Below are 70,942 nucleotides of genomic sequence, written 5' to 3'. Positions count from 1 at the left end.
GAAGTAAAGAATGCAAACAGAGTCATTAGCAGGAAGCTATGGCAGGAGAGCAAGTGAGGGGATGGATGGATCTGGACCGGGTGGTGACTCTAGAGACGAAGAAGAGAGGATGGATTCACAAGTATTTTGTGAAGAGCGTCTGTGAAGGTGCAGCCATTGACTGAATGAGAAAGGATCAGTGTGTTTTGAGGGTGGGAGGTTCAAGAGGTGGGACTGGACATGTTGAGTGTGAGGTACTGCTAGCGATGGAATGAAACACCAACACTGCAGAGTGGTTTGAATCTTTTTACTTTAACTCCTTGCTTGTTACAGCTGCTTTATTTTATATCTTTTGCACAACAATCTACAGGGCAAGTTGCCAAACACCATAATTCAGCGACTATACAGTGCGCAGGCGCAGGGCGAGATAACCTTTACCTTAACTTATTTACTGCAGCTAAGACTTTGTGTTGGGGGACTTCCTTATCAACTTAGAATCCGTTTTGTCCCTGGGTCTGTTCCTTTTGAGGAATCAGAGAAACATCCTTGTGTGCAAGAGATGTTCTTTTCCCACAGGAACAAACAGAGGATTCTTAGCTGAACATCTCCTTTGCAAGAATGTCCAGCCCTGGTTGAGAGTCTCGTTTGCAAGCACTTCTCAACCTTCCTTATACCTTGTTCCCTACAAGGTACCGTACATGATTCAGAGAGAGCACTCAGGAGGTAGCTGGATAAGACTCTAGCACTCAGCAGAGATCAGCTCTGGTGGCAGGAATTAGGGAGTTGTCATCATTCAGCCTATTTACTTCATTCAGCATCTGCTTAAATGTCACATCCATGGAGCAGTCTTATCTACTCCCCACATTCCAATAACTGCCTCTTCACCTGTTTTCCCCTTGTCATTATATTTATTACCAGATAACATGCTATTATGTATTGGTTTGCATATTATCCATCTAGATAAGTAGGATTCATGAGGGAAGAATCTATTGATTCCGTTCTCTGCTCTCTGTCCAGTGCCTAGAACACTTAAAGCCATCTGACTGGATAAGGACTAGAAAGTGCACGGAAAATAGGTGATCGAGGCTGGAGTCCTGAGGACCTGAGCCCCTCAGACAATGGGAGAGGAGGAGGAGGAGGGAGAAAAGGAGGGATGGGAGGCTGAGGAGCAGGGGGACCATCACTCCAGAGAATGGTTCCTGGTGAATTGCGGGCAGAGATCCATTTCTTAATACACTTCCTCCCTCTAGAAGCACACGAGCCGGGCCTCAGGTGCAAGTGGAGGAATAGCACGTGTACCTGGAGGGGCTTCATGAAAACATGGAGGCAGGAGCCCAGGCCTCCTCCTGAGCTCCGGCTGGCTCCCCCTTTCTTAGCCTCCCTTCCCAGAGCACTCGGTGGGTGGTGCCCAGAGGGAGGGGCAGGGTGCTGGGAGCACCTGGGACAGAGCCTGAGATGTCAAGGGAGCAGAAGGGAGAGGTGAGGTTACAGCTGCCCCCGGGGCATCGAGTGTCAGTCGTCGTGGGCCCTCCCCTCATCAAGACCAGCTGAATGTTTGCTCTCAAATATTTCATAAATCTGCCCCTCCCCTCCACCCCTGAAGGGTCTTTGCTCAAGGCCCATCATCACATACCTGGACTGTGGAATCAACCTCCAAACTGGCCACCCAGCTTCTTAGCCAGCCTCCATTCCATTTTCCTCCTACAGCCAACGTGTCAGTTCCAGAGTAGGTCTCTGATGGATCAGCCCCTCCTTAGAGAATGTCAGTGAGGCCTCCTCACTTGCAGCTAAGGTCCTACTTGTGTCTCTGGCATCCAGGTCCATCTACACGGAGCCCTGTCTGCTGCTCTTGCAACACCTCCCTTCCTCCCCACCTTACCTGTTGTGCTCACGTGAGACCCAGGAGCTGCCCACTTCAGATTACTTCACAGAAGTGTCACTCTGGAATCAATCGGAGATGGAGTTGATGGAATCAAGGAAGACCTCCTGGAGAAGGTGATTAAAAGTCAAGTCTTAAAGGACATAAAAAAAGGTTAACAAAGCAAAGAAGTGAGGAACAGTTTTGGGTTATATGATCTGCTCGAGGATCTCATGAAGTTTCAATAGCAGAGTGGATGTGACTGCTGCTTGTGTGTGGGAGGAGGGAGAAGAGAGAACTGAGCCTGGCCAACTGGAGGCTGGTCTATATGCCCACTTGGGTCAGGAATGAGATTTGGGGTGGCAGAAAGTAAGGAATTGGAACTGAGACACTTCCCTAAAGCCAGGACCACATTGTTCACAACCTCAGAGCTAGAGCAGACAAGGAAAACCACGCCATTCAGCAAGAGGAAAGGTCAAGGCTAATACCCACCTTGACAGGAGTTTTGGATTTTTTTTTAAGTCTCCACAAAGGAAGCAAAATCTAAGTCTTCATTTCCGGTGAAATGGGCCCAAATATACATGACCTCTGAGGTCAAACAATGCCAACCTGGAAATTAACACAATTAGCACCCAACAGGGGTTTGGCCTGGAGGGTCCTGAGTGGAAGCAAATGCAGTTATTCTGGGTGAAGCTTCCAACTAAGGTGTCAGGACCCTCCCAGAAAAGCGAGGCCTGTAAAAGGCAGGGGAGGGGGTGTGGGGGTGAGGGTGGGGGTAGGGGGGGGTCACAGTTTAGTGACAAAGTACATGAAGGATCAACCTGCTGTGAGTCCCAGGAACTCCAGTGAATACACACCAATATGAAATACTCAGCAAACCAATACACTTTGATAAACAAATACACTAATGATAAACACATTAGAAAAAGACATCATGAAAAAAAAGACAGGGAGATAGGAAAGAGAACTGTAATGGGTTGAAGAGGGTCCTCCTGAAACTCATGTCTACTCAGAACCTCAGAACGTGGCCTTATATAGAAGCACGGTGATGCAAACCTACTTAATTAGAGATTTGGGGAAGGAAATCATCCTGGATGGAGGGTGGGACCAGAGTCCAGTGACTGGTGTCTTTACAAGAGAAAGGACGCAGAGATTTACACACACAGAGTTGAGAGAAGATGAGCACATGAAGACAGAGATGGAGTTAAGCGGGGGCTACAAGACAAGGGGCCTCCAGAAGCTAAAGGAGGCAAGGATGGACTCTCTTGGAGCATCACAGGCACCACAGCCCTGCTGGCACCTTGATTTCAGACTTCTGACCTCCAGAACTGTGAGAGAATAAATCTCTCTTGTATTAAACCACCAAGCTCATGGTAATCTTATGCAGCAGCCCTAGGAAATAAAAATAAATAAAAAATTGGAAAATATAGTCTCTCATATTTTTATAAATTACCAGAAAAGCTAGCTGACCTCTAGAGCATGCTGGTCACATGGATCCCAGGTCCCCTTGTTATTTCCTGTGTCCCCCAGTGTCTGAGACTCACAGAGGAGGGTCCACTGATCTAGAGAAGGGGAGTCAGTCCAAATGCCCACAGGAGCCGGGAGGGAAGGAAATAAGTAAAGGGGATGGAGAGGACCAGGGCCCCTGGAGAGGGCCAGCTGCACCTGTCGGGGGTGGTGGAAAAGGAGGCCCTGTGCATGACACACTCTCATGTGTATAAAACGGAAAAATAATACAGATATGCCCTACAAACATGTGCCTTTATGCACACACATGTCTACATATTTCAGAACATGTGAAATGTGTTGAGGACTGTACATGAGGTTGAGGACACAGAAGCTCCCTGGATGGAGGGGAGGACGTTCCTGTGAGCAGGCAGGAAGCCTGGTCATGCCCAAGAGAAGAAATCAGGACATGTGGGGTGATCATAGACTTGCTTTATGTCAATCATACAGGAGAATAAGGGAAATATAGAAAACTACATGAAGATATGAATGGAAAACAATATAGAGGGCATAGCCACATCAGCCCCAGCCACCCCCAACCCCTCAAGGACACACAGCCCAGAGACACCAGACCTCCTGAGGCTTCCAAAGGAGCTGGGAGTCTGAATTTTCATGCGAAATTAAAACACTGCCACTTCCAAGCCCTTAGGGAAAGAAACAGTACTGCTAGTGATTCTACATCATTTTTTCATGAAAACACTGTGATGGAAAACTGAGCACATCAAGAGTCCACCTGCAGTGCAAACTGGCTTGCAGCCCCTGATCTGCAGCAAATCCAGCTGCATGTGCTGATGTCCAGGTGGGGCAGGGCCTTCGGGATCCTCTGTGAGGGAGAGGGGGAGGGAACAGGTAGGGGGCATGGATTGAGAGTGTCCTGTCAGAGACCCTCTGAGGAGCCCTTCACGTGCTTTTATTCATTTAATCGACACATAGTAGGTTATAAGCCCATTGCACAGATGGGGAACCTGAGGCTCTGATGATTAAACGGACAGGATCATCCAGTTATGAAATGTCTTGTCCTTGTCACTCTGGTGTCCATCTTCCCTCCTCCTTCTCTGTCCTTCTGGCACATCCTCCTTCCTTCCTCTGTCCCAGCCATGACCTTCCCGGCTCCCTGTCTTCCAGTCCACACTCCTGCCTGCTGGGCAGGCAGGGCTCAGCCACATCCAGGCTGTGATCTCTCTGGGCACCATGTCCAGGCTCACAGATGAGAGTGGAGGAGGGGCTGCTGGGAGACTCAGGTAAAGCTGCTGCTTTCCAGGTGGGGGAACAGAGGCCCAGAGAGGGCACAGGCCTTACCCAGGGTCACACAGCAGGAACCTCATCCTCTCCTTCCTCAAGTCCTCCTTCTGTGCTATTAAATGGATCTAAAGAGATGGGAATACCAGGCCACCTGCCCTGCCTCTTGAGAAACCTATATGCAGGTCAGGAAGCAACACTTAGAACTGAACATGGAACAACAGACTGGTTCCAAATAGGAAAAGGAGTACATCAAGGCTGTATATTGTCACCCTGCTTATTAAACTTATATGCAGAGTACATCATGAGAAATGCTGGGCTGGAGGAAGCACAAACTGGAATTAAGATTGCTGGGAGAGATGTCAATAACCTCAGATATGCAGATGACACCACCTTTATGGCAGAAAGTGAAGAGGAACTAAAAAGCCTCTTGAGGAAAGTGGAAGAGGAAAGTGAAAAAGTCGGCTTGAAGATCAACATTTAGAAAACAAATATCATGGCATCTGGTCCCATTACTTCACGGGGAATAGATGGGGAAACAGTGAAAACAGTGTCAGACTTTATTTTTGGGGGCTCCAAAATTACTGCAGATGGTGACTGCAGTCTTGAAATTAAAAGACGCTTACTCCTTGGAAGGAAAGTTATGACCAACCTAGATAGCGTATTCAAAAGCAGAGACATTACTTTGCAGACTAAGGTCCGTCTAGTCAAGGCTATGGTTTTTCCAGTAGTCACGTATGGATATGAGAGTTGGACTGTGAAGAAGGCAGAGCGCCGAAGAATTGATGCTTTTGAACTGTGATGTTGGAGAAGACTCTTGAGAGTCCCTTGGACTGCAAGGAGATCCAACCAGTCCATTCTGAAGGAGATCAGCCCTGGAATTTCTTTGGAAGGACTGATGCTAAAGCTGAAACTTCAATACTTTGGCCACCTGATGCGAAGAGTTGACTCATTGGTAAAGACTCTGATCCTGGGAAGGATTGGGGACAGGAGGAGAAGGGGACGGCCGAGGATGAGATGGCTGGATGGCATCACTGACTCGATGGACATGAGTTTGAGTGAACTCCGGGAGTTGGTGATAGACAGGGAGGCCTGGCGTGCTGCGATTAATGGGGTCGCAAAGAGTCAGACACGACTGAGCGACTGAACTTAACTTTAAGTTGTTTTTAGCCTTAGATGTAAATTGCAGGGTCATTTTGTTGAGGTAAGTTGGGAAAAGCTTTGAGGACAGATACCCTCATCAGCCCTCACGCCAGTGCCCCTCCCCACCCTGGCAGTGCCCACTGGGAGGCCTGCAGGCTCCAGGGCTCCACTGGCAATTGGGGCTCAAGGAGCTTTGTGAGTCCAGGGAGGTTCTCAGGTTTGCTCTGTGTTTCTCTTTCCAGGCTCGGCTTGTCCCAGGGTTTATTATCAGCAAAGGTGATATAATAATCCCCTGATGGCAGGAAGCTGGCTGGGGCTCAGGGCGTTGGCCCTTCCGCCCTGGGGGCCTCTCAGCAAATAGTCCCTTGGAAGCAGGGCAGCTGTCCCTGAGGAGGGGGTGCGCTGGGAGGGGCCTCACTCCCCCCACACTGGACCCTGGAGGAGCCCCTGTGTGAGCAGGACTGCAGCCCTGGCTGGCAGGACTGTCTTGGGCAGGTGACCTGGGCAATTCCATGGTCTCCAGGGTCCCTGCCACTCTGGCCACGTGTCCCTGTCACAGCCCTGAAGCCCCTTCAGGCCTCTGTTCTCCTGTCTCAGTTCCAGTCCAGGCCCCTCCTCCATGGGAAGGTTGGCTCCATGCCTGTATCCCTTCTGGGTCAGAAGACACTTACTGGGCTGCCTCAGGGCCCCAGGGACCCTGGATTCCGCACCCCACCCCCCACCTGTCATCTGCAGTCCGTCACCCCAGCCCCCACTCCAGTCCTGGTTGCCTTCTCAGGGCTGTCTCCTCCTAGGGGCCCAGCAGGTGCCTCCTCTTTCAGCTCCTGCCCTTAAAAGGTGGCCAGTCATCCGTCCATCCCCATCCCCTCCCGGGATGCCCTGAAGGACTTCCCATGAGAATCAGATATAGCATCCTTGTTCATTTCCAATCCCTTCTTCCCAGCTTGGAAGCTGCTAACCAGTCTCCCAGGCCAGGAGAATCCTCACTCAGGTAGGACTACTTCTAGATATTTCCAGACTCGCCTCTGGATGACAGTTTTGGAGCTTAAAAGCTAAACATTGTGTTAGTTTATTCTGTGCTTCCTCCAGGACGCTCCACCTTGGAGTCATGCTTGGTTGGAGTTTCCCTGCCTCAGTGAGGAAGAGTCACATGGGAAGGCAACATGCGGGGGAGGGGATTCAGAGCGGTTCCTATTTTCCTTGTCATCTTGTCCCCACATCCCCAGGGCCTTGCTCTCATCCCATGGCTCCTCCCTGTTAAGCTCTGAAGCTGCCCTCATCCGGGTGGAGCTGTGTCCCCTCAGATGGCAGCTCCTTCTAGTGATGGCTCCTGGGAGGACAGGCCAGGACACGTGTGTCTCCAGGTTGCTGTGGAAGGAGGCCATGGCCCTGAAGGTGTGTCCTGGGTCTCAGAGCCACGAGCTTTGGTTTTGGACTCCCACGCACGGCCTGGCTGAGCTACTGAACTGTAGAGCAAGGTGCTCAAACCTACAGCTTTGGCATTTTCATCTGGATTTCCCACTCCTATCTATGGGGCAACCTCAGGGAAATACTTAACCACACAGCTTCAGTTTTCACATCTGTAAAATGTGGTTAGCAGTGCCATCCAATATCCCATTTCTGAAACCTTTGGGTCTGCTCCAGAATTCAGAATCTTTCAGCTCCTGATAGGTGGCATGGTGCATCTACTCTGTATGATGTCACACCCACTGGGGTCTGAAAGCACCTTGTAATCAGATACATTAGTGTTTCTGCAACTGAACTTTTGAACGTAAATTGTCTCATGTTTGTTCAGGTCAAAATTTGTTACCAAACGAATTTTTTCAAACTTCTTTTTTCAATTTTCATAGCCTTGGAGGGATGGGATTGCGGGTAAGGACCAGCCTAACTTCTGTCTCCGTAGATAAAGGTACACAGCTCAGAGAGATAAAATATTCATGGTTTGAGGCCAGACCAGACACGGCTATAAGGTTTGGGATAGGACAAGTCTCCTGACAAGGCCAAGGCTGCCGGGGAGAGTAACGGTAGAGCAGCTGTGCTGTTACCAGGTGTCTGAGTCATTGGTTCACACTCCATGGATCCTGAGCCTCAGTCCTCACAGGGCCCTGAGCCTCTTCTCGGCATCTAACTCAATCCACCTCTGCAGCTGGATCATTCTCTGGGTGGTCCCCAGTGAAGATCACTACCTTACCAGTGTCTGTGAGCTGCCTGACCATCATAACACCATTCCACCAGGCTGACATCCCCAGACCTTGGACACCATGTGCCACTTCCTCCACCTGCTGTACCTGTTCTCCACCAGTGTGGCCTTCTCTCTGGGGACCAGCATGGGCACTGGGAAGCGGGGGCCATAGGTAACTGGCCCGTGGTCACCTGGTGCTTTTGTTTGGCCCTGCCTCTCATCATCTCCATGGTTGAGTTACATAAGCTCCGGTCCGGGCTTGCTGTCTCTGGTACCACCTCCTCGACACCCACACCTACTACGCCGCCCTCCTCTGCCTCTCAGCCTGCATCGTCTACTCCATCACCTGCGCCCAATTCCTGCCTTGTGTCCCTTATCAGGACCAGGCTGTCGCTGCTGCTGCTTTTCCTGTCTCGCATCTCTGCTGTATATCACAGATGTGGCCTGGACGTGGGTCCGCTATGTGTCCACGGAGATTTGCAGCTACGTTCACACTGTCCCAGGCCTGCGCAAGGTGCTGGAGACCTTCGTGGGATCTTCGCCTTCCTCAGCAACACCTCCCTGTCCCTGCACCAGCCAGCCCTGGAGTGGCCGTTACTCCATCTGCTTCATCCCAGCAGCCGTGGCCACGCTGCAGAAGCTGGATGACCAGGAGGACATCTACTCACCCCTCCCCACCTTCCAGGCTGTGGTGACCCTGCTCTGTCCTTTCCCACATTAGCGCTCTTGTCCTCTGGCTGCTCTGTCAGTTCAGTGAGGAGTCTGATGGGTGTGCTCATTGGTCCAGTGACGAGGACTGCACTGATGACCTCCCCTACAGTCTGCATGCAGTCCTGAGAGCAGCGACGGGCTGTGGCCATCCTGACAGCCGTCAGCCTGCTGGGTTACATGGCTGAGCTGCTGTACTGGGCCCGCCAGCTTTCTGTAGGGACTGAGGATATCTCCAGGGCTCCAGACTCTGTTTGGTCCCATTCCGTATCTTTACAGAGTTTGGATTCCTCTGGTGCCCTCTTCCTCGCTCCCTCTCTCCCTCCTTACATCCTCCCCCTTTCATCTCACTCTCCTTTCTGTTTCCTTCCCTCCTTCTGCTCTGTCTCCTTCCTGGTTTCTTTGGGTGCCCATATATGTTTTGTCTCTCTCTCATCATTTCTACATTTTCTGCTTTTTGCCCCTTTTCTGGTCATCCTTGGTTTCTCGTCTCCTGTGTCCTGACCACCTCTCCCCATTTTCCTTCTTCTGATCCATCAGAAGACTGGGACTCCTTCCTCCTCTGCCCACTGCCCCCTCCCACCTCCTGAGGTGCTGACTCCACAGCACACAGCCCTCTATGCAGCTGTTCACACCCTGGGCCTCTGGAGGGGCCTCATTGCCAAAGTGTGTCTGTCTCCTGGTGGTGCCATAGTTGTATATGCATTTGCGGGTGGGGGTGGGTAGCTAGTCATTGGGCCTGGTTTCTCCAGTGGAGGGGAAATATAGGCTACATCCCCATTACGTTGAAAAAATTCTCTTGAGGTCAATAATTTCCAGTGGGCAAGAGTCTTGAAGCAGAGACCCTGGATCCCTGGGCCCACCTGGTGCTACGCCCCACCTGAGATTGGCTCCAGGATTTTGCAGGCTCACTGAACACCCACTGCCTAGAGGGCATCTTAGAGGAAGTCAGGGGTGAATGCCTTCAATACCAGCTACTGTCTGGGGAATTAAAAAACAGGAGCTGAGAGAACTGTATGGTCGTGAAGACATCTGTCTGCAGTGCTTGTGAGGGGCAGCGATGTGGCCTGTTTGCCTCAGTGATAAAACAGCATTTGATCACTGCAGGGACAAGGGCATGGCCACTACCAGCCTCACAGTGAAGTTAGCCTCAGTGTTTTTTTTATTTATTTATTTTTACTGTCTTCTGTTCAGGAGAGCGAAAATTACTGAGTGACCCTGTTTTGGGGTCTCTTTGATTAAAGACATTTTTTACTTTGGTTTCTTTTTGTAAGGTGTTTTTTCTATTGTGGTAAAAGTCACGTAGCATAAAATGCGTGACTTTAACCATGTTTAACTGTACAGTCCAGTGGCACCAAGTACACTCACTGTGCCACCCTCAAGATCATCTCTCTCCCAAATTTTTCACCTTCTTAACCTGAAAGCACTTAAGCACTAACTCCCATCCGCCTCCTGCTCCTGCCATCTACCAGCACACTTTCTGACTCTAGGAATTTGACTCTTCTAGGTACCACGTATGAGTGGAATAAAATAGTATTCGTCCGCCCCTTTGTATATTTGAAGGCATTTTTAAAGTTAATACATGTGAGTGACTTTGTTCTTAAAGAGGAAGTTACTTTTCAAATTTTCTTGGGCAGGTGTTCGGGGATGGGATAGGGGTTGCTGGTCTCACTGTCCGAGGAAGTGCATTGCTTGAGTGTGAGAGGACACACTCATATATGTGTGTTTCTGTGTGCCAGTTGCTTTCTGTTGCTGCTTCTTGATTCTCTGGGACTCAGACACAATGTAATCTAATCAATGTACATAATTTAAGAAAAATTTCTGTGGCTTCTGGTTCCTATTAGTCCTGGCTGTCAATCATAGAGAAGACAGTTCAACATTCTCCACATTGATAATGTCCTTTTCAATCTCAATTCAATGATGAAAGAAAAGAAACAAACAAACAAAAACCCAAATCAAAGTCCACATATTCTAATTGTCCCAGTTTGCCTAGCCCTCAGGAGCTGCTGCTGCTAAGTCACTTCAGTCGTTTCTGACTCTGTGTGACCCCATAGATGGCAGCCCACCTGGCTCCCCCGTCCCTGGGATTCTCCAGGCAAAAACACTGGAGTGGGTTGCCATTTCCTTCTCCAATGCATGCAAGTGAAAAGTGAAAGGGAAGTCACTCAGTCGTATCTGACTCTTAGTGACCCCATGGACTGCAGCCCACCAGTCTCCTGTGTCCATTGTATTTGCCAGGCAAGAGTAATGGGGTGGGGTGCCATTGCCTTCTCCAAGCACTCAGGAGAGTCCTAGTTAATTTCCACCCTCACTCAAACCTAGGTTTCTAGGAGCTCCTTCCACTGACCCCAATCACACCTGAACCAGAGCCTGGGGGTGCGGCCCAGCCTATGATGCAAGATGTTGGGCCCGCCCCAATGCCAGCATCACAGGATGTTGCAGCCTGCTGCAGAGAATGCGCAGGCCAGGACAGCACTTGGATGCCTCTCTAGAAAGGTGTGTACTTGTCTGCAAGCTCAGTGCACATGTGTGTGTCCATGTGTACATGCCCACTGCTCCCCTGCATTGAGACCAGCAGCTCTTTACAGGAACTGGTGCCTGTGAAGGCCCCACAAGTCTCCCGCTCTCAACCACAAAGCTACAGAGTCCAGCATCCTGGTGTCACCAGGGCCAGAGGAGCCGGAGGAGCAGAGCTGTGGGGGAGGGGAGGGAAGGCCCCCCTCGGCTGCCCCCTCACTCCTGTACTGGCATGAAGCCTGTGATCTTCACCCAGGGGCGGGTTGGATGGAGGGGAAGGGCTCCCAAGAGGTGGTCCTCCTGGAAGGAAGATCTTAAGAAACAACGAAATAAAATTCCTATTTTAAGAGAAGACAAGAAAAATTTAAATATACCATTGTTTTTCTGTCTGTTTCAGCCTCTTCCCTCTCCTCTAGTGTGCATATTTCATCTGCATTTTAACTTAACCAGACCTCTTCAAGGGAAGAAAGACCCATTTCACCACAAGGGCGACACTTTCTAGAGGAAGCCTTGTGACGCCTCAGAAGACAGCACTGCTGCCTCACTTAGGACCTGATTCGTGTCTCCAGCTGCATTACTTGTGTTCTGCCTATTTTAAAGGTTCCTGCCTGGTTTCTTGTAGTAACAGATCTGTGATTAAGCCTGTGATGAAAAATACTGGTGACTAGGCCTCTTGAAATGACTCCTATAATATACAGTTTATAAGATCCAGGATTGTAATACAGTGACTGTTCCCACATGGCTCAGTGGTAGAGAACCTGCCTGCCAATGCAGGAGACTCAGGTTTGATCCCTGGGTCTAGAAGATGCCCTGGGGAAGGAAAAGTCAACCCACTCCAGTATGCTTGCCTGGGAAACCCCATGGACAGAGGAGGCTGGCGGGCCACAATCCACTGGGTTGCAGAGTCCAGACGACTTATCGACTAAACAGCAACAACTATAGATGTGGGAAGAAGCAACAGGAGGGAACCGTTTCCTCAGGGCCCGGGCCCAGACCACCTATTCCGCCTCATCAAGTCCAATGACTCTAAGATTCCACTCATCAGTAAACATTCTTGTTCACCAAGTGTGTGTGCGCCAGGTGCCATTCTAGACACTGGACAGAGAGCAGAGAACAGAACCAAGAGTTCTGCCCTCAGGGAGCTTGCTTCTAGTACAGGAGACGTGCACATCAATATACACCATCAAGTCAGTGGGTGATTAATGCCACGATACAGGGAACACAGGTGAGAAGAGTTACTGCAGTGTCTAGGGTGGGGGAGGGGCAAGGCTGCTATTTCAGGTGGGTGGAGGTCAGACTGCTCCATGGACACGACATTTAAGAAGATACTCAAGGGAGCGAATAGGCTGTGTGATGACAGCTCCCCAATTCCTGTCTCTGGAGTTGATCTCTATTGGGACCCAGCGTCACACCTTACTGCCTCCTGATCTCTCCCTCTGGATGTCTCAGGACAAGTCACACTCAACATGTCCAGTCCTCCCTCTCAAACCCCTCAGCCCCCAACACACACTGATCCTTCCTCATCTTTCCCATCTTAGTCAGTGGCACCACCTTCCCAGGTGCTCTTCACAAGCTGCTTGTGAATCCATCTACCCTTCTTCATCTCTAGACTATGTGGTCCAGATCCATCTACCGCCTCACCTGCTCTCCTGCCATAAGCTTCTAGATGCTTTCTGTAATTCCATCAGTTCAGTTCAGTTGCTCAGTCGTGTCTGACTCTTTGTGACCCCATGGACTGCAGCATGCCAGGCTTCCTTGTCCATCACCAACTCCCGGAGCTTGCTCAAACTCATGTCTATCATGTTGGTGATGCCATCCAACCCCCTTATCCTCTGTCGTCCCCTTCTCCTCCTGCCTTCAATCTTTCCCAGCATCAGGGTCTTTTCCAATGAGTCAGTTCTTTGCATCAGGTGGCCAAAGTATTAGAGCTTCAACTTGAGCATCAGTCTTTCCAATGAATACTCAGGACGGATTTCGTTTAGAATTGACTGGTTTGATCTTGCAGCCAAGGGACTTTCAAGATTCTTCTCCAACACCACAATTCAAAAGCATCAATTATTCCATGCCCAGCTTTCTTTATAGTCCAACTCTCATATCCATACACGACTCCTGGAAAAACCATAGCTTTGACTAGACTGACATTTGTCAGCAAAGTAATGTCTCTTCTTTTTAATATGCTGTCTCGCTTGGTCATTTCCATCTTTTTCCTCAAAGACTGGCTTAGAGTAAAGTCAAAGTCAAACACTTTGAAGGTTTCTGTTTGCTCCGTTAGAATGGAACACAGATTCCAAAACTCACCTCCAAAGGCCTGCAAGTTCAGACCCCTTTCTACCTCTCCAGCCTCCTCACTTCCCTCCCTCCAGCCAGTGACAACTGCTTCCAATTCCTCTTGGTGATCCCAGAGCCTTTCACCTTACCTGTCTACACACCACCCCCAACCCTGAACATGGTAGTCCTGTGTCAGTCAATGCCACTCTAAGCCTCAGTTTGCTCATCCAGAAAATGGAGATATAAACTCCTGCTTTTAGTCATCAAGGCTGTTAACTGCACCCTGAAGGGAACAGCTCAGCCACTTAAGCAGGGAACAACTGTACTAGAAGGATGCTGAGTAGCTTGGAGAACCATTAGGGAGGGACCAGCCTGACTACAGGCTGAGAGCAGGAGCAGGGGTGCTGGGCAGCCAGGTCACAGCCAAGGGCAGCTGGTCTAGGCACCGTGGCCATTGGAGGCACACACTGGATGCTGCTGCAGGCCCCGCAGAAGGAATGCTGATCTGTCTTTGTGTCTGTGTATCACCTGTTCTTGGGTGTCCAGGCCCGGCTTATGGGGCAGGTCCAATATTTATCTGGCCTTCCCTTTCTTAGTGAGGGTCAGGCCCAATCTCTCCCCAGGTCACACACATGATGGGACTGTCCTCAAACATGGCGATGAGTTCACGGCCTCAGTGGTTTCCCTCCATGGAGATGTCCCTCACACAAGATCAAGGATTGGTAGGATTAAATGGGACAAAACATGACTCAGTGATTGTCAAAAATTCACCCCAAAGGCTAAAGGGATGGAATGCATCCTAGCTGGTAGGTCCAGGCTACAGTCTGAGCCGTAAGCACTTGTTATATTCATATAGGAAACACTTGCCATGGGCCAACAGGGTAGTTATGGACATAAAAGTTTTAAGAGGTGTCACACACAGCGCTCACTACAGGTCAAGCCCTGCTCCGGATTCATTTGTTCCTCCCAGAATCCCATGAACTATGCACAAAGTGTCCCCGTTTTTACAAGCACACAGAGGGTAACGAGCCCAAGATCACACAGTAGGAACTGGCAGAGCTGGGATTTGAACGCAGTCACGTGGGTGCAGGACCTTAAACTCTGATTGGCATTGATTTGTACCTTATATTCCAGAAAGATAAAGCAGCCCATATATTTTGAACAGAACAGTCTGACAAGGTGTCTTCTTACTTCTGTTTCATTTCATCTTCAGAGATACTATTACTGTCATCCCCATTTAACAGATGATGAAACTGAAGCACAGAGAATACGTTATGTTTTCAGCTCAGAGCCACACGGTTACTCCCTGACAGAGTCTGGATTTGAACACAGATCTGTCTCCCCCAAAGCTCAGCAGGTAAAAGAACCTTAGGAAATGCTGAGCCCCTTCCCTCTTCTCTCAGATCCAGGAACCAACCGCACACACAAGGGTGACATGGGTCAGCCATCTGCACTGGCACCCAAGGGAGATAACCAGGTGCCTGAGATCGCAGGAGGGGATGGCCCCAACTCTCCCCACTCAGAGGAGGACTGAGGAAAGGCAATCCCTGATTTTTCCAAGAAGCTGGTCTAGGAATGCAGAATGGAAACATCTGTGTCCCAGGCTCTGTTCTGGATGTGGCCTAGGCCACAGTCTGGAGGGCATCAGCTGGAGTCATCATGTGCAGAGGAGCCTCTGGCCACTGCCCCAGGAGACAGGGAGCCCAGGCCAGGCAGGGAGCAAGGGAAGGGCTTGAGGCTTTGGCACCACAGGGGGCGGCTTCTCCATCAACTGTGTGTGCTAAAGGGCTGAGGGAGGCCCTGGACACTAGGTAGGTTGGTTTGGGAGACACAGCTCCCCCTTCCCATCCAAGTTGATTGGATAGCATCACCGACACAATGGACATGAACTTGAGCAAGCTCCGGGAGTTGGTGATGGACAGGAAAACCTGGCGTGCTGCAGCCCATGAGGTCTGAAAGAGTCAGACCTCTGAACCCAAGGCGCCTCCCTTCTCTCTGCCTTTGGAGACAGGCCTGTGTGGGTGCCGGGGTCCAGCCCCAGTGGATCCAGGGAATTCGAAGTTGGGGATGGCGTCAGCGTCCTTGGAAAAATACATATTTAATTACAGATATATAGAGAGATTAGAAACGGATAGTGTAGTAGCAAGATTAGTGGAGAAAAAGAGGCTGAATAACTTGGATTACGTGGAATAGCATCCATGCTCCAGATGGGAATTCAGCCAGAAAGACAGGTAGCAAGAAAGAAACGACATAGAAAAATCAGTCTTTCCAGAAACTGATCCGATTTCTTTATTTTTGGGTTTGCTTATATACATTTTGTTACATATAGGGATGAATACAGAGTCATGCTGGGGTCAGCAGTCCTGACCTTTATCAAAATCAGGTGCTTCACATAAAAAGGTCTTAGGGATTTTATGATCCTTTCTTTCTGATAACCAAAAACTTACTTTTTCCAAGGGTGTTTTTTCTTAAACCAGGCACCACCCTCCAAATAAAGTTACATTCCTATAGGGTGAGGGTGTAGTGAGTTACAATCAAGAAAGGAATTTATTTAACCCAAGGTTAACATGATTAATCTTAAAGATTAATACTTATTTCTCCTACATACTTAAAGGTTAATGCTTATTTCTCCTATATGCTAGTTATATTCATTATAAGGGCAGGGAATATGGAGATTTAGCAGCAAACATCAGCCCAACAGATGAAAATCTTTTCACCAATGCCCCCCTTAAGATCTATTTAGTCTTAAGATAGTGATAAAGTTACATTTTTACATAGCAAGGACACAGTGATTTATAACAAAGCACAGTGATCTATTACAAAAGAGAAAATTCATCAACTCAAAAAGTCTAGTATTGCTAACATCAAAAACTACTACATTTCCTTTTCTATATTCCAAATACATTGATTAATATATTCCCAGGTGCCTAAGGATATGGAGGCCTGGTGGCAATCATTGACTCAACAATGAGAAAAGCCCTATGCTAATTAAGACTCTCAAAATACTCCAAAACTCTCTGTGCTGTTTATGGTTGAGAGGTAGTAAACAATCACTTGCGTAGTGGCAGGAGTATGGACAATCCTGTCACACAAGCTAGTCTGTCAGCAGAGAGGTTTGACCTGAGACATCCTTGTCCCACCCAGGGGAGGGAATTAGCAGCAATTATTGACACAACAAATGAAAAACGCTTCACCAATATAATTCCTAACCAACCCACTATACTAATAGTTTCCAACTCCCTGAAAGAATTTGCCTTTAGTAAGCCTAAAGCATCTCGTGCCTCTCAGGTTGGGAGGCTGTAAACAATCACATGTGGCCAGACGAACCTATACAGGCGGGCTAGATGACCTTCAGAGGAGTCCGTAAGCTGAAACACTCTTGTCACGCCCAGGAATTTTTATTGCCTTGGAGCTGCACGTTTACTCCTTCGAGAGAAACGGTTATGGGGGAGAGCCCCCTGTAAAGTCAGAGGTGTAGATGAGAGCATAAAACAGACTCTGGTTTTGGGGTTAGATGCTCGGGAACGGGGGTTTCCTGAGGCTTGATCACGCCTTTGCGTATGCCAAGCCTCCTTCCTCATGCCTTTGCCATGGGCGGAATTCCTCACGCTGGCAGCTGGCATATCCACCTTTTTTGTTTAATTTAATCACCGGGGCCTCCCTTCTATCTGCCTTTGGAGACAGGCCTGTGTGGGCATCTCTCAGCTCCTCCCCCAGCCTGTCTACTTTGGGGTCAGAGCAGTTGTGACTGTGAATCCAGTCGCAGACCCAGACCTGCCTCCCTTCACTCTGGGCTTCTGTTTCATCTTCCCCTGCTTATGGTCAGCTCTCTATATGCCCAGCAAGAAGGAATTTGCTTTTCCTAAAGGAAACACAAGCTCCCTAAACAGGGCAAGAGCATTCGGGCTACTGAGCTGGACTCTGAAGAAGTGGAAAATCAAGAATATGCGGGAACAAGGGAGTCTGGGAGACCTCTGAGGTGGGGGAGCCTGGAAGCAGTTTGTGTTTTTGAACAAGAATCACTGGAGAGTTGGACCCCTGGAGAGTGACTGAGGAAACTCATGATATGAAAGAGAAACATGGTCCCCACCAAGCAGAGGTCGTGGGGAAGGAGGGTCTGTGTAATCAGGGAGGATGGGACCAATCAACAGGACCCAGCAGCCAAGAGGAAACAAGCAGAGAGGGTGGACAGAGGGGAGGGAGCCGGCTTCCATCTCCACGTCTGAGTCTCCAGGACTGGCAAGTCCAGGCACCCTGGGAAGAGGGGAGCTGGGAGGGACCAGGGGTCTCTGGCACCCCTCCCCCCTCTAGAGGATGAGGAAACTGACTCAGCAGCAATGATTGCCCTCCTAGGGGTACCGGGCAGGTCTGTGCAGAATGAGGGTGGACGGGGCAGAATCCCAGCCTGGAGGATGCTGCCGCCACACTTGTCACAAGCAGCGTGGGGCTGTGAACGGACAGCCAGTCTGAGGACTGGGTACCTGGTCCTGACTCTGACTGTGCCACACACAGGGTGACTCTGGACAAGTGCTGCCATCCCTGGGGTCCAGCTGCTTCTCCTCTATGATAGAAGATTAAGCATATCTTACTCAGTTGTGTTTGACTGTTTGCAACCCCATGGACTGCAGCCCCCTAGACTCCTCTATCCATGGGATTTCCCAGGTAAGAATACTGGAGTGGGTTGACATTCTCTTCTCCAGGGCATCTTCCCAACCAGGGATCAAACCCAGGTCTCCTGCATTGCAGGAGGATTCTTTACCTTCAGGGCCATCAGGGAAGCCCCTCTGACGAGAAGGTTGAACTAAATACAGGATCATTACACTTTCTTTTGAGGGCCACAGTGAGGGGACTGCAGCAGCCTTGGAATTGTGACAAATGGCCCTTAACCTCTCAACAGGAGGGATGAAGCAGCCTCCCCCATGAACCACAAGGCTTGGACAGTGAGCTGCTCAGGTGACCCCACCCTGGATAATTCTTTTACTGAAGCACAGAGACATTTCCATCCTCCTGGGAAGTGAGATCCCAGGGCTGTGTTCATTTGATTTAGAAAAATATAAGAATATGAGTTTTCTGCACTGAGACTTGCAGAGATCAATGCATACTTGCTTTTGTGGATGAAAAATTAGGAAATAGTCAATCTAGGAAAGAATTGGAACCTTTATTGGAACCAACCTGAGAAGTGTAACTGGGGACACAGTGTCTCAAGAAGCTCTGAGAACTGTTTCAAGGAGGTTAGGGTTAGAGGTCAGTGTGTGTGTTATTTGGGGGAAGGACATGAAACCAGCCCATGACTTTGTAGACGGTTACTTCACTGAGGAAGAACAGATATCACAGTTCATGCTTTTCGTGCTTTCTAAGCATGGACAGATGCAAGAAACTGGGTTCATAGAAAAGTCTCCTGAAAATATCCAAGGATGTGAGGGCAGGTTCTGCCAGTTTTCTCAGAGTACAAAGTGCAGTCCTGACCTTTTTCGATGACTTCCTTTCAGAGTAGATTGCAGGTCAAAGAATTGCAGCGGCTAGTGACTTGATTCTTATAGAACTGGGTGGTGGGCAACACTCTTTATCACACAATCTATTCATTTCCATCTTAATTCCAGTCAAAGTTTGGAGGACTTTCCCACGTCAGGTGAGAATTTCATTGATAGGCCAATCAGTGTGCAACTATTCATTTAGTCCTGGTGACAGGAGCCAAAATCCTCTGAACAACTGTCTTACTTGTCTGTCAGGCTCTTGGAAATGGGCCCCACCTGTTGCTTCTTGCCATATCTCGAGTCACCTTATTATACTCATGGATCTTATAAAACTGCATATTAGGTCACCTGGTCATTATTGTTTTTATCAGAGGCTCAATTCCACATTTGTTAGTGCAAAAAAAAAATATTCTTGTAAGATGGCAGACTACAAGTAATATAGCTAGTGACATTACTAAAGTCACAGGGAGGCAGTGTCATATAAAGTCACAAGGCTGGGGTTAGAAGAATGAAATGGATCTTTCTATTGGGTCAGGTGTTTCTCCTCTTCGGAAGGTCTGGTTGACACACGCTGCAGACGTACACTGCACACTTCGGGGCAGGGAGGAGGTCACAAGGGGCAGAGAGAAACTTTGTTTAAAGTTTTCTTGTTTTGCCTTAAAATATGAATGTTATTTCGTTGCTTCTTAAGATTTGCCTGTCATGGGAACCCCCTCCTGGAGCCCTCTCCATCCACCCCACCCGCCCCCGGGTGAAGAGCTCATGCTTCATCCAGTACAGGAGCGAGGGGCAGCAGGGGGGCCCTTCCCTGCCCCTCCCCGACAGCTCTGCTGGCCTGGGGCCCCTCTGGTCCTGCTGACACCAGGATGCTGGGCTCTGAGGCTTTGCGGGTGGGAACAGGAGACTAAGAACAATACTGGTGGCTTCCTGGCCACCAGTTATTATAAAGGCTGCTGGTCCCAATACATGTGTGAGCACTGACATACAGGCACACACACAGGCACACACGCACACTGGGCCTGCACGCAGGGACACGCCTTTACATACAGTTATCCGGGGCCAGGTCCTTTAAGAGCTAAAGGACAGAAAGTCTAGTGTTGGGGTCACAACTGCTAGTTGTCTTGGGCTGGGCCATGCCCCCAGGGCCTGGGGACAGGCGCGAGTGGGGAGACATTGGGAAGGGCTCCCAGAGATGGGGGCTTTCATGAATCTGCTTCATCCTCCCCAGCTCGGAGAAAATTTGAGGCAATTAGCATATGTTGGGTTTGTGGGTTTTTTCTTTTATCTTAGTGTTGAGGTTAAAGAAGAGCATTACAGTTGTAGGAGAAAGGACCAGGCTTCATCTATGGTTGACAGCAGGGTTGATGTTATCCAGAAATTCCAGATAATTAAAAAATCCATGTATATTTACAGTTATCTAGATCATATTATGTGTAGGTCCTGGAGAAGCAGGAAGCAGCATCAGAAAACAGCTGACACATAGAAATACATGTCTCTGCAGCACAAACTCAAGCAACACAGTTTCCTCGACTGTGGCATCAGCAATACCCACCCATCCAACACCACCCATCAACAAAGTTTTGAAAAGAAATTTTCCATGTAAAAATAGTGTTGCCCAGTAATTTTAATCTTGGGACAACAAAATTTAAAGAAAAATAAAACACCCAGACTAACATCCCCTTTAATGCTGGCAGTGGCGATGGCCTTCTCCCTGCAGAGGCAGGACCTGCTGTTTTGATCATTAAGGCAGGATGGCCACCTCACTGCCCCTCACCAACACTGCAGACAGCAGTCTTCAAGACTCTTAGTCCCTACAAGAGCCTACAATAGCCTCACAGGCCAGGTGCTCAGTGTCGGCCTCATCAAGCAGCAGCTGGATAGGACGGCCACAGCCAGCCGCTGGTTCCAGGCGCACACCAAGCAGGTGTGTCTGTTGCTGCAGCTCACGTCACTGAACCGCTGGGGCTGCCCATCCAGCTTCTTGTTGAACTGGTGGAGCTGACAGAGGACCAGAGCACTAGGGCAGAGGAGCACAGAGAGCACCCTCTGCTTAGACAGGATACAGGTAGGGAACAGAGTTTTTGTCTTTGACTGGATCAAACCCCTTCACTATGAAGTTCACAGCGCCTTCCAGAAGGAAGCATATGAAGTCCACCACCATTAATGTAGGGCTGGCTGATGCTGATACAGGTGGGGGCTGCTGATGAAGGCGATGATGAGCCAGTCAGCATAGTTCTCTGGCCTCCTGAGCAGGCCTGGGAAGGCTGGCTTGAACCGACTGTGCCTCCAGGCTGGATATGATGCAGAACGCTTCAGTGGCGTAGAGTGCAGCAGCCACGAAGGCGAATACAGTGGCAGTGACGACCCAGTTTCCGGTGGAGCCTGGAGACGAGAACTTGATGCAGGTGGTGCTGAGGATGATGGACGTTGAGAGGCAGGAGATGGAGAAGTAAAAGGCTTGGGCGCAGAGAAAGCCGATCCAGGAGAAAGGGAGGTGGGACCTGAGCCCCCAAATTCCCCTATGAAGATGGTGAGGGTCAAGGTGAAGCAGATACACCAGATGAACATGCGCCAGTTAAGTATGTCCCCCTTCAGAGTGTCCTCACTGGCCCCCAGCGAGAAGGGCACACTGTGGAGAGCAGCTGCCCCAGTGGAGGCAGAAGCCTCGATGGCCTTGGTGCCCAGGCCTGAGGACGGGCACATGGTGAGCATGGTGGTCAGGCAGGTCACCAGCACCAGATTGTAACCTTGCCTGTTTCTCAACCAAAGGCGTATGAATCCTTACATAGAGTCTGCTGTTCTGGTTTCAGTTTTACTTGGCCAGTTAACCTCTGTTTCTGCCTCAGTTCTTTTTTCCTAGAAAATATACAACCACTGACCCCTCGAACTGATGTGCTGATCTGAACAAAGTAAGAACCACACTTAGGTTCTCAGCCCACAAAGGCTCCTGGTGGTTACTGTAAAGTCCCCCCAGATAGAAGCACAGTGCACCCCTGGCACACAGCCTGCAGACATTTCCTGCTTCCCTCCTTGTATTAATCCTGGCTGAGCCTTGATGTGCTGGGAATTGATCCTTCTGGGCAGTAAAACACCTTCTTGCTGGCTTCCTTAAGATAAAGCTACTTTTTTTAAACCCAAGACTTAGCTGTCTTTATTGGCTTCTTCTGCAACCAGCATCTGGGCCTGACTTGGTGGACAATGTTGAGCGTCCAGGCAGGAGTCAGGTCCCCACGTCTCCAGCCCCTCCCTTTCTTCCTGGAGCAAGGAGCAGAGTGCCACTGGGAAGATATGGTGGAGTGCCAGCTAGTCCCAGCGAGGATCTATAGGTATTTTCCAGCAGCTGCTGAACTGCTAGATTCAGGAACTTGCCCTGGCCCTCCCCACAGATTGCTCACAGAGTGCTTTCACTTTCTATTAAGAGAAGGAAACTGGCCTCTGAAGGAGCACCGAGCTCTCGACTGAGTGAGTAGAGGGTGTGGGTCCCAGGAGCCCCCCTTCCCACCTGTTAGTGTATATTCCTTGCTGTTTGGAACTCTGGGGCCAGTTGGAGACGGCAGAAGTGGGAACGGCTTGTTTGTGACTGTACCACTCTCTTCCCAAGGAAGAATTGCTTGTTTGTTTGAAATCTGTTCTGGGGGAGCCAGTGAAGTGGGGGGAGGGGACCTACATCCATCCCTTCTACAAGTCCACTGGTATGCGTCTTGGCAGATGGCAAAACTAGAGGTATTGTTGCAGGAAGAGGGACCCTTTCCAGGGCCCCAAAATGGGCTCTTGTCTAACACTCAGAAATGAATTGTCCGAGGAGACACATGTGCGGACAAAGCAAGAGATTTTTGTTGGGAAAGGGTTCTGGTGGGGAGAGCAGGAGGGTAAGGGGAACCAGGAGAACAGCTCTGAGACATGGCTCACAGTTTTGGGTTTTATGGTGATGGGATTAGTTTCCCGGTTGTCCGTAGCCACATTCTGACTCAGAGTCCTTCCTGGTGGTGCATGCCTTGTTCAGCCAGGATGGATGCCAGAGAGAAGGATTGCCAAAGGTGGTCGGACACATGGTGTCTCCTTTTGACCTTTCCCAAAATCTTCCGGTTGGTGGTGGCTTATTAGTTCCGTGTTTCTTACCAGAACCTCTTGTCGTGAGACAGCTCATACAAGTGGTTACTAGGGTTCCTGGCCAGGGTGGGTAGTTGTGTCAGTGTGCTTCCGTTAACAGTATGACCCTGCAATCAAGAAAAAAATTGTTTTCTACTTGTAAACAATATTGCCCACATATGTTTTCAGTTGTGAAGAACATTGGTTCCTGCATGGATCTCTAAATGATTCCAGTATTTTGCAGTTGGAGCTCTTTTGTCAAGAACTGGTAAGTGGGAGGGAACTCCATGCGCAGGTCTTCCTGTTACTCCATAATAAGGATTCTTCCAACAAGGGCACTAAATTAAAGGCAAAAAGGAAAGGAAACTGTGAAAAGCCTGCCACATTCCAGAGGAGTCTGCAGGCAAGGGAGGGAGTAGAGGGGGTCAGCTTTCTAGGGAACTGAATCCGCCCCAGCTCTGGGGCTCCAGTCCTGATGCCCAAGGCAGGCGCTGCCAGGGCATCTGCGCCCCTCCCCCCACTCCAGTCCCCCGGAGGAGGAGGGGTTCTAGCGTGTTGGTGGGACACAGCCTTAGCGTCACCATGTGTGAGGAGGAAAGGAGGGGAAGCAGTCTCTCCTTTTAAGACGGGACAGATCACTCGATTTGTCCAGAGTGGGTCCCCTGGGAGCTGGGTGGGGTGGGGGCGCGCCAGGGGTGCATTTCCACTGAGACGATTCCCTGCAAGAGGTTTCAGTGCAGGAGAAGAGTCAGTGGCTGACTCTTCATACAATCTTTTTCTCACCTCAGACCTACTAAACTGGAAAAAAACAAATCCTCCAAGTTGATCCACAAAAAAAGGTGGAACTGTTCATTAGTATTATTTTCAAACCACCGTCCAACATGGGCTGATGCACAGATGTGAGTGATGATTGTGTTCACAGAGGAGGAGCGGCACCTCATCCCAGACAAAGCCCAGCACTCCTCTCTCGGTATTTGGCTTCTTGAGGGGTAACCGGACAAGCCAGAGTTCAGTAACATGGGACAAGCTAAAGGGCCTCCAGAAGCTAAAAGAGGCAAAGTGGGACCCTCCTCTGGGGCATCAGAGACAGCACTGTCCTGCTGACACCTTGTTTCAAAACGCTGACCTCCAGAACTGTGAGAGAACACATTTCTGCTGTTTTAAGCCACCAGGCTTGTGAGAATTTGTTGCTGATCTAGGAAACCAGACTTAATTTCCAGAAATGAAAAATATATTCTTTGTCATATTTTAAAAAAAATTCTCAGAAAAACTTGCTGATCTCCTGCCCTAGAGCATGGCGGTCACATGAACCCCAGGATCCATTGTCACGTCCTGTGTCCCCCAGTGTCTGAGACTCACAGGGGAGGGTCCACTGATACCCAAGGAGCCAGGAGGGAAGGAAATAAGGGGATGGAGAGCACCAGGATCCCTGGAGAGGACCAGCTGCACCTGTCTGGGGTGGTGGAAAAGCAAGATGTTCTGGGAAGATATGGTCTCATGTTTACAAAACAGGAAAAAGGGTACGTAGAGATACTCCCTACAACATGTATGCATGTATGTACAAACATGTATGCCTGTGTGTACACACATGTCTACACGTGATTCTACAGCATTTGAAATGTATCGAAGGCTGAGGTTGAGGACATGGATGCTCCCTGGATGGAGGGGTGGACGCTCCTGTGAGTAGGCAGGAAGCCTGGCCATGCAGATGATGGGAAACCAGTCACAGGAGAGATGATCATAGTCCTGCTTTATGTCAATTATCCATGAGAATGAGAGAAATATAGAGAATACTAAACAGAGATGAGGTTGGAAAAGAATATAAAGAAAAGAGGCTAGCAGCTGCTTATCTCCAGCAACCCCACTGCCAAGGGAACCAAACCAGGTGACACTGTACCTCCTGAGGCTTGAAAAGGAGCTGTAATCCGAATTTTCATGTGAAATTAAAACCATGTGCAGCCACCAAACACTCAGGGAAGAAACAGTAATGCTAGTGATTCTGCATCATTTTTTCATGAAAACACTGTGATGGAAAACTGAGCACATCGAGCGTCCCCCTGCAGGGCACACTGGCCTGCAGCCCCTGATCTGCAGCAGATCAAGCTGCACGTGCTGATGTCCAGAGGGGGGCGGGGCCTTCTGGGTCCTCTGTGAGGGGGGCGGGGAGGTAGCTGGCAGGGATTGAGGGTTCCATGTGACAGGCCCTCTGATGAACCAGTCACATGCTTTTATTCATTTAATTGACCCAGAGTAGGTATAGTGACATTGAACAGAAGGGGAAACTGAGGTTCTATTGAGTAGCTTGCCATGATCATCCAGCTATGAAGGCTCTACTCCTTGTCACTCTGAGTGTCCATCTCATCTCACCCTTCTCTGCCCTTCTGGCACCTCCTCCTTCCTTCCTCTGTCCCGGCCATGACCTTCCCGGCTCACCGTCTTCCAGTCCACATGCCTGGCTACCCGGCAGGCAGGGCTCAGCCACATCCAGGCTGTGCTCTGACAGGGGCACCAGGTCCAGGCTCACAGAGAGGAGGAGGGGCTTCTGGGAGACTCAGGCAAACTTCCACTTCCTGCTTTCCAGGTTGGGGAACTGAGGCCCAGAGAGGGCACAGGCCTGACCCAGGGTCACGCGGATAGAGCCCCCATGCTTCCTCTTCTCCATATGCTCTCTCTGATGCATTCAATGGATTCGAAGCATTCAAAGCATTCAAGTTGTCTCTTGGTCTTAGGTGGAATTTCAGGGTGAGTTCAAGTAATAAAACTGGGATCAAACCGGGGTACAGAGAGAATGACACTCCCTCCCTTCCTCACAGCAGGGCCCCTCCCCACCCCGGCAGTGCCCACTGGGAGGCCACAGGCTCCAGGGCTCCACTGGCAATTGGGGCTCAAGGAGCTTTGTGAGGCCAGGGAGGTTCTCAGTTTTGCTGTTTGTTTCTCTTTCCGCCTCAGCTTGTCCCAGGGTTTATTATTAGCAAAGGTCACAAGGCCCCTGATGGCAGGAAGCTGGCTGGCACTTCCGCCCTGGGGGTCTCTCAGCAAATAGTCCCTTGGAAACAGGGCAGCTGTCTCTGAAGAAGGGGTGGGCTGGGAGGGGCCTCACTCCCCCAACACTGGACCATGGAGGAGCCCCTGTATGAGCAGGACTGCAGCCCTGCCTGGCGGGACTGCCTTGGGCAGGTGACCTGGGCAATTCCATGGTCTCCAGGGTCCCTGCCACTCTGGCCACATGTCCCTGTCACAGCCCTGAAACCTCTTCAGGCCCCTGTTTCTATCTCAGTTCCAGTCCAGGCCCCTCCTCCATGGGAAGGTGGGCTCCATGCCTGCATCCCTTCTGGGTCACAAGATACCTACTGAGATGCCTCAGGGTCCCAGGGACCCTAGGATCCCCCCAGTCATCTCCACTCTGCCCCCTGCCCACCCCAGTCCCAGGCGCATCTTCAGGGCTGGCTCCTAAGGGCACTTGACTCCTGGTTTTCCCATCTGCAGAACAGGGTTAGCACGACAATAAACAGTTCCTTTCTGAAAATCCTTGGAGTCAGATATTCTCCAGAATTCAGAATTTTTCAGTTTTGACAGGTGACATGATACATATACTTTATAGGACATGACACCCCACTGGGGTCTGAAAGCTCTTTGTGATCAAACACTTTACTGTTTCAGCAAATGGACTTTTGAACATTTACACTAAGTGGAATAAGAAAGAAGGAAGAAAGTTTAGTCTCTCAGTCATGTCCTACCCTAGTGTCTGCATGGACCGTAGCCTACAAGGCTCCTCCATCCATGGGATTTTCCAGGCAAGAGTACTGGAGTGGGTTGCCATTTCCTTCTCCAGAGGATCTTTCCGACCCAGGGATCAAACCCGGGTCTCCCACATTGGAGGCAGAAACTTTACTGTCTGAACCATCAGGGAAGTCCAAACAAAACCATAAATGATCTCCTGCCCGTTCAGCTAGAATGGGTTACCAAACAATTTATTAAAATTCTTTTTCTAACTTGAAGGTTTGAGATTGTAGAAAAAGAAAAAGACTGTATTTCTATAGATATTGACGCACAGCAAAAAGACAGAAAAATGGTGATGGTTTGAGGCCAGATCCAACCCAGCTGTGAGAAGAGACACGTCTCCTGACAAGGCCAAAGGTGATGGGCGGGGAGAGTCATTCTGGAGCGGCTGTGCTCTTACCTGAGTGTCTGAGCCACTGGTTCAAACTGCACAGATCCCGAGCCTCAGCCCTCACAGGGCCTGACCCTTTTCTGATCATCTCACTTAATCTGTCTTCAGATCTGGATCTTTCTCTGAGGAGAAAGTGAAGACCACTCCATACTGACTCTAACCTGCCAGACCTTCACAACACCATGTCCATCAGGGAGATAATCCCTGACCAAGAAGATGTGGACACCCTGTGCTGCTTCCTCCGCCTCCCGCAGGCGATCTCCATGTGTGTGGCCTTCTCCCTGGTGGCCAGCATGGGCAACGAGAGAGGGGCTATAGGTAACTGGTGCCTAGCCATCTGGTGCCTCTGTTTTGTTTCACCATGACCGTCTTCATCTCTATGTTTGAGTGCTGCTACGACGACTACTTTCCTTTTTTCTGGTTCAAATTTCCCATCACCTTTGCCTGCTATGCGGCCCTCCTCTGCCTCTCGACCTCCATCATCTACCCCGTCCTCTACGTCCAGTACCTGCCTGATGGTCCTTCCCGAGACCGGGCCATCGCTGCTTCTGCGTTCTCCTGCATCACGTGCATGCTCTATGCCACAGATGTGGCCTGCACATGGAAATACTACAAGCTGAGGAACATCCCCTGCTATGTGCACACCTTACCAGGCCTGCTAAAGATTCTGGAGAGCGCTGTGGCCTGTGTCATCTTTGTCTTCCTCAGCAACACCTCCCTGTACCTGCACCAGCCGGCCCTGAAGTGGTGCGTGGCCGTGTACTCCATCTGCTTCGTCCAGGTAGCCGTGGCCACGCTGCTGAGGCTGAGGGGCTGGGAGAACAGACTGCCCCTCCGGCTCCCCATTTTCCATCTGGGGCAGACCCTGTTCTCAGTCCTCCTCTATGTCAGCGCTTGGTCCTCTGGCCACTCTACCAGTTTGACGAGAAGTTAGGTGGACAACCCCACAGGTACAGCGATATGAGCTGCTTTGATGAGCTCACCGACTATGGCTGCGTCTGGGACCAGCGACTGGCTGTGGCCATCCTAACAGCCATCAACCTGCTGATTTACGTGGCTGACCTGGTGTACTGGGCTTGCCAGGTTTCTGTAGGGACTGAGGACCAGCCCAGTACCCCTTAGTCCCTCCACTCACAGGTGGGTCTTTACAGAGCTCTGTGTCCCCTGATGCCCTCTTCCTGGCTCCCTCTTCCTCCTCACATCATTCCCATTCATCTCGCTCTCTTTTCGGTTTCCTTCCCTCCATCTGCTCTGTCTCCTTCCTATTTCCCTTGGTTGCCCAAGTCCTATTTTGCTTCTTTCTCTTGCTTTTCTCATCGTTTCTGCATTTTCTGCTTTTTGGCCCTTTTGTGTTCTTCCTTGGTTTTCTTGTCTCATGTGTCCTGACCACTTCTCCCCATTTTCCTTCTTCTGATCCATCAGGACCTGAGACTCCTTCCTTCTCTGTTCACTGCCCCCTCGAGCCTCCTAAGGTGCTGACTCCACAGCACACAGCCCTCTGTGCAGCTGTTCACACCCTGGGCCTCGGGAGGGGCCTCATTGCCAAAGTGTGTCTGTCCCCCTGGGTGCCTTAGTTGCTGTGTGTTTCTGGGGTGGGAGTGAGGGTGGATAGTTAGGCATCGGGCCTCCTTTCTCCCAATAGAAGGGAGTGTATAGTGTACTTCCATTTAAGTAAAAAAAAAAAAAAAAATTTCTGGAGGTCACTGATTCCCAATGGGTGAGAGTCCTGAAGCAGAGATTTTGGATCCCTGGGCCGCGCCTGATGCTCAGCCTCACCTGACATTGGCTCCAAAATTCTTCCTAGCTTACTAAACACTGGCTGCCTAGAGGGCATCTTAAAGGAATTTGGGGTGATTTCCACCCCCAACCAATCTCTGGAGAATCAAAAAAGGAGCTGGTGAAGAACCCCAGGGAATTGCAGACACCTGACTGTGGTATTGGTCAGGTGCAGCGATGTGGGCCTCCTGCCTCAGTGATCAAACAGCAGGTCCTGCCTCTGCAGGGAGAGGAGGATGGCCACTGCAGCCTTAAGGTGACATTAGCCTGGGATTTCTTTTTTCTTTCTTTTTGTATCTTCTGGTCAGGAGGTCAAAAATTATTGGGTGACTTGTTTTTAAAGAGAAAGTTTCTTTTCAGAATTACTTAGGCAGGTGTTTTGGGGGTGGGGGTGGGGGTGGTTGTTGCTGCTTCCACTATCAAAGAAATTGCATTGCTCAAGTGTGAGGTGACATGTATGTGGGTTTCTGTGTACCTGTTGCTTTCTGCTGCTGCTTTCTGAGTTTCTGGAATCAGGTAAAATAAATATATAATTAAAAAATTTCGTCTGGATCTTTTTGTTTCCATCAGCCGCTGCTGTCAATCATCGGGAATAGCCTTGTACTTTTTCTCACATGCATAATGTTCTTTTAAATCTCAGTATAAAGATAAAGAGCATCCTCAAAGGCTCAGCAGTAAAGAATCCATGGGCAATGCAGGAGACAATGCAAGAGATGCAGTTTGATCCCTGGGTAAGGTAGATCCCCTGGAGAAGGGCATGGCCACCTACTCCAGTACACTTGCCTGGAGAATCCCATGCACAGAGGAGCCAGGTGGGCCACAGTCCATGGGGTCACTAAGAGCTGGACATGACCGAAGCCACTTAGCATGCATATAAAGATGAAAAGGAAAAAAAAAAGAAACAAAGAGCCCAAAACAAAATCCACACATTCTAATACCCCAGATCGACCTAGAACTCAAAAGAGTCCTAGTCAGTTTTCACTTTCACCCAAATCTATGTTTTTGAGAATCACTCCCACTGACTCTCCACCTCAATCTGGACCAGAGCCTGGGGATTTGGCCCAGCCTGTGAGGCAAGAGGCTGGACCCCACCCAATGTCAACATCCTGCCCGATACCTCTTAAAGGGGTCATGACAGCACCTCAAGGCCTCTCTTTAAAGATGTGTACCGGTATGGATGTTCAGTGCACCTGTGTGTGAACATGTGTGTGTGCTCATGTCAGTCAGTTCAGTCGCTCAGTGGTGTCCGACTCTTTGTGACCCCATGAACCATAGCACGCCAGGCCTCCCTGTCCATCACCAACTCCCAGAGTTTACCAAACTCATTTCCATTGAGTCGGTGATGCCATCTAACCATCTCATCCTCTGTCGCCCCCTTCTCTTCCTGCCTTCAATCTTTCCCAACATCAGGGTCTTTTAAAATGCGTCAGCTCTTCACATGAGGTGGCCAAAATATTGGAGTTTCAGCTTCAACATCAGTCCTCCCAATGAAAAACCAGGACTGATTTCCTTTAGGATGGACTGGTTGGATCTTCTTGCAGTCCAAGGGACCTTCAAGAGTCTTTTCCAAAATCATCAATTCTTCTGTGCTCAGCTTTCTTTATAGTCCAACTCTCACATCCATACATGACCACTGGAAAAACCACAGCCTTGACTAGATGGACCTTTGTTGGCAGAGTAATGTCTCTGCTTTTTAATATGCTGTCTAGGTTGGTCATAACTTTCCTTCCAAGGAAAAAGCATCTTTTAATATCATGGCTGAAATCACCATCTGCAGTGATTTTGGAGCTCCCCCAAATAAAGTCAGCCACTGTTTCCACTGTTTCCCCATCTATTTGCCATGAAGTGATGGGACCAGATGCCATGATCTTAGTTTTCTGAATGTTCAGTTTTAAGCAAACTTTTTCACTCTCCTCTTTCATTTTCATCAAGAGGGTCTTTAGTTCTTCTTCACTTTCTGCCATAAGGGTGGTGTCATCTGCATATCTGAGGTTATTGATATTTCTCCCGGAAATCTTGATTTCAGCTTGCTTCCTCCAGCTCAGCGTTTCTCATGATATACTCTGCATAAAAGTTCATGTGCCGCCCTGCAATGACACCAACAGCCCTATAGCGTAACTGGTGACGAGAAATGCACCACAAGCCACATTCTCCCAGTCGCAGCCACAGAGCCTCAGAGCCCAGCATCCTAGCATCACCAGGGCCAGAGGGGCAGGACAAGCAGAGCTGTGGGGAGGGGAGGGGAAGACCCCCTGCTGCCCCTCACTCTTGTCCTGGGAGGAAGCATGTGATCTTCACCCAGGGGCTGGATGGATGGAAGGCAAGGACTTCCAGGAGGTGGTCCCTGTGGCAGGAAACTCTGAAGAAACAATGAAATGAAATTCGTATTTTAAGACAAGACAAGAAAAATTTAAATTGAACATTTTTGGTCTGTTTGTTTCAGATTCTTCCCTCTCCTCTCGTGTGCATATTTCATCTGCATTGTGCCTAAACCAGACCTCGTCACGGGAAGAAACACCCGTTCCACCACAAGGGTGACATGTTCTAGAGGAAGCCATGTAACGCCTTAGAAGACAGCACTGCTACCTTCCTTAGGACCTGACTAAGTCTCCAGCTGTATTAGCTGTGCTCTGCTTATTTTGAAGATTCATGCCTTGTTTCTTGTAGTAACAGATGTGTGATTAAGTCTGTGATGAAAAATAATGGTGACTAGGCCTCTTGAAGTGATTCCTATAATACATATAGTTTATCAGATTCAGGATTGTAATGCAGTGACTGTTCCCATATGGCTCAGGTGTAACGAACCTGCCTGCTAATGCAGGAGACTCAGGTTTGATCTCTGGGTCTGGAAGATGCCCTGGAGAAGGAAATGGCAACCCACTCCAGTATTCTTGCCTGGCAAACCCCATGGACAGAGGAGACTGGCGGGCTACAGTCCATTGGTCTCAAAGAGTCAGAGGTGACTTAGCGTCTAAACCACAACAGCTACAGATGGGAATAAGCAGCAGGGAGGAACTGTTTGCTCAGGACTTGGGCCCAGACCACCTCTTTTCTAGGAGCCTTTTTTGTCCTCATTCGGTCTGATGACTTTAAGATTCCACTCATCAGTAAATATTCTTGTTCACCAAGTGTGTGTGTGCCAGGCCCTATTCTAGACACTGGATAGAGAGCAGGGAACAGAAGCAAGAGTTCCGTCCTCATGGAGCTTGCCCTCTAGTACAGGAGACGTGCACATCAACACATAACACCAAGTCACAGGTGATAAATGCCACGTAAAGGGAACACAGGTGAGTGGAGTTATTGGGGTGCCTGTTGGCGGTGGGGGGCAAGGCTGGTCCGTGGGTGTGACGTTTAAGAAGAAACTGAGAGAAGGGTGTAGGCCGAGTGAGGACAACTCCCCACTTCGTATCTCCAGAGCTGATCTCTACTGGGATCCAGAGTCATATATGCCTGCCTCCTGATCTCTCCCTCCTGATGTCCTGGGACACATCACACTCCATTTGTCCAGTCCCACCTCTTCAATGCCCCACTCCCAAGACACGCTGATCCTTCCTCATCTTTCCCATCTCAGCCAATGGCACCACCTTCACAGATGCTCTTCACAATATGCTCCTGAACCCACCCACTCTTCTTCATCTCTCGACCACCTAGTCCAGATCCATCCATCCCCTCACCTGTACTCCTGCCATAAGCTTCTAGATGCTTCCTCTATTTCCATCCTTTCTCTCAAAGACTGATTTGGAGTAAAGTCAAAGTACAAGTTTTCTGTTTGTTCCCTTAGGATGGAAAACAGACTCTACAACACCACCCACCTGCAAAGCCCTGCAAGCTCAGACCCCTTTCTACCTCTCCAGCCTCCTCTCCTCCCTCCAGCCACTGACAACTGTTTCCAGTTCTCTTGGTCATCTCAGAGCCTTTCATCTTATATGTCTACACACGACCCCCCAACCCTGAACTGAGACCTGAGTTCAGCCGGGCTCACAGCAGTCCTGGGCTCAGTCTATGCTACTCTAAGCCTCAGTTTGCTCATCCAGAAAATGGAGATAATAGCTCCTGCTTTTAGTCATAAAGGCTGTTACCCGCACCCTCCAGAGAACATCTCTGGCAACATAAGCAGAGAACAAATGTACTGGCAGGATGCTGAGTAGCTTGGAGAACTGCTAGAGAGGGACCAGCCTGAGAACAGGCTCAGACCAGAAATGAGGGTGCTGGGCAGCCAGCTCACAGCCAAGGGCACTTGGTCCAGGCACCGTGGCCACTGGAAGCACACACTGGATGCTGCTGCAGGCCCTGCAGAAGGAATTCTGGGCTGTCTTTGTTTCCGTGTATACCTGTTCTTGTGTGTCCAGGCCCCAATTGTGGGGCAGGTCCAATATTTATCTGGCCTTTTCTTTCTTGAGGCTTCCCTGATGGCTCAGACGGTAAAGCATTTGCCTGCAATGTGGGAGACCTGGGTTCCATCCCTGGATCAGGAAGATACCCTGGACAAGGAAATGGCAACCCACTCTAGTATCGTTGCCTGGAAATCCCCATGGTGGTGGAGCCTGGTATGTTACAGTCCATGGGGTAGCAAACAGTCGGCCACGACTGAGCAACTGTACTTTCGTTACCTTTTCTTTCTTATTGAGGGTCAGGCCCAGTCTGTCCCCAGGTTGTACACATGATGGCATTGTCTTCAAATACGGTGATGAGGTCAGGTCCTCAGTGATTTCCCTCCATGGAGACATCCATCACAGAAAGTCAAGTGTTGTTAGGAGGATTAAATGGGACAAAACATGACTCAGTGATTCTCAAATATTCACCAAAAGGCAGAAGGGATGGAATGCATCCCAGTTGGTAGGTCCAGGTGAAAGGTTGTTGTTGAATCACGCCGCCAGGATTTTTGGCCCCTGGAGGAGAAGAATTCAATCCGGGGCCAGAGCCGAGGCTTGATCGTTCAGAGCTTTTGTGTAACAAAGTTTTATTAAAGTATGAAGGAGATAGAGAAAGCTTCTGACATAGGCATCAGAAGGGGGCAGAAAGAGTATCGCCCTGCTAGTCTTTAGCTGGACGTTGCATAGTCATCAGCAGTCTGTTAATGAAAGAAAGGAATGTCTCAGAACTTAGAATGGCACCAGGCCCCGCACCCATAAGATGTATTTTGTGATAATCTTGGCTCCAAAGGGCTTCCCTGGTGGCTCAGAGGTTAAAGCGTGTGCCTGCAATGCAGGCGACCTGGGTTTGATCCCTGGGTCGGGAAGTTCCCCTGGAGAAGGAAATGGCAACCCACTCCAGTACTCTTGCCTGGAGAATCCCAAGGACGGAGGAGTCTGGTGGGCTAAAGTTCATGGGGTCGCAAAGAGTCAGACACAACTGAGTGACTTCACTTCACTTCGCTTTGGCTCCAAATGGTTCATCTTGGGCCATAAAAGGATTAACTTGAAGAAGGGCAGAGCACCATATAAATAGTGTCATTTACATAGATTAGAGGAACGATATCGGATTATAACATGCTAGTTTATCAAGTAGGTTCTGAGCCCAAAAGGCGGAACCGACTTGAAGACAGAGTTTGGGGTAAATGCATAGTACATTAGCATAGCTTAAGATAAACATTTCCAAAAGAAAAAGGCAATGGTTAACTTCAGGTGAAACCAGGTGTCATTATGGCAACAAAGAATTTTAAGAGAAACCTCCTTTAAAATTTGTATAGAGAAGGAAAAAAAATATATATATCGCTAGTTTGTTTCTTCCTGCCGCTTAAGGGAGATAAAAATATCTGACACTTGCAGGCTATTCCCTCCGTTTGGAGACCCCTGGCCTTCCTGCTTGTTACCCTCTCACAGGCTAGAGTCTGAGCTGTAACCACTTGTTGTATTCATTTAAGAAACATTTGCCATGGGCCAACAGGGCAGGTATTGACAGAAAAGTTAAGAGAGGTGTCACACACAGCACACACTGCAGGTTAACCACTATTCTGGAGTTTTTGTTCCTCCCAGCAGTCCATGAACTATGCACTCAGTGTCCTCACAGACACAGACACACAGTGGGTAACTAGACCAAGATCACACAAGTAGGAAGTGGCAGAGCTGGGCTTTGAACCATCATGTGGGTGCAGGATCTTATACTCTGAGTGTCATTAATCTGCACCTTGTATTCCAGAAAGATGAAACAGCCAACATTTTTTTAGCACCAACAGTCCAGCACTTCCTTGGTGGCTCACAAGGTAAAGAATCCACATACAATGTGGGAGACCTGGGTTCAATCCCTGGGTTGGAAAGATCCCCTGAAGGAGGGCGTGACAACCTACTTCAGTATTCTTGCCTGGAAAATCCCCTTGGACAAAGGCGCCCGGCGGGATACAGTCCAAGGGGTCACCCAGAGTTGGACATGATTGAGCGACAAAACGCACCACCAGTCTAACCAGGTGACTTATTATCTCTATTTCATTTCATTTTCAGGGATATTATTATTGTCATCCCCATTAACAGGTGATGAAAGTGAGGCTCAGAGAGCACGTTATGTTTTTTCCTCAAGGTCATACAGTTACTCTCTGAGAGAGCCTGGGTTGAATACAGATCTGTCCCCCCCAAAGCTCAGCAAGTAAAAGAACCTCAGGAAGTGCTGAGCCCCTTGCCTCTTCTCCCCGATCCGGGTATAACCTCCTGGCTCCTGTCTGTCCTGCTCTGGCTGCAGTACCTCATCCAGAGGTCTTACAGCAGCACCCCTATCTCAGCCAGACTACTTCCTGTTGGCAAGCCAGCCAGAAAAGTCCGGAGAGAGCACGGAGACACTTCACAGGGGTTGATTAAAGCGCTCTTGTTTCTCCTCGGCTCACCTGCCTCCCGACAGGCACCTTTAGACAGGAGCCAACCACACAGACAAGGGTCACATGATCGGTCGTCTGCACTGGCAGCTGGGGAGATAACCAGGTGCCTGAGACCACAGGAGGGAGTGGCCCCAATTCTCCCCACTCAGAGGAGGACTGAGGAAGGCTGATTCTGTGATTTTTCCAAGAAGCTGGTCCAGGATCAGAGAATGGGAACATCTGTGCCCGGGCTCTGTTCTGGATGCAGATCAGGCCATAGTCTGGGGGGCGTCAGCTAGAATCACCCTGTGCAGAGGAGGCTCGGGCCAGCTAAGGAGGGAGCCTCTGGCTGCCTCCCCAGGAAACAGGGAGCCCAGGACAGGCAGAGACCAAGGGAAGGGCCTGAGGCTTGGGTACTGGGAGGTCTTCTCCATCAACTGTGTGTGTTGAAGGGCTGGGGGAGGCCCTGGTCACCAAGTAGGTGGGTTTCAGGTCCCCAGCTCCCCCTCCCCAGACCAATGGACCCAAGGCACCTCCTTTCTCTCTGCCTTTGAAGTTAGGCCTGTGTGGGCATCTCTCAGCTTCTCCCCTAGCCTGTCTGCTTTGGAGTCAGAGCAAATGTGACTGTGAATCCAGTCGCGGACCCCAGATCTGCCTCCCTTCACTCTGGGCTTCTGTTTCATCTTCCCCTGCTTATGGTCAGCTCTCTATATGCCCAGCAGGAAGGAATTTGCTTTTCCTAAAGGAAACAGAAGCTCCCTAAATAGGGCAAGAGCATTTGGGCTGCTAAGTTGGACTCTGAAGAAATGGAAAGTCAAGAATATGCGAGAACAAGGAAGCCTGGGAGACCTCTGATGTGGGGGCGCCTGGAAGCAGTTTGTGTTTTTGACAAGAATCACTGGAGAGTTGGACCCCTGGAAAGTGACTGAGGAAACTCAAATTATGAAAGAGAAACATGTTTCCCACCAAGCAGAGGTCATGGGGAAGGAGGGTCTGTGTAATCAGAAAGGATGTGATCATCAACAGGACCCAGCAGCCAAGAGGAAACAAGCAGAGAGGGTGGCCAGAGGGCAGGGAGCCGGCTGCCATCTCCACATCTGAGTCTCCAAGACTGGCAAGTCCAGGTGCCCCAGGAGAGGGGGACTTGAGGGACCAGGGGTCTCTGGCACCCCTCCTCGCTCTAGCAGATGAGGAAACTGACTCAGCAGCAGTGAGTGCCCTCCTCAGGGGGAACGGGGCAGGTTTGTGCAGAATGAGGGTGGATGGGGCAGAATCCGAGCCTGGAGGATGCTGCTGCCACATTTGTCATAAGCAGCATGCGATCCTGGACAGACAGCAAGCCTGGGGACAGGACACCTGGTCCTGACTCTGACTCTGCCACACACAGGGTGACTCTGGACAGGTGCTGCCCCTCCCTGGGGTCCAGCTGTTCTTCCTCTATGACAAGAAAACTAAGTGTATCTCACTCAGTCATGTCTGACTCTTTGTGACCCCATGGACTGCAGCCCACCAGGCTCCTCTGTCCATCGGATTTCCCAGGCAAGAATACTGGAGTAGGTTGACAACCCATCTCCAGGGGATCTTGCCAACCCAGAGATCAAACCCAGGTCGACCTGCATTTGCACGAGGATTCTTTACCATCTGAGCCACCAGGGAATACCCTAAGACTAGAGGGTTGGATTAAATACAGGATCATTACGCTTTCTTTTCAAGGCCACAGTGAGGGGACTGGAGCAGCCTTGGAATTGTGACAAATGGCCCTTAACCTCTCAACAGGAGGAATTGACCAGCTGCCCCCACAAACCATGAGGCTTGGACAGCGAGCCCCTCAGGTGAGCCCACCTGGACAATTCTTTTACTGAAGCACAGAGACATTTCCATCCTCCTGGGAAGTGAGGTCTCAGGGTTGTGTTCAGTTTGATTTAGAGAAATATAAGAATATGAGGTCTCTGCACTGAGACTTGCCGAGGTCAATGCATACTTGCTTTTGTGGATGAAAAATTAGGAATTAGTCAACTTAAGAAAGAACTGGAACCTTTTTTGGAACCAACCTGAGAAGTGAAACTGGGGAGACAGTGTCTCAAGAAGCTCTGAGAACTGTTTCAAGGAGGTTAGGGTTGGAGGTCAGTGTGTTATTTGGGGGAAGGACATGAAATCAGCCCATGCCTTGGTAAAAGGTTGCTTCACTCAAGAAGAACAGATATCATGGTTTATGCTTTTCGTGCTTTCTAAGCATGGACAGATGCAAGAAACTGGGTTCATAGAAAAGTTTCCTGAAAATATCCAAGTATGTGAGGACAGGTTCACCAGTTTTCTCAGAGTACAAAGTACAGTCCTGATCTTTTTCCATGAATTCCTTTCAGAGTGGATTGCAGGTCAGTGAATTGCAGTGGCTAGTGACTTGATTCTTATAGAACTGGGTGGTGGGCAACATTCTTTATCACACAATCTATTCATTTCCATCTTAATTCCAGTCAAGGTTTGGAGGACTTTCCCACGTCAGGAAAGAATTTCATTGATAGGCCACTCAGTGTGCAATTATTCATCTAGTCCTGGTCAGTTCAGTTCAGTTCAGTGGCTCAGTCGTGTCCGACTCTTTGCGACGCCATGAATTGCAGCACACCAGGCGTCCTTTTCCATCACCAACTCCCAGAGTTCACTCAGACTCACGTCCATCGAGTCAGTGATGCCATCCAGCCATCTCATCCTCTGTCGTCCCTTTCTCCTCCTGCCCCCAATCCCTCCCAGCATCAGAGTCTTTTCCAATGAGTCAACTCTTTGCATGAGGTGGCCAAAGTACTGGAGTTTCAGCTTTAGCATCATTCCTTCCCAAGAAATCCCAGGGCTGATCTCCTTCAGAATGGACTGGATGGATCTCCTTGCGGTCCAAGGGACTCTCAAGAGTCTTCTCCAACACCACAGTTCAAAAGCATCAATTCTTCAGCACCTAGCTTTCTTCACAGTCCAACTCTCACATCCATACATGACCACAGGAAAAACCATAGCCTTGACTAGACGGACCTTAGTCAGCAAAGTAATGTCTCTGCTTTTGAATATGCTATCTAGGTTGATCATAACTTTTCTTCCAAGGAATAAGCATCTTTTAATTTCATGGCTGCAGTCACCATCTGCAGTGATTTTGGAGCCCCAAAAAATAAAGTCTGACACTGTTTCCACTGTTTGCCCATCTATTTCCCATGAAGTGACGGGACCAGATGCCATGATCTTGGTTTTCTGAATGTTGAGCTTTAAGCCAACTTTTTCACTCTCCTCTTTCACTTTCATCAAGAGGCTTTTTAGTTCCTCTTCACTTTCTGCCATGAGGGTGGTGTCATCTGCATATCTGAGGTTATTGAGATTTCTCCAAGCAATCTTGATTCCAGCTTGTGTTTCTTCCAGCCCAGTGTTTCTCATGATGTACTCTGCATAGAAGTTAAATAAGCAGGGTGACTATATACAGCCTTGACGTACTCCTTTTCCTATTTGGAACCAGTCTGTTGTTCCATGTCCAGTTTTAACTGTTGCTTTCTGTCCTGCATACAAAATTCTCAAGACGCAGGTCAGGTGGTCTGGTATTCCCATCTCTTTCAGAATTTTCCACAGTTTATTGTAGTCACAGTAGTCCTGGTAACATCTAGTCCTGGTGACAGGAGCCAAAATCCTCTGGAACAATTGTCTTACTTGTCTGTAAGGCTCTTGGAAATGGTCCCCACCTGTTGCTTCTTGCCATATCTGGAGTCACCTTATTATACTCATGGATCTTATAAAACTGTATATTAGGTCACCTGGTCATTATTGTTTTCATCAGAGGCTCAATGACACATTTGTTAGTGCAAGAAACAATATGGCTCAGATGGTAAAGCGTCTGTCTGCAATGCAGGAGACCCAGGTTCGATCCCTGGGTTTGGAAGATCCCCTGGAGAAGGAAATGGCAGCCCACTCCAATAGTCTTGCCTGGAAAATCCCATAGACCTCAGAGCCTTGTAGGTTACCCTCCATGGGGTCGCAAAGAGTCGGACACGACTGAGCGACTTCACTTTCACTTTTCACAAGTAATATGGCTAGTGACATTACTAAGGTCACAGGGAGGCAGTGTCACATAAAGTCACAAGGCTGGGGTTAGAAGAACGAAAATGGATCTCTCTATTGGGTCAGGTATTTCTCCTCTTCGGAAAGTCTGGTTGACACATACTACAGATGCACACTGCACACTTCAGGGCAGGGAGGAGGTCAAAAGAGGCAGAGAGAAACTTTGTTTAAAGTTTTCTTGTCTTGCCTTAAAATATGAATGTTATTTCATTGCTTCTTAAGATTTGCCTGTCATGGGAACCACCTCCTGGAGCCCTCTCCATCCACCCCACCCGCCCCCGGGTGAAGAACTCATGCTTCATCCAGTACAGGAGCGAGGGGCAGCAGTGGGGCCCTTCCCTGCCCCTCCCCCACAGCTCTGCTTGCCTGGGTCCCTCTGACCCTGCTGACACCAGGATGCTGGGCTCTGAGACTTTCTGGCTGGTAACAGGAGACTAAGAACAGTATTGGTGGCTTCCTGGCCACCAGTTATTATAAAGGCTGCTGGTCCCAATACATGTGTGAGCACAGACATACAGACACACACACAGGCAAATGCACACCTGGGCCTGCACGCAGGGACACGCCTTTACATACAGTTATCCGGGGTCGGGTGCTTTAAGAGCTAAAGGGAGAGAAAGTCTAGTGTTGGGGTCACAACTGCTAGTTGTCTTGGGCAGGGCCATGCCCCCAGGGCCCGGGGAAAGGCGCGAGTGGGGAGACATTGGGAAGGGCTCCCAGAGACTGGGGCTTTCGTGAGAATAAAAATCTGCTCCATCCTTCTCAGCTCGGAGAAAATTTGAGGTAATTAGTGTATGTCAGGTTTGTGGGGTTTTCCCTTTTATCTTTGTACTGAGGTTAAAAAAGAACATTACAGTTGTAGGAGAAAGGGCAAGGCTTCATCTATGGTTGTATGGTATCCAGAAATCCCAGAGAATTTTAAAAATCCATGTATATTTACATTTATCTAGATCATATTATGTGTAGGTCCTGGAGAAGCAGGAAGCAGCATCAGAAAACAGCTGACACATAGAAACACATGTCTGTGCAGCACAAACTCAAGCAACACAGTTTCCTCGACTGCGGCATCAGCAATACTCACCCATCCAACACCACCCATCAACAAAGTTTTGAAAAGAAACTTGCCATGTAAAAATATAGTTGCCCAGTAATTCTTACCCTTAAGACAATAAAATTTAAAGAAAAATAAAACACCCAGACTAACATCCCCTTTAATGCTGGCAGTGGCGATGCCCTTCTCCCTGCAGAGGCAGGACCTGCTGTTTTGATCATTAAGGTAGGAGGGGCCACATCACTACCCCTCACCAACACTGCAGACAGCAGTCTTCAAGACTCTTAGTCCCTACAATAGCCTACAATAGCCTCACAGGGAGGGTTCACTGATCTAGAGAAGGCTGATCTAGAGGGTCCACTGATCTAGAGAAGGCTGGTCGGTTCAAACACCCACAGCAGCCAGAGGGAAGGAAGGAAGTAAAGGGGATGGAGAAGACTAGGGCCCCTGGAGAGGACCAGCTGTACCTCTCAAAGGTGGTGAAAAAGCAAGATGCAGTGTGCATGACATGGTCTCATGTCTATAAAATTAAAAAAAAGATACAGATAGGGTCTACAAACATGTATGCATGTATGTACACACATGTCTAAATAATGATTTCAATGCCTGTGACATGTGTTGAAGGCTGTACATGAAGTTGAGGACACGGATTCTCCCTGGATGGAGGGCTGGATGCTCCTGTGAGCAGGCAGGAAGCCTGGCCATGCCCAAGAGGGGAAACGGGGCACATGAAAGATGATCACAGTCCTGTTTTATGCTGATTATACATGAGAATAAGAGAAATATAGAAAGCTACACAAAGGTATAAATGAAAAACAGCACAGAGGGCATAAAGCTGCTCAGCTCCACCCACCCCCTCTGCCTCCCCCAAGGGCACACAGCCAGGGACACCAGACATCCTGCAGCTTCTAAAGGAGCAGGAAACATGGGTTTTCTTGTGAAATTAAAACACTGCAGCTTCCAGCCTCTTAGGGAAGAAACAACACTGATTCTACAACAGGTCTCCCAGAAAACACCGTGAAGAAAAACAAAACAAATCCTTGGGGCCACCTCCAGTACAAGACAGCTTGCACCCCTAATCTGGAGCAAACAAGTTTGCATTAGGTTATGTGTAGAGGGCGTCCAGGGCCTTCTGGGTCCTCTCTGAGGGGAAGTGGAGAACTGTGAGACCATAAATTGCCTCATGTACATTCAACTCACATTCTGTTACCAAATGAATTATTTTTTAAAGTTGTTTTCAATTTTGAGAGACTTGAAGGTATGAGATTGTATATAAGGACCATTCTACCTTGCAATCTCCATAGATACAGGTACGCAGCACAACAGGCCCCAAATGTTCATGGTTTGGGGTCAGACAACACATGGTTGTGAGATTTGGGGATGAGACAAGTCTCCTGACAAGGCCAAGGCTGATGGGTGGGGAGAACCATGATGGAGCAACTGTGCGGTTACCCAAGTGTCTGAGCCATTGGTTCCAGCTCCACAGATTCTGAGCCTCAGCCGTCACAGGCTCCTGAGCCTGTTCCAGGCATCTGACTTAATCCACCTCCAGGGCTGAATTTTTCTCTGATAGGTCCTCAGCGAAGGTTACTCGCATACCAGTGGCCGTGACCCACCAGACCATCACAGCACTATGGCTACCGGGCTGACATCTCAAGACAAGGGCTCCGTGTACGCCATGTGCTGCCTCTTCCGCCTGCCGCAGCTCTTCTCCACCTGCATGGCCTTCTCACTTGTGGCTGACATGGGCATTCGGAGAGGGGCCCTAGGTAACTGGTCCATGTCCTTCTGGTGTGTCTGCTTCGTTGTAACCCTCGTCATCTCCACAGTCGACTTACGTGAGCTCTGGTCCCGCTTTCCTTACTTCTGGAGCAACTTCACCATCACCTACGCCTGCTACGCCACTCTCATCTGTCTCTCGGCCTCCATCATCTACTCCATCACCTACGTCCAGTTCCTGCCTTATGGTCCTTACCGGGACCAGGCAAATGCTTTCTCCTGCATCGCATCTGTGTTTTATGCCCTGGATGTGGCCTCATGAGAAACTGGTATGATCGCGGTGATGTCACCTGCTACGTGCACACCGTTGCAGGCCTGCTGAAGGTGCTGGAGACCTTCATGGCTGGTTTTATCTTCACCTTCATCATCAACACCTCCCTGTACCTGCACCAGCCGGCCCTGGAGTGGTGTGTGGCTGTGTACTCCATCTGCTTCATCCCAGTAGCCCTGGCCATCCTGCTGAACCTGGGCAAATGGCAATGCAGGCTGCCCAGCCTGTATCCCATTTTTCAGCTTGTGCTCAGCCTGCTCTCCGTCCTCCTCTATGTCAGTGCTCTGGTCCTCTGGGCACTCTACCAGTCCAATGAGGAGTTTGGTGGACAGCTCCAGCGGTCCAGTGATATGGGCTGTATCAATGGGCTCACCTACACCCTGTGCTTCTGGGACCGGAAACTGACTGTGGCCATCCTGACAGCCGTCAACCTGCTGGTTTACGTGGCCGACACGGTGTACTGGGCCCGCCAGATTTCTGTAGGGACTGGGGGTCAGTCCAGTGCTCGCGATCCCCTCCACTCACAGGAGGTGTCTTTACAGAGCTCTGTCAGCCCCTGATGTCCTCTTCCTGGCTCTCCCCTCTCCCTGCCCGCAGTCTTCCCCACTCATCTCACGCTCGTTTCTGTTTGCTTCCCTCCTGCTCTGGCTCCCTCCTGTCTCGTGTGGTTGCCCACATTCTGTTTCCCTTCTTTCTCCTGCTTCTTCCATTTTTCCTACATTTTTCTACCGTTTGCCCCTTTCCTGGTCATCCCTGCTTTTCTCATCTCCTGTGTCCTGACCGCCTCTCCCCATCTCCCTTCTCCTGATCAGAGCAGCCTGGTGTAAACCAAGCTCCCACTCAAGATCAAATTCAAAACTGAGACAGAAAAGACTGAAAATAACCCAGGTGTTCATCTTTAGGATGTGGATTAGTAAACGATGATGTAGTGAAAGAGGGATGCTCTGCAGCAGTGACAGGGACATATCTCCTGCTGCTGCTGCTGAGTCACCTCAGTCGTGTCAGACTCTGCGTGACCCCATAGACGGCAGCACACCAGGCTCCCCTGTTCCTGGGATGCTCCAGGCAGGAACACTGGAGTGGGTTGCCATTTCCTTCTCCAATGCATGAAAGTAAAAAGTGAAAGTGAAGTTGCTCAGCCATGCCCAACTCTCAGCAACCCCAAAAACTGCAGCCCGCCAGGCTCCTCTGTCCATGGAATTTTCCAGGCGAGAGTACTGGAGTGGGTTGCCATTGCCTTCTCCAATGTGTGAAAGTGAAGTCGATCAGCCATGCCCAACTCGCAGCGACCCCAAGAACTGTAGCCTGCCAGGCTCCTCCGTCCATGGAATTTTCCAGGCAAGAGTACTGGAGTGGGTTGCCATTGCCTTCTGCAAAATATCTCCAGGAAACATGAAATAAAAAGTTAAGATATAAATCAACATGGAGCATACTATATTTTATATAATAAAAATGAGGGGAAATAATATTAAATACACCTGCATGTGCTTGATTTTTGTCAAGAAGCACAGGAAGGACTCCCCTGAGTTCATTGGAATAGTTACCTGGTCTGGGTGGGGGGTGGGAGCTGAGGAGAGAGTGAATGGAGCCACAGGTAGAAGTGAGGATTCTCAGAGTATGGCTTTTTCAGAATATTTTTATTTGGAACCATGTAAACATTCCCTTCTTATAAAATAAAATTTATGTTTGAAAAATATACCAACTGGAGGAGAAGAGTCAGGGGACAGATAGCTGGCAGACAGTCTCCATGCTCCCTGCCCCCTTGACAGATAGGCTGAGGATCTGAGAGATGTGTGCACAGGCCTGTCTCCAAAGCAGGCAGAAGGGAGGCACATTGGGTCCAGGGGTCTGGGGAGGGGGAGCTGTGGTCCCCAATACACCTTGCTGAGTGGCTAGGGCCTCCCCAAGCCCTTTAGCACACACAGGTGATGGAGGAGCACCCCCCTCCCCCCAACCCTGGTGCCCAAGCCTCAGGTTCTTCCCTTGCTCCCTGCCTGGCCTGAGCTCCCTGTCTCCTGGGGCAGCGGCCAGAGGCTCCCTCCTCAGCCAGAGCCTCCCCCAGGCAGGGTGACTCCAGCTGATGCCCCCCAGACTGTGTCCTGAGCCGCATCCAGAACACAGCCCAGGGCACAGATATTTCCATCCTCTGGCCAGCTTCTTGGAAAAAATCACAGAGTAAACCTTCCATAGTCCACCTTTGAATGGAGAGACAAGGGACTCTGCTCTCGGGCGGCCTCAGGCACCTACCCGGGAGCCAGGCGTCAATGCCAACCCATGTGACCCTTGTCTGTGTGGCTGTCTCCATTGGAAATGTCTCTGTAGGAAGACTGATGGGCCGAGGAGATTCAGGCCAGGCTCCAATCAGTCCCTCCCTAGGGTCTGGACCCTCTCTGTCATGTTCTGGCTGGCTTGCCAACAGGAAGTGGTCTGGTTGGGATGAGAACTCAGCCACAGGACCTCTGGGTAGGGCACTAGAGCCAGACCAGGACACACGGGAGCCAGGAGATGAATCCTGGACCCAAGAGAAGAGGGAAGGGGCTCAGCACTTACTGCGGCTCTGTTCCCTGCTTGGGCTTCCCGTGTGGCTCAGATGGTAAAGAATCTGCCTGCAATGCAGGAGACTCATGTTTCATCCCTGGGTTGGGAAGATCTTCTGGAAAGGAAATGGCTTCCCACTCTAGTATTCTTGCCTGAACAATTCCATGGACAGAAGGAGCCTGGGGGGCTACAGTCTGTGGGGTCGCAAAGAGTCAAACATGACTGAGCGATTAACACTTTTTTCTTTTTCTGCGTATGACTTGCTGAACTTTGCAGGGAGACAGACCTATATTCACATCTGGGCTCTGACAGGGAGTAACTGTGTGAACTTGAGCAAAAACCATAACACACTGTCCGAGCCTCAGAATCATCATCGGTACAGTGGGGATGACAATAATAATAGCCCTGACGACGAATGAAATGGAGGTGATGTCACCGAGTCAGTCTGTTGGTGCTGAAAAAAATATTGGCCACTGTCTCTCTTTGGGTCTAAAGTACAAATCAAATCCAAGCAGATTTTAAGGTCCTAAACCCACATGACTGGGTTCAAATCCCAGCTCTGACACCTAAACCTCTGTAATCGTGATTGGTTGACCTCTCTGTGCCTGTGAAAATGGGGACACTGAGTGCACAGTTCAGGGCCTGCTGGGAGGAACAAATGAATCCGCAGCAGAGCCCAACCTGCAGTAAGCACAACACATAAGACCTCTGGTAACTGTTGTGTCCACAGCAGCCCAGCTGCAGCCCAAGTCCTCAGGGCCCCTTTCTCAGCTGACAGAACCTCCGCTACCTGAGGTCTCTCTGGAGCCAGGCTGCGCTGGTGAGGGTTTGTCCACTTGCCCTCCTCTGGGTCTGCTTCTGACCAGGGATGCAGAAGTGGTGGGGGTGGGGGAGCTTAGTTTAAGCCCATCTCCTCACCCTCCAACTCCAACCAGTGTCTGTTTCCATAATACCCTCCAGTGCTATGCCTGGAATGAGGGTGAGCTTCCTCAGAGAACAAAGTTCCCCCAAACCACCCATCTGGGCCACCAGGCTGCTCATGGGGTGGGGTTCCCTCAGGCCTCCTCCCCTTCTACATTGACCCTGACAATCCTTAAGGCCAATGACACCCTCTCAGCACTACAGCCCAAGGAAGGCGCTCCCCTGGTCCCAGCTGCAGCACCCCCACCCCTGGGTTCCCGGCTGCCCACTGCAGCCCGCAGCTCGCCTTCCCTCAGGCCACCTGGTGACCGCAGTGGTCCAGGTCCCTGCTGAGCCGGGCCAGCTGCCCATCAGCCCTGAGCACCGCCCCCAGGCACGCTCCTGCTGCAGGTGCAGGACAGCTGCTTATGCGAAACCCTAAAGAGAGCCTGCTGTGCTTTCTGCTACATCAGGCAGAAAGTGCTTCCTGAACAGTCTGTTCCTGGACCTTGTCAGAGGCTGGCAGGACCCCAGGACCCTCCATCATCTCTCTGACCCTCTGACCCTCTCCCACAGTGTCTTGGCTCCCCAGTTTTTTACTCCCCATCACACGAACTCAGATCCAGTTTTGTTCATGTGTCAACCACAATGTGCTTAACTATAGGCACATAAAGACTCCGTTTTCTGTATCTTCAAGCAAATAGCATGGCTCAGCCACCAGCCCATTAGTAGGAAGTTGTTACTTTTGTATTGAAACAAGTCTGATATGTTAAGAGTATATTATTATGGAGTATTATAAAAAGGAATGCAATATCCCACGTTTGCTTTCATGGAAAACATGAGGCTTCAAAGATAAACCCTATAGAATACAGATCCACAAAGTAGAGGTATTTTGACCCATGTTCACTGAAGTTATTTTCCCAGTGCTGAGAAGAAGGCCTGGTACCTTGCAGGAGTTTAATGAATAAGTGTTAACACGAGCTTACGACCTCAGGCTCCTTCCTGCCTGGACCTCCTGACCAGGATATATCCCGTCCCTTCTGCCTCTAGGGGAAATGTTTAAGAATCAGTGATTCCTTTGTTTTTCTCTTTTAATTCTCCCCACTTTCCCATGGCCTTGTATGATGAACATCTCCAGGAAGAAGAACAATTGAGAACCTGAACTTCCCCCAACCTCACATTTGAGGATGTCCCCATTGTGTGAATCTTGATGAGAAATGGGGCCTCACCCTCAATAAGAAACTCAAATAAAGAACTCAGGTAAATATTTGACCTGCCCCCATGTGAAGTCTGGACACATATCTAAGGAGTAGGTGATATGCAGACACCAGGTCAGGTCAGAATTCCTTCTGCTGGGGCGTGCAGTAGCACCCAGAGTCTGCTGCCAGTGGCCATGGTGCCTGGACCAGCTGCCCTTGCCTGTGCCCCAGCTGCCCAGCACCCGCCCTTCCTGGTCTAAGCCTGCTCTCAGGCCCGTCTCGCCCTAATAATTCTCTAGCAGCCTTCTAGTACAGTCGTTCTCTGCCTAAGTTGCTAGAGGTGTTTTCTGCAGGATGTAATCAAGAATCTTCACCTTTAAAAACTGGTGCTATCTGTAAAGCAATTATCCTTTAATAAAAAAATAAATAAATTTAAAAAAAACTGGTACTATTATCTCCATTTTCTGTATGAGGAAACTGAGGCTCAGCGTGACATTGACTGAACACAGGACTACTATGTTCCAGGCTGAGTTCTGGTCTCCGTTCAGGGTTCGGGTATGTGTAGACATGTAGCAGGGAAGGCCCTCAGATGACCAAGAGGAACTGGAAGTCATTCTAGTGACTGGAGGGAGGGAGGGAGGCGATGAAGCTGGAGAGGTAGAAAAGGGTGAGAACCTACAGGGTTTTGGAGGTGACATTGTGTGGTTTGAGGGAGCAAAGAAAAGCCGTCAAAGGTAACTTTGAGCTCAGCCCAAGCCGACTTTGAGGGAAAGAATGGAAATAGAGGAAGCAGTGAGAAGCTTATGAGGGGAGTCCACGTGAGAGGGCTGGATGGATCTGGATCCAGATTAAGTGGATGCTCTAGAGAAGGGGAAGAGTGTGTGTGTGGTGTGGATTCACAGTATTTTGTGAAGAGCATCTGTGAAGGTGGTGCCATCGACTGAGATGGGAAAGACGAGGAAGGGTCTGTGTGTGCTGGAGCTAAGGGGCTTCAGGAGATGGGACCAGACATGGTGAGTGTGAGGTGTCCTGAGACATCTGGAGGGAGTGATCAGGAGGCAGTTGCATATGACTCAGGGTCTCTGTAGAGATCAGCTCTGGAGGCCAGAATTGGCGAGTTATCATCATACAACCAATTCACTTCACTCAGTATGTTCTAAAAGTCACATCCATAGAGTGACCTGACTTCCACCCACCTAAAGTAGCAGGCTTGCCCACCCCTACATTCCAATAACTCTCTTTTTCACCTGTTTTCCCTTTATCATAGTATTTGTCACCCACTGACCTGATATTATATGTGGTTCTCAGATTTTCCATCTCGTGTCCTAGAGGATAAGCTCCATGAGGGGAGAACTACTGGTTATCTTCTCCGCTCTCTGTCCAGTGTCTAGAAAACTACCAGGCACACACTTGGTGCACAAGCATATTTGTCAACTGCGTGGAATCTTAAGCCATTGGACTAGATGAGGATGAGGAGGTGCCCAAGAAGAGGTGGTGTAGACCCGAGTCCTGAGGATCTGAAACCCTCAGATGATGGGAGAGAAAGGAGGAGGGTGAGAAAGAGAAAGGAGAGGCTGAGCAGCAGGAAAACCAAGAGCAGGAGTCAAAATCCTGACTGCAGTAGGTTCGAGAGAATGAGAGGAGCTGGGGAGGGTTTGCATTGAGGGCTCAGCAGAGAAGGGCTCCTGACACAGGTAAATTGTGCTGAGAGAACTGATGATGAGAAGGTACACACATATTGAGTTGCCCTCATGGTGCTCACTGGTGACCTGGTGAGAACGGTTTCCATGGAGACATGGGAACAGAAGGCAGAGAGGGGCTTAGAGCAGTTGAGAGGTGGGAAGATGGAGAAGGGGGGTGTAGATCGTGTTTAGGAAACTTTTGGAGAAAGCGTGCAAAGGAGAGTAGCTCAGCAGGTGTAAGGTTGGGGATTTTGTTCTAAACTGTGAGATGCTACTGTACGGCATGCAGACTTTTGTATGGCTTCCAGATACTTGGTTTCGATGAATATCTGTTAAATTTCATTTTCAAATGCTGGTGCTGAAACCAAGGACTTTTGACTGCTTGACCCTCATTCTTCCATTGGCTTGGGGTACTTTCCTCTCTGATCCAGGGGTGGGATTATTGCTGCTACAGAAGAAGAGATTTGATCTGTCAGTTCCCCTCCACATTGAGGAAATTCCCAAGCATCTTGTCCTCTGATAAGAATTCAGGTCCCAGACCTACCACTTAATTCCTGTATGACTTTGGCCAAGTTACTCAATTGCCTTGAACCTGAAGCTGTTGCTTAGCTTCCACATCTTACAGTGAACAGAGTCACAGCCCCTACTGCACACGAGATCACACATGTGAAGCACCTGGAACTGTGCCTGGTGCCCAGAGAGCCCTGTACATGCCACCCATGGTGTCACCTGGTCCTGGTGCTGGGCTGTGTGACGGGCACTGGCTCAGGGAAGGAGAGGAGCTCTTTCAGGTTGGGGAGCTCAAGGAGGAAGGAAGCTGAGGTCACTCGCGAGACCTCTTATTCCAGCATCGGGTAAGAACGGACTCATCCCTCCATCCTTCTTTCGTTCCATCACTCCATCCATCTCCTCGCTCACTGGCAGACTCACGGCCTGTGGCAACCGCTGTGAATAATGAAATCACAGTGGAGCAGCCCTCGCCTCAGACTGGTCCAGCCTGCAAGGCAGCCTGTGGGATGGACGGCCCAAGGGCTGCCCCTAGTGGCCAGTCACAACTAGATAGGCGGCCCCGTCCAGCAGTTTCCAACGTTCAAAAAATCCTTAACAGCAGAGATCATGACCCTGAAACTGGGGAGACAGGGAAGGAGAGAAGCAGAGAGGTGTAGCTGGCCCTCCTGGCCCTTCCAGAACTGGTTTTCATAGGTCAGTGGTGCAGATAGAAGGTACAGCCAATATTTAGCAGTCTGATTACAACGTGCTAGAGTTTGGGATCAGTTGGGCCTGGATTTGAATCTCTGGAGTCTTAACTTGCCTGGAACCCTCATCCCTGCTGTTTAGGGCTCGGCCTGCAGGGCTGTGCCCTCTCTCTGCATGACCAGGCAGCCCAGGGAGATGGCAGGGGTGAGGATGGACCAGAGGCAGACCTGCCCCTGGTGGCGCTCAGCCCTTAGGCTAGTGGCTCATTCATGGCTGCACAGCACCGCCGCCTATTGTGGACAGTGCTTCACAAAGTGCGGTCCCCAGACAAGCAGCCATACAACAAGGGAAACTTGCTGCGAATGCAGATTCCTGGGTACCCCCCACCCCCAACCTGCTGAATTAGAAACTCTGGACAGGGCCCAAAGCTCCCCAGGTGATGATGAACCGGTTGCAGTAGAGAACGCTGTGCTCAGGTACCAGGGAATGCTGAAAAGATACCTCATGTGATTTGAATGTCTTATGCATCAGAATCACGTGTGGAGGTCAAAATACTAACAGGGACCTGCCCCAGCTCTACTCCTCCACTCCTCCCCACCCCCCACCAAGGGATTCTGATTCGCTGGAGCTGAACCCAGGCAGAGATGAAAATAACCACTCTGCAGCCGATTCTAAGGCACAGTCACCGCTCTGGTTTGGACCCTTCTCCCCATGGCTTGTGCTTCCCTGGTTGCAGAGTTGGTGAAGAATCTGCCCACAATGCAGGAGACCCAGGATCGATCCCTGGGTTGGGAAGATCCCCTGCAGAAGGAAATGACAACCCACTCCAGTATCCTTGCCTGAAGAATACCACGGACAGAGGATCCTGGTGGGCTCCAGTCCATGGAGTCGAACACGAAGGAGTGACTAAACCACCACCACTCCATACCAGACCCAGGCCCCTCCGTCACAGGCCAGGCCCTGCGGTACTCTCCTAATACAGCGATTGTGCAGAGAGCAATCACCAAGGCACTGAATTCAGGGGCTGCCCCACCTGTGACAGGCATGGTGCTGGACGCAAAAATCCTGTGAAATGTTAGAACTCCCTGCTTTACAGATGGAGAACGCGAGGCACAGAGAAGTTAAGTAACTTCCCGTAGACACCCCGCTACCCCAAGGCAGAACCTAGATTCCAACCTAGTACCCTCAGGCTTCAGAGTCCACCGCCTTTGACGTCCTTGTTTTACACATAAGAGGGAGGAGTTGCTGAAGGTCACCTGGGGGCACCCGTCACATCTGTACCTTTTTTTATTTTTTAACTTGAGGTAGAACTTTTTAGATTTATTTTTATGTATTTTTAATTGGGGATATGGTGGCTTTACAATGTTGTTTTAGTTTCTGCTGTACACTGGAGTGAAGCAGCTGCACGTATATCTGTATCTTCTCCATCTGGGACCTCCCTCCCGCCTACTGACTGACCACCCCCATTCTGTTCCTTTGCCTGGAAGGTCCCAGTTCTGTGGCACTAATTTCAAGATGGGCCGAATGGACCCTTGAGCGAAATGTCATACGCACAAATAATGCCACCCTTCTGGGCATAAGTACACCTGAAAAAGAGAGGTGGGGCTGAGGCAGGGATAATGATTAAATCACATGGACTTCTTAGACCCACAGGATTCAAGATGTTAAAGAAGAAAATTGTTTCTTGTCCTCGTGCTGCCTCATGACTTTGTCCTCCTCTCTGGGCCGGGATTCCCATAAGGAAAAGCGTTCCAAGGTGACTCTAACCAGACTTTACGCTATTGTCCTTTGCACTCTTTCTCCATGAGCATCCAGAACGTGATCTGCAGCCCCTCTGTCTTCCCTCCTCTCGCTGGCTCTAACCCCCGCCCTGCCTCCTGTTCCCACCTCTCCATGGAATCCGTCCTCACCAGCTCACAAGTGAGCACCATGTGGGCAACACAAGGTACATCTCTCATCACGAGGCCTCTGCACACAAGGCTCCTGCACAGGAACCCTTCTCTGCAGTGCTGGTCCTCCTGCTGCTCAGCCTCTCCTCCCTCTTTCACTAACTCCTCCTCCTCCCCTCCCATCATCTGAGGGTCTCAGGCCCTCAGGACTTGAGCCTAGGCCACCTCTCTGCGTGCCTTCTCATTCTCATCCAGTCCGATGACTTGAAGTCAACAAATATTCTTGTGCTCCGTGTGTGTCCCAGGCCCTGATCGAGTCACTGGACAGAGAGCAGAGAAGAAACCAGTAGCTCTGCCTCCATGGAGCTTGCACTCCAGCTCAGGAGACGGAAGGTGTGCAACCCACACAGGTCACTCGGCGATAGATGCCCTGAAGAGGGGAAACAGGAGGAGGGAGAGTGACTGGGATGTGGGGGGCGGGCTGGCGAGGCTGCTGCTTTAGGCGAACGGAGTCAGGCTGCTCTGTGGATGTGACATTTAGGAAGATCCGGAATGAGCTGAACAGACCACACGCTGACAACTCTCCAGTCCTGCCTGTGGAGCTGATCTCCACGGAGACCCTGAACCCTATGCAGCCTCCTGACATCTCCCTCTGAGTGTCTCAGGACACCTCACATTCAACATGTCCAGACCCCCCTCTTGAATCCTCCACCCCAACACTTACTGGCCCTTCCTCATCCACCCCATTCTGTCTATGGCACCACCTTCCCAGATGCTCTGTACAAAATACTTGTGAGTCCACTTACTCTAGAGTCGCCGCTGGGTCTAGATCTGTCCACCCTGTCACCTGCACTCCTGCCACAGCTTCTTTTCATTTAGTTAGGTAGTTGTCTTTATTTTTGGCAGCGTAGGTCTTAGTTGCAGCATGTGGGATCTTAGTTGCAGTATGCAGGCTTAGTTGCCCTGCAGCATGTGGGCTCTTAGTCCCGAAACCAAGGATCGAACTCATTTCCCCTGTCTTAAAAGGCAGATTCTAAACCACTGGACCACCAGAGAGGTCCCCTGCTATAAGCTTCCAGTTGCTACCTCTATTTCCATCCTTTCCTCAAAGTCTGGTTTGGAATAAAGTCAAACTAAGATACTTTGAAGGCTCTTCTTTGCTCCCTTAGAATGAAACGCCAACTCCAAAACGTCACCTGCCAAGCCTTTCAAGCCCAGGCCCCTTTCTACCCCTCCAGCCTCATCACCTCCCTGCCTTCATCCACTGGGAACATCTTCTAGTTCCTCTTGGTCACCTCAGGGCCTTTCCCCTGACATGTCTACACACCCCCAACCCTGAACTGAGGCCAGAGCTCAGCCTGGCACACAGTATGTCCCGTGCTCAATCTATGCCACTCTAAAGCCTGTTTGCTCACCCAGAAAATGCAGATAGTAGCTCCTGCTTTTAGACATGATGGCTCTTGATTACACCTTGCAGAGAACATCTCTGACAAGAAGGATGTTGGGTAGCTTGGAGAACTACTAAGGAGGGAGGAGTCTCAGAAGAGACTCAGACCAGGAAGGAGGGTGCTGGCCAGCCAGGGCACTGCCGAGGACAGCTGGTCCAGGCACCGTGGCCATTGGAAGCACACGCTGGATCCTGAAGGAATTCTGATCTGACCTGAGGGCTGTCTGTCACCTCTTCCTTAGGTGTGTGTCCAGGCCCCACTTGGGGGGCAGGTCAACGATTTATCTGGACTTTTAAGTTTCTTATAACTTTTCCCCCAAGTCTCACACAATAGGAACATCCTCAAATGTGGTGATGATTTCCGGTCCTCAGTGGTTCCCCTCCATGGAGATGTCCATCACACAAGGACAGGGGTTGTTAGGAGGATTCAATGAGACAAAACATGACTCAGTGATTCTCAACATTTCTCAAGAATTTCCCAGAAAGGCAATAGACCCCAGTCAGGAGGTCCAGTCTGGACCATGAGGCTGTAAGCTCATGTTATATTCACTGAGCAAACACTTTCCATGTGCCACCGAGGCAGTTATTGACATAAGAGTTACAAGAGGGATCACATACAGTGCTCATTGCATGACAGGCACTGCTCTGGATTCATCTGTGCCTCCCAGAAGTCCCTGAACTATGCCCTCACTGTTCTCTTTTTCACAGGCACAGAGAGGTCAGCTGGCCCAAGATCACACAGGTAGTAAGTGGTAGAACTGGGATTTGAACCCAGGCACTTGGGTTTAGGATCTTAACCTCTGGTTAGCATGGACTTTGTATCATATATCCAAGAAACATAGAGTAGCCAACATTTTCTCAGCAGCAGCAGACAGACAAAGTGACTTATGACCTGCACATCGTTTCCTCATCAGGGATATCACTGTTGTCATCCCCATTTCTAGATGATGAGGCTGACTCTCAGATAAGACATATTCTCAAGGTCACACAGTTACTCCCTCTCAGAGCCTGAATTTGAATTCAGGTGTGTCTCCCTGAAAAGTACAGCGGATGATAGAACCTCAGTAAATGCTGAGCCCCTTCCCTCCTCACTCAGATCCAGGAATCATCTCCTGGCTCCTGTCTGAGCGCAGTGCCCCCCTCAGAGGTCCAGCAGTATATCCGTCATATCAGCCAGACGGCTTCCTGTTGGCAGCTCAGTCAGAAAATGTCAGAGAGCGTGGAGACCTTAGACAGGGCTGATGATGCTGACCGTCTTCTCCTCTGCTCAGCTGAGTCCCTACAGGCACCTTCAGACAGGAGCCAGGCGCACAAAGGGCTGTGTTGTTGGCCTCCTCGCTGGGCCGTGAGGCAGATAGCCAGGTGTCTGAGACAGCAGGAGGGAATGGTCCCACTTCTCTCTACTCAAAGCAGGACCGAGGAAGGCCACCTCTATGATTTTTCCAAGAAGCTGGTCCAGAGCCAGAGGATGGGAACATCTGTAGCCCGGGCTCTGCTCTGGATGTGGCTCAGGCCACAGTCTGGGGACGTCAGCTGGAGTCACCCTGCCTGGGGGAGGCTCTGGCTGAGGAGGGAGCCTCTGGCCACTGCCTCGGGAGACAGGGAGCCCAGGCCAGGCAGGGAGCAAGGGAAGGGCCCGAGGCTTGGACACTGGGGGGCTTCTCCATCAAGTGTGTGTGCCTCCCTTCCCTCCACTTTTGGAGACAGGCCTTATGGGGGCATCTCTCAGCTCCTCCCCTAGCCTGTCCATCAAGGCTGTGGGGATATGGAGACCATTTGCCAACCATCCCTCCTCTGACTCTCTTCTCCACTTGGTATATTTTTCAAACATAAAACTTATTTTTTAAAGAGTGTAATGTATTTCCATAGTTCAAAGTCAAAATGCTCCAAATACTCACACACAAAAACTGCACTCCTGCCTATGGCTCAGTCCACTCTTTCCTCAGCTCCCCTTCCCCACCAGGACAGACAGTTCCTCCACTGCACTCCAGAGAGGCCTTCCTGGGCTTCTTGATGCAAATCAAACAAATACAGATATATTTCTTTTTATTTTCACTACTATTATTACGTAAAAACAATTTACTATTCATCAGTCTGCATCTTACTGTGTTTACTAAATATATCCTGGAGATATTTCCATATCATTATTTGAGAGCATCTTCATTTTTCCAACTATACAGCATTCCCTCTGGCGGCTAACACCATGGTTTATTAACACATATCCTAAAGACAAGTATGTGGGTTATTTTAAAACTATCCAATCTTATTTTCAAATGAGATCTTGAGTTGGAGCGTGATTCATGCCAGGCTGCTCTGGTTAGGAGAAGTGGTGGGTGAGGCCATTAATTGACTTGCAGCTCCCACCACCTAACCAGAAACCTAGGGCTCCTGAGGGCAAAACTCAAAATCCACAATTTAAGCACAATCTGCTCCTTTTACGAATGTGAAACTGACACTCAGATCAGGGACAAAACTCATCTGTGGTTATAAGCTATGCTATGGCAGAATTGGAGCTAGAAACCAAATCTCTTGGGCTCTGCTCACCATATGACTCACGGTTCAGCCCCAGGGAAATCAGACCAAGGATAGGGGGCCACTTGACTGGCATCAGGACCAGGCATAACTGTGGACACAACCGTGGACACTGGATCTGTCTCTCACTCTGGGTTTCCATTTCCTCCTTCACAGCTTGGGATCAATCCCTTTGTTCCCCCAGAAGAAGGAACATTGCTTTCCCTAAAGGAAACACAAACTCCCCAGTCAGGGCGAGAGTATATTTGGGCTGCTGAGCTGGACTCTGAAGAAGTGGAAAGTCAAGAAGGTGCAGGAATAAGTGAGTCTGAGACACCCCAAACTGTACGGGCACCTGGAAGTAGTCTGAGTTTTTGACAAGAATCACTGGAGAGTTGGACCCCTGGGCAGTGACTGAGGAAACTCATGTTATGAGAGAGAAACATGGTCCCCACCAAGCAGAGGTCGTAGGGAAGGAGGGTCTGTGTAATCAGGAGGGATGTGACCAATAAACAGGACCCAGCAGCCAAGAGGAAACAAGCAGAGAGGGTGGCCAGAGGGGAGGGAGCCGGCTTCCATTTCCAGGTCTGAGTGCCCAAGACTAGCAAGTCCAGGCGCCCCGGGAAGAGGGGAGCTGGGACGGACCAGGGGTCTCTGGCACCCCTCCCCCCTCTAGCAGAGAGGAAACTGACTCAGCAGCAGTGAGTGCCCTCCTCTGGGGACTGGGCAGGTTTGTGCAGAACAAGGGTGGACGGGGCAGAATCCCAGCCTGGAGGATGCTGCTGCCACACTTGTCACAAGCAGTGTGAGGCTGTGGACAGACAGCCAGCCTGGTACAAGGCACCTGGGTCCTGACTTTGACTCTGCCCCATGCAAGGTGACTCTGGACAAGTGCTGCCCCTCCCTGGGGTCCAGCTGCTCCTCCTCTGTGATGAGAGGGTTGCATTAAGCAGAGGAGCTTTACACTCTCTTTTGCGCTCCACAGTGAAGGGACTGGACCAGCCTTGGAACTGTGACAAATGACACTTAACTCCCAACAGGAGGGACGGAGCAGCAGCCCTCATGAACCACAAGGCTTGGACAGTGAGCCCACCCTGGACAATTCTTGTACTAAACACAGAGGCATCTGCATCCTCCTGGGAAGTGAGATCCCCGGGCTGGGTTCAGTTTGGTTCAGGAAAATAGTAGAATATGAGATTCCTGCACCCAGAATTGGGGAGGTCAATGCATACTTTTTTTTTGAAAAAGTTTTTGTATGAAAAGATTAATCAACAGTGAATATAAGAAAGAAATGGAAAATTTTGCTGGAATCAACCTGAGAAGTATAACTGGGGAGACAGTCTCTCAGGAAGCCCTGAGTACTGTTCTGAAGAAGGAAGGAGGGGGCCCAGATGTGTGTGACAAGGGGCGCACAGCTTGGTACAGGATACTGCTCTTTAGGAGGAATGGATATCTTAGTTAATGGTTTTGGTGCTTTTCTAAGTTTGGGAAGATGCAAGAAACAGTTCATAAAAAATTCTCATGAAAATATCCTGCTAGCTGAGGTCTGGCTCTGCCAGTTTTCTCAGAGCACCAAGCGCTTTACCCTGATTTTCACCCCGAATTCCTTTCAGGGTGAACTGTAAGTCAGTGACTCCAGTGGCTCATAACTTGATTCTGGTGGAACTGAGTGGTGGGAAACACTGTTTATCGCACAGTCCTGACTATTTGCACTTAGTCGCTCAGTCGCGTCTGACTCTTTGCGACTCCGTGGACTATAGCCCACCAGGCTCCTCTGTCCATGGGATTCTCCAGGCAAGAATACTGGAGTGGGTTGCCATGCCCTCCTCCAGAGGATCTTCTCAACCCAGGGGTCAAATCCAGTTCTCCCGCATTGCAGGCGGATTCTTTACCCTCTGAGCCTCCAGGAAGCCCTCTCCATTTGTTTCTGTCTTAATTTCAACCAAGGTTTGGGAGGCATCTTTGACCATTTTGTCTCAGAGTGCCAGGAATGCTCATTTCCAGGCCAGGTGAGGATTTCTTTGATAGACCACTCACATGCTATTACTTAGCTAGTCCTGGGAACAGTAGCCAAAGGCCTGTGGACCACCTGTCTCACTCATCTGTCAGCTTCTGAGAAATGGTCCCTCCTCTTGCTTCTTTCCGTATCTAGAGTCATGCTATTACAATCATGGGTCTTTAGAACTATGTATTATATGAATCGTTTCAAGCAGTGTACTCATTGTTATTTTCCATCACAGACTCAATCACAGGTCTGTTAATGCAAGAAACAAGAATCTTGTAAAATGGGCAGATACAAGTAGCACAGCTATGACGTTAATCAGGTCATCGGTGAGTGAGCACTAATGCCCTCGAGCAGTCACACGGCTTTCACTAGAAAAATCCGTCTTTACGGTTGAGCAGGTATTTCTGCCCTTGGGGACGGCTGGTTAATAATAATCATACAGATGTACAGTGTGCACTGGAGGGGAGAGAGGAGGTCAAAACAGGCAGAGAAAAATACTGTGCTTTTTAAATTTTTCTTTGCTTGCTTTAAAATATGAATTTTATTTCAGTTCTTCTTAAGATTTTTCCCATGATGTGGATCACCTCAAGGGAGCCCTCCCCATTCACCCCTCCTACCACTGGGTGAAGATCACAGGCTTCATCCCGGTACAGGAGTGAGTGGCAGCAGAGGGGGTCCTTCCCCCGCCCTCCCCCGCAGCCCTGCGTGCCTGGCCCCTGGCCCTGGTGACACTAGGGTGCTGGGCTCTGGGGCTCTGTGCCTGAGGGGAGGAGATGGGTGGTGCCTTCACAGCCACCAGTGACTGTACAGGGCTGCTGGTCTCCATGCAGGGGGGCAGTGGGCACACACACATGTACACACATGTGCTCTGAAGTGCACACAACCGCACACCTTTATAAAGAGGCAGCCGATGTGTCACGGCCCCTTTAAGAGTTAGGAAGGCGGGATGCTGGCATTGTGGTGGGGCCCAACTGCTTGTATTGCAGGCTGGGCCGCACCCCCATCCTGTGGTTCATGTGTGGGTGGGGAGTCACTGGGCGGGGCTCCCAGAGACCTAGTTTAGGTCAGAGTGGAAATCGGCCAGGACTCTTCTGAGCTCAGGGCTTCCCAGGTGGCTCAGTGGTAAAGAACCCACCTGCCAATCCAGGAGACATGAGAGATGCGGGTTCGATCCCTGAGTAGGAAGGTCCCCTGAAGCGGGGCATGGCAGCCCACTCCAGTGTCCTTGCCTGGAGCATCCCATGGACAGAGGAGCCTGGCGGGCTACAGTCCATGGGGTCACAAAGAGTCAGACACGACTGAGCACTAACACACACACACACGCCTGTTCTGGACACACCCTGGCCAAACTGAGTGCCCTGTTGGGTCTTAAAGGGAAAGATTACTCAGACCTTCTTTCTCCCTCATGTTGTAGGGGTGCTGAGGCTCTGCTCCGCCCTCACACTAGAACCCCTCCTCCTTCCAGAGACTGGGGGAGTGGGCACAGACCCCGGGGCAGCCCCTGCCTGGGGCATCAGGATTGGAGCCACAGAGGTCGGGATGGATTCAGTTCCCTAAGAAGCTGACCCCCTTTTCTTCCTCCGTTGCCTGTGAAGACTCCTCTGTAAAGAGGGCAGGCTTTTCACAATTTAGTTTCCTTTTCATACTGAGACAGGAGGTAGATGGACCCCATCAGGGTAAAGTGATTGGAGATACATTCCCTATGGACCAAAACGCCAAGACCAGAGTAGCAAGACTATTAAGGTAGGAGGCTGGGCCCTGCATATTTCTCATTCTCAAAGTCAGGAGACCTCCCTGACCACACAGGAGCAGAAAAGCTCCTTGGAAGTCAAAAGGGAGTGATGCTAACCAATGCCAGGCTACCCATAGGCCTCTTCGGAGAAGCCGTGCTGTCTAAGAGATGCATGCACACATGGGAGGATCCTGAGATATATCAAACATGGACTCGGAACAAGGCAAACCAACATGATTGGCCAAAGGAAATCCAGAAGAAATGGCCCATAAAAGTAATTCAAACTGCCACGAGGCTGTGCCTCAGTGACTCTCCCTGACTTTGCCCGTGTTTCTATCCACACGTACTAGACTCTTTTTCCTCATAATAAATACTTGACCTGTTTCACATCTGTCTTTGTGGAAACTCTTTTCTGCAAAGCTGAAGGGCCAGGGCCCTGGCCACTGACCACTGGTCTACTGGCTAGGACCTGTGCTTGCACCACCGGGACCCGGCCTCAGTCTCTGGCTGGGAACCCAACCACCGCTCTAAGCCGCTGCAGGCCACGGCCACCCGAGATCAATACCATTAGCTTAGTGCCTTTGTTGGAAGAATCTTTATTATAGAGCAACAGGAAAGCTGCCTATGGCATTTCCTCCCACTTACCAGATCTTTAACAAATCAGTTCTAACTGCAAAAGAGTGGAGGAATGTAGAGACCCATTCAGGGGTACACTGTTCTTTAGAATAGAGAACATACACAGGTTAGGGTGTATGAAAACTTAAAAATCCTTTTTCTTCTTGGTTACAGTGTCATACTCTAGTTTTGCCAATTGACCCAGATGTGTCCACGTAGACTTCTAGAAGGAATGGAAGTAAAAGGCGTCAGGGGAGAGAAAGCCACCCCAGGAGAAGGGGAGGCAGGAATGGAACCCACACAACTCCACTGTGAAGATGGTGAGGGTCACAGCGAAGCAGCAGCACCAGATGGACACTCGTTACACCCCTTCCCCGTCAGAGCGTCCATGCTGGTCACCAGAGGAAGGGCGCACAGGTGGAGAGCAGCTGCCCCAGGAGGAAGGAGAAGCCCGTGATGGGCATGAAGCTGGGGCCTGAGGGGAGGCTCACTGTAATTCTTGGGCTTTTTAACCTCGTTTGCTGAATAGTTAAACAGCTCTGGGGTTTGATGGGCTGGTTTGGTGTGTCTGTTTTTCTCAGTTTCTGTCTTAGTTCTTCATTCTCTAGAAATATATGACCACTGACCCCTAGAACAATGACCTGCTGATCTGGAAAATGTAAGGGCCACACCCAAGTTTAAAAGCCAGCAAGGTGCCTCATGGTTAATGTAAATATCTGCAAAAATAGCAGCACAGGTTTCCCCAGCGAGCAGCCTGCAGCCCTTTCCTGCTCCCCTCCTTGTATAAATCCTGACTGAATCTTGCAGGGGCGGGAGCTGGCTCTCTTGCACAGTGGTCCACCTTCTCCCCTTTTGGCCTGCTGCCTTCACATAAGGCTCCTTTTTTTCTCTCCAATGCTTGTCTTTCAGTATTGGTTTCTTCAGAAACCAACAGTCAAGCCTGAGCTGGGGTACAATGCTGGGGATCCAAGCAGCAGGCAGGTCCGCGGGGCTCAGGCCCCTCCATCTCCTCCTGGGGCGAGGAGGGGGCTGAGGCTGGGGAGGTTGGGGGAATCTATAGGCATGTTGCTAGAACTACATTAGAATTGCAACAGCTACAGAACTTGCTAGATGCCGGAACTTGCCCTGTCCCTCCCCACTTGCTCACAGCCTGCTTTTGCTTTCTGTTGAGAGAAGGAAACTGGCCTCTGAAGGAGCAGCTGAGCTGTTGACCGAGCGAGTCAAGGGTGTACACCCTGGGAGCCCCTTCCCATCCATTTGGACATACTTTTTGCCCTTTGGAACTTTGGGGTCATTTTGGACCCACATGAGTGGGACATGGCTTGTTGACGACTCCGTACCAGTCTCTCCCTGACTGAGAATTGGTTGGTTTGTTTGAAATCTGCTCTGGGTGAGTGAGTGAAGTGAAGTGGGAGTTCTACATCCATCCCTTCCAGAAGTCCACTGGGATGACTCTTGGCAGATTAGCAAACCTAGAGGCATGACCCCATAACCAAGAAAAAAGGGGTTTTTTCAATATAATACAGTCTGGTCTATGTATGTTTTCGATTCTGAAAAATCGTGGCTCCTGAATGGTTCTCTATATTACTCCACCATTTGCAGTTAGAATTGATTTGTTCACGATCTGGTAAGTGGGAGGATATTCTATGTGGGGGTCTTCCTGTTACTCAATAATAAGGGTTCTTCCAATAAGGGCACTAAATTAATGGTAAAAAGAAACTAAACTGTGAAAAGCCTGTGTCCTTGACAGACGAGTCTGCAGCCAAGGGAGGGAGAAGAAGGGGTCAGCTTCTTAGGGAACTGAATCCACCCTGACCTCTGTGGTTCCAGTCCTGATGCCCCAGGCAGGGGCTACCACGGGGTCTGCACCAACTACGTCCCCCCCAAGCTGTGGAAGGAGGAGGAGATCTAGTGTGGGGGCGGGCACAGCCTGAGTGCCCCTCCAGCAGGAGGGAAAAAGGGAGTCTGAAGTTTTCTCTCCCTTTAAGACCCCAATTGGGTGGAGGGGTGGGGAGGGGTAGATTTCCACTGAGACAATTCCCGGCAGTAGGTCTGAGTGTTCAGAGGACAAACAGCTGACTATTATTGAACTTATACTCCGTTTTCCACCTCAGACCTACTAAACCGGATAATTACCAATCCGAATACACAGATGATCCACAAAAAACGGTGGAAAGGTTCATTAGTATTTTTTTTAACCCACCGCCCAACATGGGCTGATGCACAGACTTGGGTCATGACTGTGTTCACAGCGGATGAGTGGCACCTTGTTCTAGACAAAGCCCAACACTCGTCACTCGGCATTTGGCTTCTTGAGGGCCGAGCAGACAAGCCTGAGTTGGGTAACACGGCCACAGGCCAAGGGGCCTCCGGAAGCTAAAAGAGGCAAAGAGCGGCCCTCCCCTGGGGCATCAGAGACAGAGCACCCTGTGACACCCTGTTTCACAACGCTGACCTCCAGAACTGTGAGAGATACGTTGCTGTGGTTTTAAGCCATCCGGCTTGTGTAATTTGCTGCAGTAGCCCAAGTAGACCACGATGAGTTTCTAGAAATGGAAAATATATTTTTTGTCAATTTTTAAGTTCCTGGAAAAGATTCCAGACCTCCTGCTCCAGAGCATGATGGTCACATGGATCCCAGGACCCCTGGTCATATCCTGTGTCCCCCAGTGTCTGAGACTCACAGAGGAGGCTCCACTGATCTAGAGAAGAGGAGTCAGTCCAAATGCCCACAGGAGCCAGGAGGGAAGGAAGTAAGTAAAGGAGAAGAAGAGGACTAGGGCCCCTGGGGAGGACCAGTTGCACCTCTCTAGGGTAGTGGAAAAGCAAGATGCTCTGGGAAGCCATGGTCTCATGTTTATAAAACAGGAAAAAAGATACAGATACTCCCTACAAATATGTATTCATGTATGTACACACATGTTTACATATGATGTCAGACCATTTGAAATGTACTGAAGGCTGGGGTTGAGGTTGAGGACATGGATGCTCCCTGGATGGAGGGGTGGACGCTCCTGTGAGCAGGCAGGAAGCCTGGCCATGCCGAAGACAGGAAACCAGTCACAGGAGAGATGATCATAGTCCTGCTTTATGTCAATTATCCATGAGAATGAGAGAAATATAGAGAATACTAAACAGAGATGAGGATGGAAAACAATATAAAGAAAAGAGGCTAGCAGCTGCTTATCTCCAGCAACCTCACTGCCAAGGGAACCAAACCAGGTGACACTGTATCTCCTGAGGCTTGAAAAGGAGCTGTAATCCGAATTTTCATGTGAAATTAAAACCATGTGCAGCCACCAAACACTCGGGGAAGAAACAGTAATGCTAGTGACTAATTCCACATCATTTTTTCATGAAAACACTGTGATGGGAAACTGAGCACATCGAGAGTCCCCCTGCAGGGCACACTGGCCTGCAGCCCCTGATCTGCAGCAAATCAAGCTGCACGTGCTGATGTCCAGAGTGGGGCGGGGCCTTCTGGGTCCTCCGTGAGGGGGGCGGGGAGGTAGCTGGCACGGATTGAGGGTTCCATGTGACAGGCCCTCTGATGAACCAGTCACATGCTTTTATTCATTTAATTGACCCAGAGTAGGTATAGAGACATTGGACAGAAGGGGAAACTGAGGTTCTATTGAGTAGCTCGCCATGATCATCCAGCTATGAAGGCTCTACTCCTTGTCACTCTGAGTGTCCATCTCATCTCACCCTTCTATATCCTTCTGGCACCTCCTCCTTCCTTCCCCTGTTCCGGCCATGACCTTCCCGGCTCACCGTCTTCCAGTCCACACACCTGGCTGCCGGGCAGGCAGGGCTCAGCCACATCCAGGCTGTGCTCTGACAGGGGCACCACGTCCAGGCTCACAGAGAGGAGGAGGGGCTTCTGGGAGACTCAGACAAACTTCCACTTGCTGCTTTCCAGGTGGGGGAACTGAGACCCAGAGAGGGCACAGGCCTGACCCGGGTCACGTGGTTGGAACCCCCATGGCTCCTCTTCTCCATAAGCTCTCTCTGATGCAGTCAATGGATTCAAAGCATTCAAGTTGTCTCTTAGTCTTCGGTGGAATCTCAGGGTGAGTTCAAGTCATTAAACTGGGATCAACCAGGGTACAGGGAGCACGACAGTCCCTCCCTCCCTCATAGCAGTGCCCCTCCCCACCCTGGCAGTGCCCACTGGGAGGCCCGCAGGCTCCAGGGCTCCACTGGCAATTGGGGCTCAAGGAGCTTTGAGAGTCCAGGGAGGGTCTCAGGTTTGCCCTGTGTTTCTCTTTCTGCCTCAGCTTGTCCCAGGGTTTATTATCAGCAAAGGTGATATAATAATCCCCTGCTGGCCCTTCCGCCCTGGGGGCCTCTCAGCAAATAGTCCCTTGGAAACAGGGCAGCTGTCCCTGAGGAGGGGGCGTTCTGGGAGGGGCCTCACTCCCCCCACGCTGGTCCCTGGAGGAGCCCCTGTGTGAGCAGGACTGCAGACCTGGCTGGCGGGACTGTCTTGGGCAGGTGACCTGGGCAATTCCTTGGTCTCCAGGGTCCCTGCCACTCTGGCCACATGTCCCCGTCACAGCCCTGAAGCCCCTTCAGGCCCCTGTTCTTCTGTCTCAGTTCCAGTCCAGGCCCCTACTCCAAGGGAAGGTTGGCTCCATGCCTGCATCCCTTCTGGGTCAGAAGACCCCTCCTGGGCTGCCCCAGGGCCACTAGGACTCTGGAATCCCCGCCCCCCCTGCCCCACTGTCATCTCCACTCTGCGCACCCCACCCAGTCCCAGGAGCATTCTCAGGACTGTCTCCTCCCAGGGGTCCTGCAGGGGCCTCCTCTTTCAGTTCCTGCCCTTAAAGGGGAGCTGATGACCCGTCCATCCTCACCCCCTCCCCGGGATTCCCTGAAAGGCCCCCATCAGCATCAGATGCAGCATCCTCATTCATATCCAATCCCTTGGTTTCCAGGTTGGAAGCTGCTAACCAGTCTCCCAGGCCAGGAAAATCCTCACTCAGGTAGGACTACTTTCTAGATTTTTCTGGCCTCTTACCTGGATGGCAGCTCTGAAGCTAAAAAAATCAAACATGATGTCGTCAGCTTATTCTGTGGTTCCTCATGATACCACCCCAGAGTCATGCTGGGTGAGGGTCTCCTTTTCCCAATGGAGAAGAGTCACATGTTAAGGCAAAATGGTGGGGGGGGGGCGGGAATTCAGAACACTTCCTACTTCTCACGTCATCTGGTCCCCACAGCCTTGCCCTCACCCCATGGCTCCTCCCTGTTCACCCCTGGAGCTTCTCTCCTCCGGGGGGGGGCTGTGTCCCTCAGACGGCAGCTCCTGCTAGTGATGCTGCACGGAGGACAGGCCAGGACACGCGTGTGTTCAGATGCTGTGGAAGGAGGCCGAGCACCATGAGGGTGGATCCTGGGTCCCAGAGCCCCAAGCCTTGGTCCTGGCCTCCAACCCATGGACCCTGCTGACATGTGGGCTGTAGAGCAAAGTGCTCAAACCCACGGCTTTAGCTGTTTTCTGAGTTCCCTCTTCCTGGTCATGCATGGATCAAATGAAAGCATTTGATTCCTTGAGCCTTAGTTTTCTCATCTATAAAATGGGGTTAACAGTATAATCCACAGTCTCTTTTCTGAAACCCTTGGGTCAGATATGCTCCAGAATTCAGAATTTTTCAGTTTCAGACAAGTGACATGGTGCATCTATTGTATATGACAGAACATCCCACTGGGGTCTGGAAGCTCCTTGTAATCAAACACATTAGGGTTTCTACAGCTGCACTTTTGAGCACTCATAATACATAAAATAAATGAAGATCATAAATTATCCCAGATCTGTTCAGGTCAAATTTGCTACCAAATGAATTTTAAAAAATTCTTGTTCAGTTTTTAGAGACTTAATGTTTTGCGGTTGCAGATAAGGACCATCCTAACTTCTGTCTCTATAAATAATGGCACGCAACACAAAGAGATATTAAAAATGTTCATGGTTGCGGCCTGACCCAACCCAGCTGTGAGGTTTGGGATGAGACAAGTCTCCTGACAAGGCCCAGGGCGATGGGTGGGGGAGCCGTTCTGGGATGACTGTGCTGTTACCCGAGTGTCTGAGCCGTTGGTTCCAGCTCCACAGGTCCTGAGCCTCAGCCCTCACAGGGCCCTGAGCCTTTTCCAGGCATCTGACTTAATCTGCCTCCGAAACTGGATCTTTCTCTGGCGGGTCCTCAGAGAAGACCACTGCTGTACTGGTTACTGTGACGTGCCTGACCATCACAGCACCATGCCCACCCGGAGGACATCCCCAGAAGTGGATGCCATCTGCTGGGTGTTCTGGCTCCTCCGCCTGCCGCAGCTCTTCTGCACCTGCGTGGCCTTCTCGCTTGTGGCCGACATGGGCATTTGGAGAGGGGCCGTAGGTAACTGGGCCATGTCCTTCTGGTGCGTCTGTTTCGCCATGACCCTCATCATCTCCATAGTCGAGTTATACAGGCGCTGGTCTGACTTTCCTTTCTTCTGGCACAACATCTGCGTCACCTACACATGCTACGCTGCCCTCATCTGCCTCTCAGCCTCCATCATGTACTCCATCACCCACGTCCAATTCCTGCCTTATGGTCCTTACCGGGACCGGGCCATCGCCGCCACTGCTTTCTCCTGCATTGCGTCTGTGCTGTATGTTGTAGAAGTGGCCGGGTTGTGGGCTTGGTATGAGCTCAAGGAGATCTTCTTCTATGAGCACACCACGCGAGCCCTGCTGAAGGTGCTGGAGACCTTCGTGGCTGGTGTCATCTTTGCCTTCCTCAGCAGCACCTCCCTGTACCTGCACCAGCCGGCCCTGGAGTGGTGTGTGGCCGTGTACTCCATCTGCTTCATCCTGGCAGCTGTGGTCCTCCTGCTGGGCCAGGCTGAATGGAAATACATGCCGCCCAGGCCCTTCTCCATTTTCCAGCTAGTGCTCAGCCTGTTCTCCGTCCTCCTCTACATCAGCGCTCTGGTCCTCTGGCCGCTCTATCAGTTCAGTGAGGAGTTCGGCGGACTGCCCCAGCGGTTCATGGACATGAGCTGCAGTGATGAGCTCTCCTACGACATGTGCGCCTGGGACCAGTGCCTGGCTGTGGCCGTCCTGACAGCCATCAACCTGCTGGTTTATATGGCCGACCTGGGGTACTGGGCCCGCCAGGTTTCTGTAGGGACTGAGAATGTCTCCAGTGCTCCTAATTCTGTCCAGTCCCATCTGGTGACTTCACAGAGTGAAGACATCCTGTGACGTCCTCTTCCTGGCTCCCCTCTCTCCCTCCTCACATCCTTCCCCATTCATCCCACTCTCTTTATGTTTCCTTCCCTCCTCCTGCTGTGTCTCCTTCTTGTTTTGTTGCCCACACCCTGTTTTGCCTCTTTCTCTTGCTTCTCTCATCTTTATTATATTTTTTGTTTTTTGCCCCTCTTCCATTCATGCTTGGCTTTCTCATCTCCTGTGTCCTGACCACCTCTCCCCATCTTCCTTCTTCTGATCCATCAGGACCTGAGACTCCTTCCTTCTCTGCCCACCACCCCCTCTCACCTCCTAAGGTGCTGACTCCACAGCGCACAGCCCTCTGTGCAGCTGTTCATACCCTGAGCCTCCGGAGGGGCCTCATTGCCAAAGCGTGTCTGTCCCCCTGGCAGTGCCTTACTGGTGTGGTTGGGGGAGTTTACGGGGTGTGGGTGGGTAGGAAGGGATTGGGCTTTTTTTCTCCCAGTGGAGCAACTGTATAGCGCACCTCCCCTTTGAGTTAAAAAAGGATCTCTGAAGGTCAATAATCTCTAGTGGGCGAGATTCTTGCATGAGATACTCTGGATTCCTTTCCCCCACTTGGTGCTCAGTCCTCCAAGAGATTGGCTCCAGGATTTTTGTAAGCTCACTAAACATCCGTTGCTTAGAGGGCATCTCAGAGGAAGCCAGGGGTAAATGCCTTCCATCCCAACTACTCTCTGGGGAATTAAAAAAAAAAAAAAGAGCTGATGAGGAACCCCAGGGTTTGAAGACACCTGTCTGCAGTGTTTAAGGGCCATCGATGTGGTCCCCCTGACTCAGTGATCAAAAACAGCAGATCCTGCCTCTGCAGGGAGAAGAGCATGGACGCTGCCAACCTTAACGCTGTAGTTTGTCTGGGTGTTTTGTTTTCCATTTTTTTCTTCTGTTCTGGACGCCACAAACTACTGAGTGACTCTGTTCTTCAAGAGAAAGTTTCAAATTTTCTTGGGCAGCTGGTTTGTAGGGGATGGGGTTGCTGCTTCCATTGTCAAAGGAACTGTATTGTTTGAACGTGAGGGGACACATACGTGTGTTTTTCTATGTCAGTTGCTTTTTGATGTTGCTTCCTGCTTCTCTGGGACTCAGGCATCATTTGAACTATATAAATGTGCACAATTTAAAAAGATATTCTGAAGCTTCTTATTCCTATCAGCACTGCTGACAATCACAGAGAATGGCTTTTTCTGTTCTCCCACATTCATAATAACCTTTTCAACCTCAATATAAACATGAAAGAAAAGAAAGCAAGCAAAACACAACAAAATCCTCATACTCTACTTGCTGCAAATTTGCCTAGAGCTCAGAGAAGTCCAAGTCAATTTCCACCCTCACCCAAACAGAGGTCTCTGGGCGCCCCTCCCACTGACTCCCCACCCAGGCCTGGACTAGAGCCTGGGGATGTGGCCCAGCCTGTGACCCTAGATATTGGGCCCCACCCCAGTGCCCAGTATCCTGTCCCCTAGCTCTTAAAGGGGCCATGACAGCATCTGGATGCCTCGCTATAAAGGTGTGTACATGTGTGTGTGCCCTTGTGCTCCCTTGCATTGAGATCAGCAGGCCTTCACAGTAACTGGTGGCCGTGAAGGTCCCACAAGTCTCCTGTTGTCAATTACAAAGCTTCAGAGCCCAGCATCCTGGAGTCACCAGGACCAGAGGGGCTGGCATGCAGAGCTGCGGGGGAGGGGAGGGGAAGGACCCCCTCTGTTGCCACTCACTCCTGTCCTGGGATGAAGCCTGTGATCGTCACCCATTGGTAGGGGGGTGGAGGGGAAGGGCTCCCAGAAGGTCATCCTATGGCAGGCAAATCTTAAGAGGGAATGAAATAAAATTCATATTTTAAGGCAAGAGAAGAAAAGTTTGCAAATAAAATGTTTCTCTGCCCATTGGGGCCTCTTCCTTCCTTGCTAGTGTGCGTTGTGCATTAATCTGACCTCCTAAAGAGCAGAAATATCCGCTCCACGATAGAGCTCAATTTTTCTAGCCCAAACCATGGAACTTCTTAGAAGATAACGCTGCGTACTTACTTACCTTACTTACCTTACCTTACTTACCTTACTGGGGTCACTAGATGTATTACTTGTGTTCTACCCATCTTACAAGATTCTTGCTTCTTGAGTCAATGATGAAAAAAATAAGATAACTAGGCTACTTGAACCCACCAGTGCAGGAGACCCTGGTTCAATTCCTGCGGCGGGAAGACCCTTTGGAGGAGGGAGAAGCTCCTGCTCCAGTGCTCTCGGGTTTCCCTGGAGGCTCAGTCGGTAAAGAGTCCGCCTGCAATGTGGGAGACCTGGGTTCCATCTCTGGGTTGGGAAGATCCCCTGGAGGAGGGCATGGCAACCCACTCCAGGATTCTTGCCTGGAGAATCCCCATGGACAGAGGAGCCTGGAGGGCTGCAGTCCATGAGGTCTCAAAGAGCTGGACACAACTTAGCTACTAAGCATACATGAGCATTGGCTGCTTGAAATGAAATATATAGTTCTCCAAGATCCATAATTGTAGTAGTGTGATTCTAGATATGAGAAGAAGCAACAAGTGGAAACCATCTCCTGGAACTGAGAGACTTGTAAGACAGGTGGTCCAGGCGCCTTTTAGCTACTGTTGCCAGGACAGTGTGAGTAATAGCATGTGAGTGGCCTATCAGTGAAATCCCCAGCTGACCTGGGAATGAGCATTCCTAGCACCCTGGGACAAATTGGTGAAAAATGTCTCCTAAACCTTGGTTGATATTAAGACAGAAACAGAGGGAGTTGTGTTATAAAGAATGTTGCCAACCACCCTGTTCTACAAGAATCAAGCCAGGACTTCCTTGGTGGTCCAGGGCCTAAGACTCTGCACTCCCAACGCAGGGGCCCCGGGTTTGATCCCTGGTTGGGCAACTAGATCCCACATCCTGCAACTAGGACTCAGCCTAGCCACACACATACATAAAATATATGCTTTTGAAAAAGAGAAACAAGCCATTAGCCACTGCAGTCGCTGATCTACAATCCACCCTGGAAGGAATTCAGGGTGAAAATCAGGATAAAGTACTTTGTGCTCTGGGACAAGTGTGAGAACCAGACCTCA

General features: G+C 50.1%; 3 protein-coding genes across 8 annotated transcripts; all 3 read left to right on the top strand.

Annotated features, from left to right (window-relative positions):
- LOC108638532 (myeloid-associated differentiation marker-like) lies at nt 22,080–68,998 on the top strand. Of its 6 annotated transcripts, XM_018066532.1 has the most exons (4): nt 22,080–22,336; nt 23,153–23,231; nt 65,540–65,587; nt 66,712–68,998. In XM_018066532.1, exon 4 carries the CDS (start codon nt 66,859–66,861, stop codon nt 67,843–67,845), a length of 987 nt encoding a protein of 328 aa, XP_017922021.1. In that variant the 5' UTR covers nt 22,080–22,336; nt 23,153–23,231; nt 65,540–65,587; nt 66,712–66,858; the 3' UTR covers nt 67,846–68,998. The 6 variants fall into 6 exon arrangements, with proteins under 6 accessions (XP_017922021.1, XP_017922024.1, XP_017922019.1 ...); XM_018066535.1 differs by lacking the exon at nt 23,153–23,231 and having other exon boundaries at nt 66,754–68,998; XM_018066530.1 differs by lacking the exon at nt 23,153–23,231.
- LOC102176116 (myeloid-associated differentiation marker) lies at nt 27,400–28,248 on the top strand. The gene has a single exon (XM_013977197.2). It carries the CDS (start codon nt 27,496–27,498, stop codon nt 28,066–28,068), a length of 573 nt encoding a protein of 190 aa, XP_013832651.2. The 5' UTR covers nt 27,400–27,495; the 3' UTR covers nt 28,069–28,248.
- On the top strand, nt 42,421–43,857 carry LOC102175848 (myeloid-associated differentiation marker-like). Its single transcript, XM_005701523.3, is given in 2 exon segments — nt 42,421–42,867; nt 42,870–43,857. Coding segments are annotated over 2 exon segments (975 nt in total). The 5' UTR covers nt 42,421–42,467; the 3' UTR covers nt 43,445–43,857.

Source organism: Capra hircus, chromosome 21, assembly GCF_001704415.2.
Source record: "Capra hircus breed San Clemente chromosome 21, ASM170441v1, whole genome shotgun sequence".
In the NCBI taxonomy this organism is placed as follows: domain Eukaryota; kingdom Metazoa; phylum Chordata; class Mammalia; order Artiodactyla; family Bovidae; genus Capra; species Capra hircus.
The sequence above is the reverse complement of the archived record's forward strand: the minus strand, read 5'-3'. Positions and strand labels throughout refer to the sequence as shown.

Excerpts from the sequence above, each read along its gene's own strand:
- LOC108638532 (XM_018066535.1), top strand. The coding sequence starts at position 66,859 with ATGCCCACCCGGAGGACATCCCCAGAAGTGGATGCCATCTGCTGGGTG.
- LOC102176116 (XM_013977197.2), top strand. The coding sequence starts at position 27,496 with ATGACCGTCTTCATCTCTATGTTTGAGTGCTGCTACGACGACTACTTT.